The sequence below is a fragment of the Tasmannia lanceolata genome, unplaced genomic scaffold, assembly GCF_043159265.1.
Source record: "Tasmannia lanceolata isolate RefF3 unplaced genomic scaffold, GAP_Taslan_0.1 ptg000018l, whole genome shotgun sequence".
Classification (NCBI taxonomy): domain Eukaryota; kingdom Viridiplantae; phylum Streptophyta; class Magnoliopsida; order Canellales; family Winteraceae; genus Tasmannia; species Tasmannia lanceolata.
In genome coordinates this window covers 65,037,533-65,109,621 of record NW_027518695.1, presented here as the reverse complement: position 1 = coordinate 65,109,621, position 72,089 = coordinate 65,037,533, and the positions used below count along the sequence as shown (strand labels likewise).

Sequence of the window (72,089 nt, the reverse complement as noted above, 5' to 3'; positions counted from 1 at the left end):
ATAGCGGTTGTCATGATATATTCCATCTTTGCCCCATTATCCTCATATTGGAGCTCGAATCTTTGATTCTTATAGATGGTGAGCAGGTAGACTTTGGATGTTTATTAACCTTGATAATAACATACTTGTCCTGGTCTTTGTCTTTAGCCACCTTCATGGGCCTATGTGGGTTTGTTCCTCAGATTTATCAATTGATATTCTCAAGATTACCTTTCTGATTTGTCTTGTACTGTTCTTATTTTTTATTTTTATTTTTATTACATCCTGTTACGTATCCATTTTAAGGTTCAGTATGAAGAAAATGAGTTTTGCCCTTGTTGATGAGGAATGAATTGGATGTTGTTGTGTGCCTCATGCTTTGCATGTATTTCAAAATGATTTTGTTAGTAATTCAAAAGGATTTCAGCCTAGTATTTTATTTTGCGGTCAATATTCCCTAGCTTCATTTCACTTTCATAATCATTTTATTTTGAAGTCTTAATGGGAAGACGAAAAAGGCATTTTGAGCTTGTTACTTGTTTAAATTCCAGGAAATGGAGATGTTGGGCCAGAGTTATCTTAATTTTGTTTGAGACCTCTGATATATGTGTGGGTATCTGATGAAATTAAAGTCATTCAATTTTTCTCGTCAAACTTTGAAATTTTAGGGAGATTTTGACTCCCTGTATTCCTCATTTTATACCATTAAGTTGTATTCTTGTGGTGGGCATACAATCTGGTAGGGTTGAGTTAAGTTTTTGCCATGATAATAGTGGGAATCGATCCTTGTTACCTAGTCCAATCTCGTGAGAACTTTCACTTCAAATTTTGGAACGATTCATCTGTTGAACTACATTATGCCAATTTCAATGATGATAGCTTAGGATGTTTAAGTGTAGTGATATGTTAGTTCATTTATGTGACTTGAGCATTGAAATTTGTCAAGCAGATTAATGTCTTTCCTTTTAGTGTTGAGAATAGAAGCAGAGTGTGTTAATGAAGGGTGTGTCAGTATGTTCGTTGAGAAGGTGATGCTTTTGACACATAAGAATAAGTTGAAAGTGGTCTAAAAGAGAGCTTGGGTCTTCATAGTGAAACTTTGAGGGAAGATCATAGTCATCCAGTGTTGTTTGCTATTGATTCTTGTATTTTTGCATTTGTTTCTTCCCGTACCCGAATCCATCAGAGTTTAGGATTTTGTCCTACCTTCATAGTGTTATAGGAGTCTGTCCTACCATCAGAGAGTCATAGCATTCCGTCCTACAGTCATAAAATCATAGGATTTTGTCCTACTGTCGTAAAGTCATAAGATTCTGTCCTACCCCTGCAAAGTTTCAGAGTCTGTCCTACCTTTGCAGAATTTAAGATTTATCTTACCTTTGTAGAATTCAGGAGTCTGTCCTACCCCTGCAAAGTTTTGGAGTCTGTCCTATCCTTATAGATATAGGAGTCGATCCTACCCTTTGCAAATCTTAGGAGTTTGTCATGCCCTTATAGATGTTTAGGAGTCTGTTCTTTCCTTTTTAGGAGTATGTCCTATAGATAGAAGTATATCCTTTAGCTCTAAGGATTCTGTCCTTAGTGTTGACACTCCGCCAAGCTGTGGATCACGGAGTATAGTCATATAGGTTCCCTTTGGCTGAAAGGGTGAAAACATCTTGAAAATCCAAAAACACTTGAAAACATGAAAATTCAAAAACAACAGAAATAAAAAAATATCAAAACATCTGAAAAGTCGAGTCACTAGGAGAGTAGCTAGGAAAGTCTGTTTCCAAACTACGTTGGCTTGATCCTCTTCCACGAGGTACGTAGGCAGCTTGGGATCTTTATCCCACGTCCAGTCAAACCTTCAAAATAAATCATTTAAATCCTTTCAAAAAAAGTGAAAAACTCTTTAAAAAAATCTAATATTTTTGAAAAGCTCTTCCCCTTAGATTCTAGGATGGTGTGAGAGGGGGTTTAGATTTTCTAGAGTCTTGTTTGGTCTTGTTTGCTGTGTCTTGTTGTGTGAGTGTCCCTAGATTTAGGAGGCCTCAACTCGTGATCGGTTAGACACTTAGTCAAGCGAATGGCTAGATTAGGATGCACTTAGTTAGCCCACTTTCTAGGGTCTCAGCTTAGTTGCACATAGGATGTAGGGCCTACCTGCATTAGACTAGGTTGACTTGCATTAGTTTAGGACCATATAGGCATGTGTAAAATGCTTAAACAATTTAAACATAAGTTGAGTCATATCGTGTCGAGTCTAGGGTGGTCTAGGCACATTTAGGCATCGTAGCTTAGAATAGGCCACCGAACTACGTTGACTCTGATTCTTCCCAAGGCCGACATACGTAGAGCAGCCGGGATGGTCATCCTGGTCCGAGTCAAATTTCACATTAGAGTTTTAGGGTTTGTTGTCTTAGAATCATAGGGGTTTGTGGTCTGGTAATTGTTTATATGTTTGATTATTTTTCTCTCTTTAGATACATCTCTTGTGTGACTTTGGTTGTGTGGCTTTCCACTGACATTGTTGAGTGATTACTTTCTTTAGGTGATTCAGATGATTAGTTGTAGCATTTGCATGCTTATCTTATCTAGTTACTGCTTATTCACATGCTTAGTTGTAGCTCTCACATGTTTAGCTGTAGCATTTACTTGCTTATTTATCTTGATCATATGCTTAGCTGTAGCTCTTTACTATTATTGATTATTACTTTTGCTATCATCTACTGACGTTTACTCACTGTGTAGGTTTGTCTCTTTAGCTATAGTTGTGCATGTGTATGTTTACTACTTTTTAGATGAGATGAGTTAGGACTAGATGGATGTATAGAGACTGGTAACAAGGTTATCTGTTATCAGATCGACACTAGTCTTCTACACCTCTTTATGAGATGGCGGATTCTAGTGTTTATTATAATGATAGATGACACTGGTACTAACTCTCTTTAGGCATGGATGTTAGATATGATGTATAGAGATAGGTAGTAGTGTTATCTAATATTGGATAAGCATTAGTTTTCTACGCCTTTTTAAGGGACAACGGATCCTCGTGTCTATTCCAATGTCAGATGGTTCTGATATCAATTCTCTTTAAGATCTCAATGTTTTTTTTTTTCTTTACCCATCCCCGGGTCATGCATGCTTAAGTAGACGTTTTCTCGGGAATATCTATTCCCATTTCACATGATTTTTGCCTAAAACTCTTCAAAGTTAATAATAAATGGCATAAGAGACCGAGTGCTTGCACTCGGGCGGATGGGGGTGCTCTTCGGACCTTCCTCATTCGTCACCAAGTACGGACCCAAATTATATCTCTGGATTTATCCATTGCACAGAGCATTTATTTTGGTTCCATGGCCTATCCATGAATGGCAACTCTGAGTTATTTTAGGTACGTCTTGCTTTCAAGATTTTCATCTCCGGATCAAGAGGTATCTCACATACATCGCCACTCACGCTGTGAGAGGCACACTTTCGACAGTTCCTTGGTAGAGCTCTCCTTCATATGTGGAAATCTCAGAGGCCGGTTGGGGGCTCATCCCTCACCGATCTTGGGATCGGGGTCCGCAGTTGTCCTTTGGGATTTCACTTGGTATCAGAGCACGAGGCCCATATAGAGATTTTTGATCCAAAAATCTACAAGAGAAAGATCCATGGCAACCAATAGCCCCTCTACATCCAACCCCTTTCCGGTAGCTCCCTACGGGTACGCCGAAGGTCAAGCTTCAAATAAACCCCCATATTTTAATGGACTAAATTATGGATATTGGAAAATTAGAATGTCATTCTATCTTAAATCCATTGATTTTGGAATGTGGTAACTAATTGAAGAAGGGTTTATTGAACCTACCACGGAAAGTAAGACTTGGAGAGCCGCGGATAAAAAGAAGGCTACATTGGATGCTAAGGGAGTGACACAACTATTTTGTGCACTATCTCCCGAGGAATTCAATAGAGTCTCAAATTGTAAGACGGCAAAGGAAATTGGGACTACTCTTGAGACAACCCATGAAGGGATAACTCAAGTTAAAAAATCTAAAGTCAATATGCTAAGTAGTGATTTTTCGACATGTTCACTAGGTTTACTAACATTGTGAATGAGTTGAATGCTTTAGGAAAGACCTATACAAACTATGAGTTGGTTCAAAGACTCCTTAGATGCTTCCTAGACTCATGGAATCCAATGATCATGGCAATTGAACAATCAAATGACTTGGATACCCTACAACTTGATGACCTCATGGGAAACCTCATCACCCATGAGATGAAGTTGAAAAAGAGGGAAAGCAAGAGAAAAATGAAGAAGGAAAAACCAAGGAAGAATGATGTAGCTTTCAAGGCGAAGGTATAGTGAGGAAGAGGATAGTGACAGAGAGTTAAGCATTGAAAATCTAACTTCGGAAATGGCTCTCCTCACCAAAAGAATTAGTAGATTTGGGAGATTTAATCGGAAGAATATGAACTCTAGGAGGGCAAATCCCCAAAGAGAGGCACAGATAGAAGAAGAAAAGACCATAATGATGATCTGGTCCGGTGCTACGAGTGTGGCAAAGAGGGACACATTCGTCCCAATGCCCTCTACTAAAGAAGGACAAGGATAGAAGAAGAGGAAAAGATGACAAGAAGAAGAAAAGCTTCAGTGTAAATTGGGATAGCTTAAGTTACTCATCCGTAAGCGAATCAAGTGAAGACGAAAAGTCCAACTATGTATGTTACTTGGCAATTGATCCCTCACAACTCAATGTAAGTCAAATTCTAGACTCTTTTCTTCATAATAACGATAGCGATAGTGGTAGTCGTAGTCGTAGTGATAGTGATAGTGACAATGAAAAACCTACCATAGAAGAATTAATTGAACATGTCAAGAAGTTAAGGAAGCATTACTTCTTGAAGTTTCCAAAAGTCAAAAATTAAAGAAGTCTCTTAAAAAGATAACCAATGACTTTGGGAACTTGAAGAATTAACTTGATAAAAAATCTTCCTTAAATGATAAACTTGTTATGGAAAATACCCTACAAAGTGGAAAATATGAGAATCTTAGTTGTAGATATAACCACTTAAAAGAGGGAAATGATAAATTGTATAATGATATTGAAAACCTGTGTGTTTAGAACAAAAGATTAAATAGTAATTATGATAAACTTGTTCTCAAGCATACATGTGGAAAGAACAACTTGATGAGATCTTAAAAAGCAAGATTTCTATTCGGAAATGTGGTCTTGGTTACCAAGATTCCCAAAAGAAGGTTCCTCACAAGACCAAGTTTGTTAAGTCCAAAACTTTATACACTAGTTTTAGACCATTTTCTCCTACATGTCATTATTGTGGATTACTTGGACACTATAACTATACATGTAGATTATGAAAATCCTCTCACCTTATTTGGATGAAAAAGAACAATTCTTGTGATACTAACTTTGAAGGACCCAACACCACTTGGGTACCTAAAGTCAAGACTTAAACTTTGTTTTGTAGGAGTGCTTGAGCTCAAGATTCACAATGGACAAGTGGTATTTGGATAGCGGATGCTTAAGGCATATGACGGGAGACCCCACAAAGTTCTCTAACATTGTCAAGGGAGACAAAGGACATGTCACATTTGGAGACAATGACAAACGAAAAATCATCGGGGAAGGTACTATAAAATTTAAAGGTCTTAGTATTAAATATATTTTTCTTGTTGAAGGTTTTTACTTAAATCTGCTTAGCATTAGTCAACTATGCGATGTTGATTGTGAAGTTTTATTTAAAAACAACAAATGCATAGTTAAGAAAAAAAATGAAAGCAAAGTTAAGTTTGTAACAGCTAGAGACGGAAATCTATATTCATTGGTCCTAGAAAAACTTGATGACCAAGAAGTGAAATGTCTTTCTACCTTAGAAGACAATTCATAGATTTGGCACAAAAGGCTAGGCCATGCTAATATGGACCTCATGTCTAGCCTCGCTTCAAAGGAGATTGTTAAAGGTGTACCTAAGTTGAAATATGAAAATAATCTTGTATGTAGAGGTTGTCAACTAGGTAAACAACACAAAGACTCCTTTAAGGCTAAGAATATCAACTTCTAGACCATTATAATTGTTGCATATGGACTTGTTTGGACCCATGAAAACTTGTAGTCTTAATGGTAGAAGATATGTTTTTGTTATTGTGGATGATTATTCTAGATTTACATGGATTTCTTTTCTTACATCTAATGATGAAACCTTCAAAAAAATTTGTACTTTGTGTAACAAATTACAAGTAGAAAAATGATGTAAGATTTCCAAAATTAGAAATGATCATGGAACTGAATTTGAAAACATTCATTTTAATACTTATTGTAAAGGACATGGTATTAATCACAACTTCTCAACACCTAGAACCCCACAACAAAATGGAGTAGTTGAAAAGAAAAACAGGGCTCTTCAAGATATGGCTAGGTCTATGCTTCATGATAAAAATTTGCCTAGAATCTTTTGGGCCGAAGCCGTTAACACGGCTTGTTATGTAATTAACAGAGTCATGATTAGGCCCCATATCCACAAGACACCTTATGAGCTTTGGAATGATAGAAAACCTAACATTAAGTACTTTAAGGTGTTTGGGTGTAAGTGCTATGTCTTGAACATCAAAGATAACCTTCACAAGTTTGATGCTAAATCCGATGAAGGTATTTTTCTTGGATACTCAACAAGAAGTAAATCATATAGAGTATTCAATAGGAGAACACTTTGTGTCGAAGAAGTCATCTATGTGAAGTTTGATGAACTTAGTAAAGAAACTAAAAAGACACATGATGATGATGATTATGAAGTAAACCCCCAAGACACAAATCAAAACGAAATTGAAAATGAAGTGCAATTTAATAACATTAGTGAGACCTTAGAGACACTAGGATTAGAAAGTCCTCCTAAAGAGGTTGATGATCAAGGGAAAGGGAAAATAATTTTATCCGGTCACCCAAGTACCCAAATCATTGGTGATACCTCTCAATGAGTTAAAATTAGGTCACACTATAGAAATGTTTGTGAGTTTGCTGCCTTTTTGTCAAACATAGAGCCCAAAAATATAGATGAGACCGAAAAAGATGAATTTTGGATTATTGCCATGCAAGAGGAACTAAATCAATTTGATAGAAACAAAGTTTGGAAACTAGTTCCTAGACCTAAAGACCATCTAGTCATTGGTACTAGGTGGGTCTATAGAAATAAGTTGGATGAACAAGGGGAGATTCAAAGGAACAAAGCTCGATTGGTAGCCCAAGGTTACAATCAAGAAGAGGGAATCGACTATGATGAGACCTTTGCACATGTTGCCCGGTTAGAGGCCATTAGGATGCTTCTTGTATTTGCTTGTCATAGAGACTTCAAGCTCAAATGGATGTCAAGAGTGCATTCCTAAATGTATTTATCATGGAGGAAGCTTATGTTGAACAACCTCCCGGATTTGAGAATTTTAAATTCTCCAACCATGTCTATAAGTTGGACAAAGCCTTATATGGACTAAAGCAAACTCCTAGAGCGTGGTATGATAGGCTTAGTTCCTTCCTTTTAGACAAGGTCTTTGATATGGGTAAGGTTGATAAAACCCTTTTTATCAAACAACAAGGAGATGAGATACTCATTGTGCAAGTATATGTTGATGATACCGTCTTTGGATCAACAAATTAGAGTATGTGTAAAGAGTCTGCTCATTGCATGCAAGATGAATTTAAAATGAGCACGATGGGAGAACTCAAATATTTCCTAGGTCTACAAATTCATCAATTGAAAAATGGCATATTCATAAATCAAGAAAAGTATACAAGAAAATTGCTTAAAAAGTTTTTGGATTGATAGCTCTCCAACAAAGCCTACACCCATGAGCACATCCACCAAACTAAGCAAAGATGATCTTGGCCCATCTGTTGACCAAAAGAAGTATAGGGGTATGATAGGGAGTCTATTGTATCTGACTGCTAGCTATCCTGACATTATGTTTAGTGTTTGCCTATGTGCTAGGTTTCATCCTAGGGAATCCCATTTGCATGCTGTTAAAAGAATATTCAAGTACCTTAAGGGAACTCCCAGTCTAGGTTTATGGTTCAAATCTTGAAAAGAATTTAACCTAGTAGGGTATTCATATGCTGACTTTGCCGGATGTAGAGTTGACAGGAAAAGAACAAGCGACACTTGTCAGTTTCTAGGTAGATCCCTTGTATCTTGGTTTAATAAGAAGCAAAATTCAGTTGCCCTGTCCACTAGTGAAGCTAAATATATTGTTGCAGGGGCTTGTTGCGCACAAATCCTTTGGATGAGGAACACCTTGCAAGATTATGGTCTCAAATTTGACTGCGTTCCAATTCAATGTGATAACACAAGTGCGATCAACCTAACCAAGAACCCTATTCAACACTCTAGGACTAAACACAATGAAATTAGACATCATTTTCTTAGAGATCACTCACAAAAAGAAGATATATCTATTGAATATATTCACACTGATGCACAACTTGCTGACATATTCACTAAACCCCTAAATGAGGAAAGATTATGTAATCTTAGGAGTGGTTTGAATATGTGGTCACTTCATCAAGTAGAAGAATTTGATTGAGCTATTGAATATATATATATATATATATATATATATATATATATATATATATATACTATGTACGTGATTGTTTGTGTGATATTGAATGCGTGGTCATGATGTCAATCTTAAACTTAAAAGCTGCTCAATTGGTGCTCTTAGTCCTCTTACCTAGTAAGATGGAGAGAGTACCTTCACCTTTCATCAAGACATCTAATTCTTTGGCTATATGCCTCATCAAAACCATGAACATGTCTACTTTCTCTATGGTACTATATTTATATAGGCATGTAGTTAGTTATGTAGGGGGAGAAAAGAAAAAGGGGGATTTCTACCTGTAATATCTTCCCCCACTTTTTTTTTATGTGATTAAAGGGGGGAGAAGAATTGTAAATTGATTATGTATGCATGTCTTGCTCTAGCAATCACACATGTTATACTCCATGCATATGATTTTTCCCTAGTCACCATTCTTAGCTTCACCTATGCTTATCTTGTGCTAAATGATATACTTTTAAATTCATGCATAATTTCTTAAATCATCAAGATTATGATAAGCATAGTTAGCTAATGGCTTTTCTAGTATTGTGATTTAGACAGGTTCCATTCATATCAACACGAAGAACAAGGGCTCATCCTGGAGAAAGTCAAGCCTTGGTGGTCATCCTTCAACACGTATAGTTCAATGAAGAATCAAGGGAACCACATGCGCAAAATCAAGATTGAAGACTATCTCAAGACAAGGAACGGCTCATGCAAGCGATCAAGAAGATTGAAGCTAGAGAAGATTAACGGTTCTTTAGTTTTTAGAATGCATAGGAGTCCTCTTGACATTTAATATTTGCATGAATCATTGTTCTCAAATCTCTTTGAAAAACACTTTTTATAGATCTTAAAAGGATTTGAAAAACACAAGGTTAAAGCCCAAAGTCCCTTGATCTTAAATTTTTAAAAAAAAAGATTTCAAAGCAGGGCCAGTCGACCTGAGTCCCACGGGCAACCGCGGGATGATGGCTGGAACTCCAGCATCAATCCAACTTAGGTGGGCCGGTCGACCGAGGCTACCCCGGTCGACCGTGTATGGGTTTTCTGAAAATCCAAAAACCATCCAGGAAGGTCTTGGCGGGCGACCGAGAATTCCCCGGTCGACCGCGGAACGTTTTGAGCGAATTTTTAAAATCAAACAGAAAACCTTGGCGAGCGACTGCGGACATCCCGGTCGATTGTGCCATGTTTTTTAGCCAAATTTTTTTTATCAAACATATTGTCCTTGGCTGGCGACCGCGGAAACCCCGGTCGACCACGGCAGTTTGAAATTTGAAATTAAAAAGAAGCGCCCGATAAGGGCGGGCGACCGCCATACCTCGATCAGCCGCCCCGGTCTCGAAAACTAGCAATTGGGGCTCTGCGCAGTTTACTTTTTCTTGACCAAAATATTACTTAGAGCTATATATACCTCATTAAAGACCTTCATTATAACCTTTTAAAAGATTATTCTTGAACCCTAAGAGCTTAAACCTTCAAATCAAAAGGATTTCTTCTTCTACCTCTTGAGCATTTATTCTTACATTTATTTATTGTCAAGCGGGTCTCCAAGAGCATTTAGTTTCAATCATTTAGAGAGTTAGTGAGCTTGAGAGTTGTATTTGCTTTTAAGAGGCTTGAGAGCTTTTATTTCTTTCTTCCTTATCTTTTGTATCGCAAAGAGGAGTCTCTTTCTTCAAGGCGGTGTGCAACGAAGAAGAACGTCCTCGGAGGCGGATTGTATCACAAGGGTTTGTTCTCTTTGTGGCGGTGGAGTTGTTTGTTACGCTTAGTGATGTGGCAATGTGGAGTCTCACCATAGTGGAGAAAACGCTAAGGAAAGACCAAGTACTTCGGTAGTGGAGCAGGTCAAGTTGTGACCGAACCAATATACATCGCGGTGTGGTCTCCTCACTCTCTCTCTCTCTCTCTCTCTCTCTCTCTCTCTCTCTCTCTCTCTCTCTCTTGTGGTGTTGTGGTAACTTCTTTCCATTTTCTTAAATATAATTTGGACAAGGGTTAGAACTAATTAGGTTAATCTCATATTCCTTTATTAGTTTAAGAAGAAAATTTCAAAACACCCAATCCCCCCCCCCTCTTGTGTGTTGCCCCTTCGGGATTTCAATCTTCCTGTATTATTAATGAAATATTGCCAATATTCAAAACAAAAATATGCATTTTTATGTTATTTGCTAATGAATTTTGCAGAGTTTTGAGGAAGACTTGACTCTTTCAGAAAAGAAGATGAGTGTGTATTTTTTGTATTCTTTTTAGGATACAAAGCTGTAAAGAATTCTTTAAATCTTGTCCTAATTTCAAGAAAAAATTTTAAATCTATGTTGACAAAGTAATTTATATGTTGGACTGCAGCAAGAAGAAATATTGGAGATCATTGAGAAGATAAAATTACTTTTTTCAGAGATAATTTCTTCAGAATCCTCAAAGCTACACCAATCAAAGAATACTACCGAAGACTACCTAATAATATACATTTTTATATTATTTGCTAGTGAATTTTGCGAAGTCTGAAGGAAGGCTTGACTCTTTTAGAAAAGAAGGTGTATGTATTTTTTGTATTCTTTTTAGAATACAAAACAATAAAGAATTCTTTAAATCTACTCTGAATTTCAAGAGAAAATTTTAAATATATGTAGACTAAGTAATTTATATGTTTGAATGCAACAAGAAGAAACATTGGAGATCATTCAGAAGATAAAATTACTTTTTTAGGGATAAATTCTTCAAAATCCTCAAAGATGGGTGAAGAGAGAGAGGCCTGGAAAAAGCACTATCAACTCGTTGGCAATTAAAATTGGTAATTAAAATTGGTTGGTTCCGTTATCTTTTCCATGTCAAAAAGTAGGAACACAAATTTCGTAGGATTGAGTCCACTCTCTCCTACTTCTCAGGGATACTAATTTCGTAGTTTTAGTCAACTTTCTTCCTGATGATTTTAATATCATGGAAAAAACCTTGGAAAGTTCCTATTTAGGCTTTTTTATTGAGGCATTAAATAGGCTATTTTTGTAGTTGGGACCACTAACATTTTTACAAGTGTACAAACAAGATTACAATAGAGCCCACATTATTGAATGATCCGAACAGTCCATATACATCAAAGTCACATCCCACTTAAACTTACTCATTGTCTCGACCGTAATGGGATATTCTTTAATGAATCTGGACTATCCAAGTAATCGGCTCTTCATCGACGGCCCAAAGATATACCAATCAAAGAATACTACTGAATACTACCTAATAATATGCATTTTTATGGTATTTACTAGCAAATTTTGCAAAAAAAGGCATTTCGCGGCTAACTTTCGCATCAAAGAACAACCACAGGCTCACTTGTCAATAGATTTTGTCTTATTCATTTAATTCATCCGAGGTGGTTGTTCTCTCATGCAAAAGCTGACTCTATATAGGTCATATAAAACTAACGGTCAAGATTAATCAAAGGTGGGACCCAAGATGTTGTAGTGGTTATAGATAGATGTTAAGTACACAATCTAAATTACCGTGGCCCATATTATTGGATGATCCGAACCATTCATTTGTATGGCCCTAACGTAAAGAGGTCATTCCCTGAAAGTCATACCCATAGAGTTGCCTATGGAGTTGATTTTCTAGGAATGACCTAAGGGTGTTCATTATTCGGTTATAACCGAATAACTGAACTGAACTGATGCGGACAAAAATAACAAGAATAGTTCGGTTCGTTGGCGTGGAACAATTTTCTTATCTTTTAATTTGTATTTTCGTCACTTTATTTGAAAGTAATTTTTTAGGGCATTAATTCTTGTTCTTTTGGCATGATTTTGGTGTTTTTAGAAAGGTTTTTCGATTGCCTATCTAAAGAGCCCAAGATTACGCTATTTGGACTTGATTTGGCTAAGTTATAGGCAGTTTTAGGATATGGTCAGTGTCTATTATGGGATTACTATTTTAGGTAGGTTTTGGTCAAGTTTTAGGTTTTATTTTTGTTATTTTAGATGGACGGCTACGATAGTTGCTTAAGCCTTAAGTTAGATTTTAGGGTTTCTTTTATTATAAATAGATGTTATGAAACTAATGAAATGGACTTTGGTGATTGAATAAAATTTGCCTTTAGGCTTTTGAGTTCTTTTGAGAACTTTTGGTTGCTTGGATTAGCACCTGCAGGAGTATTTTCTAGTTTCGCTCTAAGAAACTCGACTTCGACGGGATCGAAGTAAATCACATCCCCTTCGACGGTGATCGAAGTATTATATTCCCGATGACGATGTTCGAAGGGGCCCTTTTTCATTTATTTTATCAATCTTGCATCCGCTGCTGCGCCACAAAGAGCATCCAGATTCTTGGACTGCATCAGTTGGAATCAAAGCTGACTCCTTCCTTGGGTTGAAGAAAAATTTTGGTAGCGAAGTTTGCGTGGATTCGTGATGGGAACAGATTATCTTCGATCACTTCAAAGAAGAGTTGTCGAATGCCAAGATTGGGAGGTAACACCACACTTAAAATCATTTTATTATTACCTCGAGGAAGAAATCATAAATTGGGACTCACCACCAATTTATGAGGAATATTCAAAAGATGGATATTTGATTACGGCTAAAAGTTCAGATCATGAGTCATTATCTTTTGATGGTGACGAAGTCATCGCCGAATCACTTGAAGCGATGATTGTTGTGCTGCTTGAAATCAAGGATGAAGAAACAAAAGAAATTAGATCTAATAGTATATTAGATGAACTATGGGAGATTGGAGAGATGGCGAAATTAGATCTAATAGTATATTAGATGAACTATGGGAGATTGGAGAGATGGCGAACGAAAAAATGTTTTATCAATTTCTTTGTCAAATTATAATAATCCATTTTTATTGGATGTTGTGCCGAAAGCTACGGTGAATATTTACGAATTCAAGCCAGTTCAAGTTCAGGATAGATTATATTTTCCTCTTCGGGGTTATGAAGAAAGATTTGATGTTCGACAATTTCAATTGATGATTGTTTTTCAACACTTTAAAACTCGAGGACGAGTTCTTTTTAACCAGGGGAGTATGATGCGGACAAAAATACCAAGAATAGTTTGGTTCGTTGGCATAGAATAATTTTCTTATCGTTTAATTTGTACTTTCGTCATTTTATTTGCACTAAGTTTTTAGAGCATCAAATCTTGTTCTTTTGGCTGATTTTGGTCTTTTAAGAAAGGTTTTTCGATTACCTATCTAAAGAGCTCAAGATTACGCTATTTGAACTTGATTTGGCTGAGTTATAGGCAGTTTTAGGATATGGAAAGTGTCTATTACGGGATTACTATTTTAGGTAGGTCTTGGTCAAGTTTTAGGTTTTATTTATGTTACTTTAGATGGATGGCTACGATAATTGCTTAAGCCTTAAGTTAGATTTTAAGGTTTCTTTTATTATAAATAGATGTTATGAAAGTAATGTAATGGAGTTTGATGATTGAATGAAATTTGCCTTTAGGCTTTTGAGTTCTTTTGAGAACTTTTGGTCGCTTGGATTAGCACCTGCAGGAGTATTTTCTAGTTTCGCTCTGAGAAACTCGACTTCGACGGTCGAAGTAAATCACATCCCCTTCGACGGTGATCGAAGTATTATATTCCCTACGGCGGTGTTCGAAGGGCCCCTTTTTTCATTTATTTTATCAATCTTGCATCCGCTGCTGCGCCACGAAGAGCATCCAGATTCTTGGACTGCATCAGTTGGTATCAAAGTTGACTCCTTCCTTGGGTTGAAGAAAAAGTTTGGTGGCGAAGTTTGAGTGGATTCGTGATGGCTACAGATTATCTTCGATCACTTCAAAGAAGAGTTGTCGAATGCCAAGATTGGGAGGTAACACCACACTTAAAATCATTTTATTATTACTTGGAGGAAAAAATCATAAATTGGGACTCACCGCCAATTTATGATTAATATTCAGAATATGGATATTTTATTACGGCTAAAAGTTCAGATCATGAGTCATTATCTTTTGACGGGTGACGAAGTGATCGCCGAATCACTTAAAGCGATGATTGTTGTGCTGCTTGAAATCAAGGATGATGAAACAAAAGAAATTAGATCTGATAGTATATTAGATGAACTATGGGAGATTGGAGAGATGGGGAACGGAAATATATTTTTTTCAATTTCTTCATCAAATTATAGTGATCCATTTTTATTGGATGTTGTGCCGAAAGCTACGGTGAATATTTATGAATTCAAGCCGGTTCAAGTTCAAGATATATTATATTTTCCTCTTTAGGATTATGAAAAAAGATTTGATGTTCGACAGTTTCAATTGATGATTGTTTTTCAACACTTTAAAACTCGAGGACGAGTTCTTTTTAACCAGGGGAGTATGATGCGGACAAAAATACCAAGAATAGTTTGGTTCGTTGGCGTGGAATAATTTTCTTATCGTTTAATTTGTACTTTCGTCATTTTATTTGCACTAATTTTTTAGGGCATCAAATCTTGTTCTTTTGGCTGATTTTGGTGTTTGTAGAAAGGTTTTTCGATTACCTATCTAAAGAGCCCAAGATTACGCTATTTGGACTTGATTTGGCTCAGTTATAGGCAGTTTTAAGATATGGAAAGTGTCTATTACGGGATTACTATTTTATGTAGGTTTTGGTCAAGTTTTATGTTTTATTTATGTTACTTTAGATGGATGGCTACGATAGTTGCTTAAGCCTTAAGTTAGATTTTAAGGTTTCTTTTATTATACATAGATGTTATGAAAGTAATGTAATGGACTTTGATGATTGAATGAAATTTGCTTTTAGGCATTTGAGTTCTTTTGAGAACTTTTGGTCGCTTGGATTAGCACCTGCAGGTAGGGGTGGCCAGAACCGAACCAGACCCGAAGAACCGAACCGGAACCGAACTGTTTAAAAATACTTTGGGTCTGGTTCGGTTCCATTGATGAAGAACCGAACTTATTCGGTTCGGTTCCGGGTCTAATGTTCTTGGTTCGGTTCTGGAACCGAAGAACCGAACTTTTGAATATATATATATATATATATATATATATATATATAATATTTTTAATATCTCTATTATACATATACTTATTAATATAAATTACTTATAATATTAATAAGTAATAGTTAATACTATTCTTATAATATGAAAGTAACTTATATTATAACTTTAATTAAAAGTTTCTATAAATTACAATTAGTAATTAGTAATTAGCCATTAGAACCGGAGAACCGGACCGGACCGATTATGTTCGGTCCGGTTCGGTTCGGTCCTACTATGTACTACGGTTCGGTTCGGTTCTTACGGTTCATGGACCCGGGAACCAAGAACCAAAAAAAAAGTAACCAAGGACCGAGAACCGAACCGGTTGGCCACCCCTACCTGCAGGAGTATTTTCTAGTTTCGCTCTGAGAAACTCGACTTCGACGGTCGAAGTAAATCACATCCCCTTCGACGGTGATCGAAGTATTATATTCCCTACGGCGGTGTTCGAAGGGCCCCTTTTTTCATTTATTTTATCAATCTTGCATCCGCTGCTGCGCCACGAAGAGCATCCAGATTCTTGGACTGCATCAGTTGGTATCAAAGTTGACTCCTTCCTTGGGTTGAAGAAAAAGTTTGGTGGCGAAGTTTGAGTGGATTCGTGATGGCTACAGATTATCTTCGATCACTTCAAAGAAGAGTTGTCGAATGCCAAGATTGGGAGGTAACACCACACTTAAAATCATTTTATTATTACTTGGAGGAAAAAATCATAAATTGGGACTCACCGCCAATTTATGATTAATATTCAGAATATGGATATTTTATTACGGCTAAAAGTTCAGATCATGAGTCATTATCTTTTGACGGGTGACGAAGTGATCGCCGAATCACTTAAAGCGATGATTGTTGTGCTGCTTGAAATCAAGGATGATGAAACAAAAGAAATTAGATCTGATAGTATATTAGATGAACTATGGGAGATTGGAGAGATGGGGAACGGAAATATATTTTTTTCAATTTCTTCATCAAATTATAGTGATCCATTTTTATTGGATGTTGTGCCGAAAGCTACGGTGAATATTTATGAATTCAAGCCGGTTCAAGTTCAAGATATATTATATTTTCCTCTTTAGGATTATGAAAAAAGATTTGATGTTCGACAGTTTCAATTGATGATTGTTTTTCAACACTTTAAAACTCGAGGACGAGTTCTTTTTAACCAGGGGAGTATGATGCGGACAAAAATACCAAGAATAGTTTGGTTCGTTGGCGTGGAATAATTTTCTTATCGTTTAATTTGTACTTTCGTCATTTTATTTGCACTAATTTTTTAGGGCATCAAATCTTGTTCTTTTGGCTGATTTTGGTGTTTGTAGAAAGGTTTTTCGATTACCTATCTAAAGAGCCCAAGATTACGCTATTTGGACTTGATTTGGCTCAGTTATAGGCAGTTTTAAGATATGGAAAGTGTCTATTACGGGATTACTATTTTATGTAGGTTTTGGTCAAGTTTTATGTTTTATTTATGTTACTTTAGATGGATGGCTACGATAGTTGCTTAAGCCTTAAGTTAGATTTTAAGGTTTCTTTTATTATACATAGATGTTATGAAAGTAATGTAATGGACTTTGATGATTGAATGAAATTTGCTTTTAGGCATTTGAGTTCTTTTGAGAACTTTTGGTCGCTTGGATTAGCACCTGCAGGTAGGGGTGGCCAGAACCGAACCAGACCCGAAGAACCGAACCGGAACCGAACTGTTTAAAAATACTTTGGGTCTGGTTCGGTTCCATTGATGAAGAACCGAACTTATTCGGTTCGGTTCCGGGTCTAATGTTCTTGGTTCGGTTCTGGAACCGAAGAACCGAACTTTTGAATATATATATATATATATATATATATATATATATATATAATATTTTTAATATCTCTATTATACATATACTTATTAATATAAATTACTTATAATATTAATAAGTAATAGTTAATACTATTCTTATAATATGAAAGTAACTTATATTATAACTTTAATTAAAAGTTTCTATAAATTACAATTAGTAATTAGTAATTAGCCATTAGAACCGGAGAACCGGACCGGACCGATTATGTTCGGTCCGGTTCGGTTCGGTCCTACTATGTACTACGGTTCGGTTCGGTTCTTACGGTTCATGGACCCGGGAACCAAGAACCAAAAAAAAAGTAACCAAGGACCGAGAACCGAACCGGTTGGCCACCCCTACCTGCAGGAGTATTTTCTAGTTTCGCTCTGAGAAACTCGACTTCGACGGTCGAAGTAAATCACATCCCCTTCGACGGTGATCGAAGTATTATATTCCCTACGGCGGTGTTCGAAGGGCCCCTTTTTTCATTTATTTTATCAATCTTGCATCCGCTGCTGCGCCACGAAGAGCATCCAGATTCTTGGACTGCATCAGTTGGTATCAAAGTTGACTCCTTCCTTGGGTTGAAGAAAAAGTTTGGTGGCGAAGTTTGAGTGGATTCGTGATGGCTACAGATTATCTTCGATCACTTCAAAGAAGAGTTGTCGAATGCCAAGATTGGGAGGTAACACCACACTTAAAATCATTTTATTATTACTTGGAGGAAAAAATCATAAATTGGGACTCACCGCCAATTTATGATTAATATTCAGAATATGGATATTTTATTACGGCTAAAAGTTCAGATCATGAGTCATTATCTTTTGACGGGTGACGAAGTGATCGCCGAATCACTTAAAGCGATGATTGTTGTGCTGCTTGAAATCAAGGATGATGAAACAAAAGAAATTAGATCTGATAGTATATTAGATGAACTATGGGAGATTGGAGAGATGGGGAACGGAAATATATTTTTTTCAATTTCTTCATCAAATTATAGTGATCCATTTTTATTGGATGTTGTGCCGAAAGCTACGGTGAATATTTATGAATTCAAGCCGGTTCAAGTTCAAGATATATTATATTTTCCTCTTTAGGATTATGAAAAAAGATTTGATGTTCGACAGTTTCAATTGATGATTGTTTTTCAACACTTTAAAACTCGAGGACGAGTTCTTTTTAACCAGGGGAGTATGATGCGGACAAAAATACCAAGAATAGTTTGGTTCGTTGGCGTGGAATAATTTTCTTATCGTTTAATTTGTACTTTCGTCATTTTATTTGCACTAATTTTTTAGGGCATCAAATCTTGTTCTTTTGGCTGATTTTGGTGTTTGTAGAAAGGTTTTTCGATTACCTATCTAAAGAGCCCAAGATTACGCTATTTGGACTTGATTTGGCTCAGTTATAGGCAGTTTTAAGATATGGAAAGTGTCTATTACGGGATTACTATTTTATGTAGGTTTTGGTCAAGTTTTATGTTTTATTTATGTTACTTTAGATGGATGGCTACGATAGTTGCTTAAGCCTTAAGTTAGATTTTAAGGTTTCTTTTATTATACATAGATGTTATGAAAGTAATGTAATGGACTTTGATGATTGAATGAAATTTGCTTTTAGGCATTTGAGTTCTTTTGAGAACTTTTGGTCGCTTGGATTAGCACCTGCAGGTAGGGGTGGCCAGAACCGAACCAGACCCGAAGAACCGAACCGGAACCGAACTGTTTAAAAATACTTTGGGTCTGGTTCGGTTCCATTGATGAAGAACCGAACTTATTCGGTTCGGTTCCGGGTCTAATGTTCTTGGTTCGGTTCTGGAACCGAAGAACCGAACTTTTGAATATATATATATATATATATATATATATATATATATATAATATTTTTAATATCTCTATTATACATATACTTATTAATATAAATTACTTATAATATTAATAAGTAATAGTTAATACTATTCTTATAATATGAAAGTAACTTATATTATAACTTTAATTAAAAGTTTCTATAAATTACAATTAGTAATTAGTAATTAGCCATTAGAACCGGAGAACCGGACCGGACCGATTATGTTCGGTCCGGTTCGGTTCGGTCCTACTATGTACTACGGTTCGGTTCGGTTCTTACGGTTCATGGACCCGGGAACCAAGAACCAAAAAAAAAGTAACCAAGGACCGAGAACCGAACCGGTTGGCCACCCCTACCTGCAGGAGTATTTTCTAGTTTCGCTCTGAGAAACTCGACTTCGACGGTCGAAGTAAATCACATCCCCTTCGACGGTGATCGAAGTATTATATTCCCTACGGCGGTGTTCGAAGGGCCCCTTTTTTCATTTATTTTATCAATCTTGCATCCGCTGCTGCGCCACGAAGAGCATCCAGATTCTTGGACTGCATCAGTTGGTATCAAAGTTGACTCCTTCCTTGGGTTGAAGAAAAAGTTTGGTGGCGAAGTTTGAGTGGATTCGTGATGGCTACAGATTATCTTCGATCACTTCAAAGAAGAGTTGTCGAATGCCAAGATTGGGAGGTAACACCACACTTAAAATCATTTTATTATTACTTGGAGGAAAAAATCATAAATTGGGACTCACCGTCAATTTATGATTAATATTCAGAAGATGGATATTTGATTGTGGCCAAAAGTTCAGATCATGAGTCATTATCTTTTGACGGTGACGAAGTGATCGCCGAATCACTTAAAGCGATGATTGTTGTGCTGCTTGAAATTAAGGATGAAGAAACAGAAGAAATTAGATCTGATAGTAAATTAGATAAACTATGGGAGATTGGAGAGATGGCGAACGGAAAAATATTTTATCAATTTCTTCATCAAATTATAGTGATCCATTTTTATTGGATGTTGTGTCGAAAGCTACGGTGAATATTTATGAATTCAAGCCAGTTCAAGTTCAAGATAGATTATATTTTCCTCTTCGGGATTATGAAGAAAGATTTGATGTTCAACAGTTTCAATTGATTATTGTATTTCAACACTTTAAAACTCGATGACAGGTTTTTTTTAACCAAGGGAGTATGATACGGACAAAAATACCAAGAATAGTTCGGTTCGTTGGCGTAGAACAATTTTCTTATCTTTTAATTTGTATTTTTGTTATTTTATTTGCTGTAATTTTTTGGGGCATTCTTGTTCTTTTGGCATGATTTAGGTGTTTTTAGAAAGGTTTTCCGATTGCCTATCTAAAGAGCCCAAGATTACGCTATTTGGACAGGATCGAAGTAAATCACATCCCTTCGACGATAATCGAAGTATTATATTCCCTACGACGGTGTTCGAAGGGGCCCTTTTTTCCTTTATTTTATCAATCTTGCATCCGCTGCTGCGCCACGAAGAGCGTCCAAATTCTTGGACTGCATCACGAACCGAATTGGTTTGATCTGTTTGGTTCTGTTTTTTTCCTTTTCGGTTCGGTTTCGGTTTAGTTTTTCTGGAAATTCAATTATTCTGGTTCGTATTTGGTTATCTCAAAAATAAAATCGATTAACCGAATAACCGAAATTTTGGATAAAAACCATTTTTTCCCAAAAAAAGTTCTATATGAGCACTCCGTAGGGTGATCAAAACCGTCCATTTGATTGATCACAACTTAAATAGGTAGTGCTCAAAAAATCATTTCGATGGGATGATCCTAGCACTCCGATCCAAACCGAGATTTTGCTTTCTTCCTCTTTTTCTCCCACTATTCGGTTAACCGAATTTTTAATCGGTTTCGGTTTCGATTTTTGAAATTTGATAACTGAAATTATTTCAGTTATCAAATTCCGGTCTGTTCGGTTCACTTATAACCGAACGAACAGCCCTAGAATGACCCATTTAAGTCGGGGCCATATAAATGAATGGTTCAGATCATACAACAATGTGGGCTCCACTATAATTTTGTATGTGCACTTACGTGGAGAAATCCTACATGCTAGTGGGTCTCACCTAGAAAAACCGCCCATTTAATGCCTCATTAAAAAGTCCTAGTAAGTAGGAACTTTTCAATATTGTTTTCCATGCTAATAAAAGCCTCCTAAATGGTACTAAGAAAGTTACGCAAAATTCGAATCCCTAATAAGTAGGAGACGGTGCACTAAATCGAAATTTATATAGCCGATAGCATCCCGAGTACACTCAAGCGGCCAAATGGTTGCTTGATGCAGAAGGACCTTCAATTTGTGATGATATCCATCTAAATTAACCATAATCATATTGCTTCCCTCTAAATTGTGTAAAGTAAAAAATATTGAGAGAATTATCCATTAGAAATGTTTTTCTTGCAATCTAAACAGAGCCTATGTAAACCTAGGAAACCTGATTTCGTCATAATGAGTTAAAATTTATTTCTAGCATTTTTTAAGAATTTTATATTTTTAGTTGAATGAGCTTCGGCCTTCTTTGGATTGCAAGGAAAACATTTTTATGTTAATTTTTTCTTTGGAAAATTTTATTTTCCACGAGTTAGAGGGAAATGATATAATTTTGGTTAATTTAGAAGGATATCATCATAAATTGGAAACCACTCTAAATAAAATTTGAAGAGGAAAAATTATCTTTTTCATGTGCAAAAAAAAAGTAGGGAAAATTTCCCTTTCCAATTTTTTCCCAAAAAAATCTTAGAACCCAAACAGGGCATTAGGCACCTTTTTGGATTGTAGGAATTTTATCAAAAAGTTTGGAAAGGAAAAGTATTTCTTAAATTTCCTACTTTTTTGCACTAAAAAAGATAGCCTGATGATCCAATCCTATTTGATTTTTACTTCGAGTGACCTTTAATTTATGAAAATGTGTTACGTGGTAAGATGGGCCCACTTAGGTAGAATAAATTATTTTATATTTTGTGGATTTATCTCTCTAGTTGTTGCTATGGATAAGAGTCTTAGAGATTAGGGTTATCTAGATTAGCTTGTGTAAGCCCAAGGGTTCTCCTAAGGGCTCCTCATACTTTTACCCATGTTTTGATAATTAACAAACACAAATTGATTAGATTTAACTGACTAATAAGTTGCCTTGAGTGTTGTGTTGCAACAGAAAAAGATTAGCACAGTACATGACACAACAGAATGCATGACTTGGAGATCCATGTGGATACTACATGAAGCAACTCAATCTTAATGGGAGCAAGCTCAAAATGTCATTTGATGGAAGATCCTACAGATGGAGTGAAGATTTGAAGATCTCAACCAAGTCGAGCATCAAACGGAGCTCATTGGAGATCATGTTCTAGAGAAGACTCAAGAGATGAAAAATTCGATTATAAGTTGTATCTCTAACACTCTTGATGTTTTCTCTATCAATTCACACTCTCTTGGACCCCCAAATTAATGTTTTTAATGTCCAACAGAGAACCTAAAAGGATTGCAAACGAAACCCTGAAAATTAACTAGAAAACACAATTTTTGCAATCGGCGGTCGATCGACCTTACCACCCCGGTCGACCGGCCCCCTATCGAGGTGAAATAGAAAATTGGTTAGAAGCCATTCGGCGGGCGACTGACCCGGTCGACCGCGACACCCCGGTCACCCGAGATAGCTTGAAATTCGTTTCTAAAATCTGACCAGCGCATGGCCCATGGGCGACCGCCCCACCCTCGGTCGACCACGACCACGCGGAAATAGATCCATTGGAGCTTCGTGTACTGTTTTCAAAATGACCCAGTTTTTACAATTTTGCCCTCCAACGGCTATATCCTTGCAAAGGCTATAAAAAGGAGATCCTAGCTCCATTTTAACTTGATGAAAACATTCTAAAATAGCCTAACACCCATTAACCAATTGTTTTATCATTTTGGGTTTTCAAGCCTCTCACCAAACACTTGTGCGTTGATTTGATCACATTCAAAGTGTTGGATTTAGGATTTTATTGTTTATCTTTGAGAGAGAGTTTGTACTGAGTTTGATTGTATTATTTGCCTATCTAGAGGCTTGAGAGAGTTTAAACTTTCTTTATTTTTATTATACTCACGAAGAGGAGCGGTTCCCTTTGACGCGGTTTGCAAAAAGGGTTCATCTTCTTCGAGGCACCTTGCGAAGAGGAGCAATCACCTTGGAGGCGGTTATGCAAAGAGGTATTGTTCCTCGGAGGCGGTTTGTATAAAGGGGGTTTGTCCCTTGAAGAAGTTAAGTTGTAAAACCAGGAGATTCGGAGTGCGGAATCTCAAATAGTGAAAGAAAATCCCAAGGAAATACCAAGTACTTGGGTAGTAGAGTAGCTCTGGTTGTGACCGAACCACTATACATGATCGCGTCCCCTCCTATCTTCTTCGTCCCTCTTTATGTGATGATTGGTAATATCTAAACCCTTCATTTATGTTAATGCTTAGTTAAACAAGAGTAGATCTATATTACTAAATTGATAAAATTAGTTTTAATATTACGTTTAATTAAGATAAATTTTTAATTACCTAATTCACCTCCTCTTGTGTTGCCTATTGGGATTTCAGCTTGGCTAGGAGTTTTAGAGAAAGAGGTGAGTGGGTATTCTATTTATAAATAACACGTAAGCACTCTTTTTGGAGGATGAATGAAAGAATTACCCAGAAATTGGTCGTTGAGCATAAGGAGGACGGATCCTTCCCTCCAAGTGGATCAAGAGGCCGATCTTCCCTCTTGGAAGATCAACTTCATTACGAGCCGAACCACATTTGTAACAAAGTGGTATCAGAGCGAGGCATGGATGATCCAACAATCGGAAGGTTGGAAGCAAAGGTGTGTTCTCTTGTTATGGGACAAGAGAGAATGATCAAGGCGATGCACGAGATGTTTTCTACTATGAATGTGAAGTTCAACAAGATGCTACTTTCGTTTGGAGTTAACGGTGGCTCCTCCACCCCTTCATATATCCTAATGATATCTGTTAAAAGAGGGGGGGATATCCATCAGAGCACTATGCTAAAAACCTTGTCAGAAATGTTTTTCTTGCAATCCAAACCGGTCCTTACATTAAGAGGCCACCGTATTTTTTTATGTCCCTATGGAGAAAGCAAAAAATGATATGCAAAGCACGAGTTCTTTGTTGGGACGTGTGAACCAAAAGATAACTTGAGCCGACCCTATTCAAATTTTACTCCGAGCGATCTTAGTTTATGATAAAAACTGCCCCACTAAATTAACCATGATCATATCATTCTCCTCTCTATCGTGGAAAGAAAAAAAAAATTCCCATGGAAACATTTTCCTTCAGAAATGTTTTTCTTGCCATCCAAACGGGACTTTAAGGCCTTGGATTGCAAGAAAAAAAAATTTGATGGAAAGTTTTTTCTTAGAATTTTTTTCCTTTCCGTGATTTAGAGCAGAATGATATTTGTTCGGTTCCCCTCTCAGTCTCCACATAGTTATTCTATTATAAATTGACGGTCCATCTATGTAAAAGTTGAATAAGTTGTGTAACAAAAGTAGAAAATTTAAGAAATATTTTTCCTTTCCAAACTTTTCCAGAACCGGGCCGGCTCTGTTTGGATTGCTGGAATATTTAGAAAAAGTTTGTGAAGGAAAAATATTTCTGAAATTTCTTACAATTTTTATACACAAAAAGATAGCTATAGCCAACCCTGTTCAATTTTTAATTAGAGACAGCTTTTATTTATGATGATATCACTCAAGTTAACCACAATCATATCATTTCCCTCTAAATCATGAAAAGAACAAATTTTCCAAGAATTTATTTTCCATCAGAAATGTTTCTCTTGCAATCCAAACAGGCAACGAAATGTTCCTCTAGCGATTGAGGGCAGATCCACTAAGTTATTATAAGATTGATTACATCTACATAAACAAGCTTCATTACTAATGAATCGATTACACTGATGAGAAATGGAGGGATTAAGATCCAAGAAGATGTCCACAATAACGTCCAGAGATAACTGATACTCCATGGATGATTATCTTTGTTCTTATCATTTTCCACTAAAACTTGACTATACTCTATTAAGCATTAGGGAATTGACAAACTCGCCCCCTTTTCTTTACTAAGCCACCCCCTGTAGTGTAAAAAGAGTAGTCCTAAATACACTAAAGAGTGGTGGCTCTGGGAAGAAGGGAGGGAATATATCACTTCCCTATGTATATTCATAGCCTTAACAGAAATAAATATTAATTTCTTAATGTAGTCCTAACATACACCACCCCCACATGGAAAAACAAGATCTATTAGTTTTTCTATAGTTAAATCCCCTCTGTTCAGTTAAGTAGAAAACACAGGAAACAAAACACATGAGAAGATGATTAGATTGAGAGCAGCACAAAACTTGTAGCTGTTCACTCTGAGGATGAGGGCCCACTTAACATCATACAAATCAAAGGTTTAAAAAAGGTTAGATTCATCCTATTGCAGTGATTTTGGAGCTGTGACATATAGATTATGGGACCCAGCAACCAGATCGACGGTCAGGATCACCAAATCTGTGGCCAAGTATGGTCGAGATGGCACCAATGCAACTTCCTCTAATATTTGTTTAGCTGTCCAAGACATGGAGAGAGATGTTAAAGAAGAAAGAGAAATTGAATATTGAAACTTTGCAAGTGACTGCATACATCATTCTAACATACGGATTGTAAAATACTGAAAACTCATTTACAACAACTTCAATTGGTTACTTCTCCATGAAAGGAGTGTTCTTTTACAAGACCATAGAAAAGAGAACAGCTCCCCTTCTAAGCCTTCTCTTCTTTATATTTTCAAAGATAGAATACAAACAGGTAAAGAAATAACTGCATTTTACATCTCCCCTGTAAAACATTCTCAAATATATGATACCATTTTCTCTACCACTTCACATCCAATGTTAGGGCCTCCTGCGGAACAAGTGAACTGAACTTTGTAAAGGAAACATTGGACATTAGATTACTCCACGCAACTGAATCTGATGAGACAAAGGGTTTCATCTTTTTCACCACAAGAGGCTTCAGCCTCTCTGATTCCACCCTAGCCACTATCTCAAACAAAACCCGTTCCACCGTGGGCTTTGTTCTCCATGCCGCTAATGTATCTAGAATTTTATCATTGGGACTCACATCTCTTTCAAGTTTCAGATGGAATCGAACTAAGGTCGATGCTGTAATTTTGGATTTCAAGAATCCCAACGTCTGGTTCTGAAAAATTCTGTCCCCTAAAAAGCTCCTAAGAAGTTTTTCCAATAGAGCCAACCTCGAACTTAGGGAGTGAATTGGGCATGACGGGTTTTTGTTGAAATGATTACTGTAACACTTATCAGGCAATAACTCAACTGTATCCTGAGATAGGAAGGTACTTTTAATATAGGAATTGGGATTATGAGTCCTGTATGCAACTAATGATGCCGAACCCGAGATTTGTATGGTAAGTAATGGCATGCACAAGGAGTATCCAAAAGGGTAAAAATGGTTCCTGGCCTCATTGACCACTGAGCTTCTATTGACTGGTAACCCAAAGTTGGATGGGTGAACAAGGGTGACTCCTTGCGCACCTTCTACTTCGACTGTAATGCCTTCACCAACGAGCAACCTTCTTAGTCCTGTATGTGTAGTGTTCAGCTGCATGCAAGGTCAAGGAATTGGACAATAAATAAGAGTGCAAAGCAGGTAACCATTACTCTTAGAAATTTAAGTTTCAGTGTCAAGAAACACAAATAAAGGCAAATAATAGAGCAAAACACCCAACAAGTAAATTTAAACAAAAGAAAAGGATTAAAAGAATCAATTCAACGAGCAACAAAGCCAGTTATTAACTCTTTATATATGCTTATGTAAGGATGGTGCCAATTTCCTTCCGTTCAATAAGGTAAGCAATCATAAAATTCAGACTTTAAAAGAAATCTTCATAAGGAAAAAAATTGTAATAATATACTATTATATGGTTTTAGTTGCTATTTATTTCCGAAAAGCTATCACCAACCAATATTTACAACAGATGGGAGTGCTACAATTAAAAGATGTGAATGTATACGTATTCGATTATCCTGTACTAGAGATGGGTACGTATACTAGGGAGTTGGGAGACAGAATTTCAACAGATTTCATACACATTATCTGTTCATTTGTTTGATTTTTATTCACTGCCACTGTAACTTTTATTAAGGACATTACTGTGGGGGCTGAGAAGATGCAACGCACAAGCGGTGAGTACTCCTTTAATCATTGTGGGCGGCTCTTCAAATGTTATCAGTTGGGCTCCAAATAAAGCTCCTGGCCCGTGGAAGTTAGCCTTTTTTATAGCAGAAATTAGAGAGGGCTGAATATGTGGGTTTTGGTTGGGCTCTACTGTGATTGTGTATGCGTTTCCCGATGCCTATATTTGTGTATTATTCTTTGGCCTTTAATAATATCATTACGTTACCATTCAAAAAATAAAAAACAATAATTGATACAATGCAGAAGCGTATAAATATCATAAACACAACCACAGCAGACTCAAGTATAATATACATGGCGTAAGGTCATAGATGATCAAACAAGAGGTGCCTGTTGGAGGGAACAGTAAGTTTGAGAAAGGAGTTATGTGATGGCTATGTTTTAACCACAGACCACCAAAGCATGAATTGAAGGAGAGAAACTGTGCACAAAATAAAAGCAAGTTACCACAGATTGAAATTTCGGTTTCGGTGTCGGTTTCAGCCACAACCGAAGCTGAAGACCGAAATTTGGTAAAAAAACAAAAAAAAAAAAAAAGAAGCAAAGTTCGGCATTTTCTGAAATTTTTTTCGATGTAAAAAAAATATTGAAAATTTTAATTTGGCCAAAATTTCCAAAATTTTGGCCGAAATCTGGGCCGACACCGAATCTTTGTACTTTCAGCCCCAGCCGAAATCCAAAATTTCGGTATCTCGGCCAAAATTTAAAATCCTGCAAGTTAGTCAGAATCAATAAAAGAAGCCTCTAAGGGAGAAACGCAAAGGAGCAGTGAAAATAAGCATTATCTGCTCTTAAAATTGCCAATCCCAGAGTTGTAACTCCCTCTGTAAGGAAAATCAAGTGCGCACCCACGCACCCCCCCACCCACCCCCCCAACAACCACCACAACCCAACCCAACTCAACAAGCAAACCTCGCGATGAATATTGCCTTGCCTACTGTCACCCCCTTAAAATGTTGGCACACAGATTGACTTGTGGTGGCACCTTGCACCCTTGCCAATGTGCACTTGGAACATCGAGGTGGGAAGAAGGCCATGGGACCAAGACTTTGGTATGGCCTAGAGCATAGGTGTGGGCTATGCATAGCTTGCACGGGCAAGCATTAGTGGGAACCTAACCTAACTCAAGTATGGACTAGTTGGGCACTGGACTAGTTGGGCACTGGATCAGTGGGCTATGGACTGGTTGGGCACTGGACTAGTTGGGCACTGGACTGGTTGGGCATTGGACTAGTTGGGCATTGGATTGGTGGACACTGGATTCGTGGGCACTGGATCATTGGGCACTGGATCATTGGGCACTGGATGGTTAGCACTGGTTTGCGGGCACTGGCCAATGGGCATTGGCCAGTGGGCGTTGCATAGTGTGCACTGGTTGGTGGGCACTGACTGGTGGGCAACAGATAGGCAAAACCAGGGCACCAGTGTGCATGTGACAATTGGCAAGCGCCTAGGTGTGTTGGCACATGGAAGCAACGGTTGTAAACGGTTATGATTCAAACCAAGGCATAGCTTGGTCGTGTTCAAAAGTTTGGGCACAAGGAGGGCAAAGCAAAGGCAACTGGTGGGCGTTCTTGCACACATGGCAGCGAGGCATTGGCATGTACTTGCACATTGTGAAGACTTCCAAAGGCAATCATGGCTGGGTGGTTAGGCAACTGTTATGCCACATGGTGGCTTGTCATTTGTAAGTGCTTAGGCACACAGATTGTGCAATTTGTATGTAATGGGCGTTTATGTGCAAAATGACCAAGTCTGTTAATGGGCAACAGATAGGCAACAGAAAGGAAGATAGGTTGTTGATAGACAACAGGTATTAGGGGTGCAAGTTTGGCCCTGTCAGCCCTGACCCGCCTTGAGCCCGAACAGGGTCTGGGTTGGATTTTCCAACCCTGAGGGCGGGTCAGGGTTCATTTTTTAGGCCCTGACTTAGGGTCGAATCGGGTTAAGGGTTAATACGTCGGGTCGGCCCGACCCGACCCGACCCTAAGTTTTCTATTATAGAATTTAACCATCTGTGCATATTTCTTTTGCTAATGTTTTCTATTATCTTGGATTGATATTTCTTTAGATTATTATTATTATTTGTCTCTGTTGCCCGTCATGTTGTTGAATTCATATTGTCTTATTTTGTTCCCTTTCTCGGTTTATTGATCATTTTGTTCTATATGATATGTGCGTGTTCCCTTTCTCGGTTTATTTAACCATCTGTTCTATATAACAGTAAAAAAAAATGATAAGTGCTTGCTTTATTTTTGGCACTCTTAACAAGTATTTGCACTAGGGTCAATCAGGGCCAGCCCGGCCCAGCCCAACCCAATCAAGGCCAATCAGGGCGGACCAGGGCCGCGCTGAGCCCTGTAGAGGTTTTCCGGCCCTGACCCAGGGTCAGGGCGGGTCAGGGCCTATATAATGGGATCCGGGGTTGGGCTAGGGTTTTGAAAAACCCGACCCTGTTGCAGCCCTAACAGGTATGCTGTTGATAGGCAACAGATAGGCAACAGTTAGGCAACTGTTGTGAGTTCCTTTGTAATGACTTTTGCCCTAAGAGTTTGAGAAAGAGGATGGCAATCGAGTTGCCAGTGGAGTAGGCATTGTTTGGCCGAATCACGTTAAAAAAGTCTCTTGTGTTGTATTGTGTGTGCAAACTTGAGTGGCTGACTAGTGTAATGCTAGGCCATCACGGACAGCCCCCTTATCGAAGAAATTTTGATTTTTGGTGAGTTGCCCTGTGACACCTACCATAATGCTATGTTTCATCTCAGTCAGTAAAATATGCAGGGAAGGCGAATGGGAGCAGCAACAAACACTACAAATAAATAACATTAGGATCAAAATCTAGGAACAGCGAGATTCAAAGCAGGATTGCCCAACTATGTAGAAGAATTGTGCAACTATTTGCTATATTGCGCACTTTTTTCATACATCTTATCAATAAAAGCACCCCCTGCCTACTGCCTAGGATGACAAGACACAGAAGTAAATTTGATGTTCTTAGTACTAAGGAAAACAAACAAGGAGCACCACTAAATCAGGTTCATCATCAAAGCTGTTCCACTAACTTCCCCAATTCTATGAAAAAAATATCATAAAAATAACACCGACATTTATATCGAGTTTTGTAGGTCTAATCATAATCTAACTGAACTTAGGAAGTGCCGTAAAAGTAAAGGTATTGATGAAAACATTGGAATCAATGAGTACAAATAATTAGATGACATTTGTGAAGGTCAGACTCTGACTCCTTTTTCCTTTTTTGTTTTATGACAACAGTAATAGAATTTGATATGCCATACATGCAGTAAGCATCGATTTCAATATGAGATGTTGCTTAAATCCCACGTTCTCTTAAGTGGAGACATGAAAATAGCCAGAGAACAACTGTAGCAACTAAGCACACCGACAGCAATGCATCACACCCCAAAGGGATCAACACTGACCCCAGTACTAATATCGATATTTCTCCTATTCCAAACAGCATTATTAGTAAAGGACTTCCCTCTACTGCAAGATAGCATTAAAGATGATAAAACATGAAACTTTTCTTTCACGGGAGAGACTGAAGCCAAATAACTATTAAACGGTGACTTTGGTTTACTAGAGCCAGCTCAAGATAAGACCCATCCATCACTCAAGGCATTGTCAGAGTTAACCTAACCAATAGCCAATAAAACTACTTGTAGATTCGAAATGAAGGACCACTAGTGAATCTCTACTAAAGGTCGAGAACAACAAGCATGAAGCCGATGATGCTACAAAGACAGATGAGTTAACTACTTGTCTACCACTAGTTCCAAAGCACCAAGATTACATCGGAATGTGTTCGATGACAAAATTAAATCTCCCAAAAAAGATTGGCTGCCAAAAGTTCCTTGTCTAATGAAAATAACTTGATCAATGGGAAGGACAACCATTCTCTACTCGCACGCGGATCACTTCCACCAAGTCACTCACGACTCCTATGACTATTATTATGTGTTGTCGAGTTCTTTCAACCATGGGAGAATGATGGGGACCATCCCTGGCATTAAAGGGGTCCTTTTGAGTTATAGGGGGGTAACAGAGTCATTTCCCACCTTAACCACTAAGTTCCTTAAGTTAGAGGTATTTTAAAATGGGCCTCACACCTTTATTACAAAAATTTTAAGTTGGAAGGGCAATTCAATCATTGTATTGCTATTTCACTTGTGCTATTAGGTGACCACAAGGGCCAACATGACATCACATGAAATCGTGTCACTAAGTGACCAAGATGGCCCACATTGCAACAAAAGGAGTCCTAGTACTGTTTAGCTTTAAGAGTCCTTGTAATATCATGGTAAGAGTCCATATTTTAGTCCAATAAGAGTCCATAATTTAGTCCACGTTTAGCCTAATCCAAGTGGCAACTTATAAGAGGTTTTGCTTTAAAGTTGAGGTAAATGTAGAAGTCTACTAGCTCCCACATACAATTTCGTGGGGTATGCTTTTATCTTTACATATGTAAGGCCTGTGGCCCTTTATTAATATGAATAGTGAATGAAGACTACTTGTTTGCTTGGGCGTGATGCCTTTGCTTGAAGTATGATGCTATGCCCAATGTTTACTCTAGGAACCTGGAGTGGTTAGATTTCCAGGTTCTTCCCTTCTCTTCTTCACTTCATGTTATTTTCCTTTTTTCTTTCTGCTTCTTTCTCTTTATTCTTTACTCTTCACACTTTAATTTCCAGTTCCTGAAACCTTTCCATTACCAACCTTGATCTGAGATTTTTCTGCGTAAAGAAACCATTCCCATATCTCACTCCAGCCGACCAACTTCCCTACCCCTTTGAACATTGCACCCATCCAAGAACCCTACACTGATCATTTTCCTATACCCAGATCTGCCATAATCCATCATGGCATAGAATTTATTGTGTTAACTCTGCACAATTATTGTCTTCCCTTTCCATCCTACATCAGGTTGGTATCAGAGCTACAATACCTAGTGTTTTCTCTGTTCGTCCCACATCAGGATTTATCTTAGTTAGAGAGGTTTTGATGAAGAGAAATCGAGAGTGGCCTTTCTACAGATCGGTATAGTGCCTCATGCCTATTAAGGTTTCCAGTTTCAATTTCAGTATGTGTTTTGGTTGTGATGGAAATAGAAACATGTCCAAATGGAAATTTTGGCAAAAATCTTAAAAAATTAAGGAAATGTATGGAAGCAAATGCAAATAATGGACATCTGAGATAAAACTGCAGAAAGTGCTAGAAACAGCACAAATACACCCAAAAACCATCACATAACCAAAAAAGGCCACTCATAATGGTTTAACATTGAAAAGCTAGTGATATGCTTTGTTGCACATATATGATAACTCATTACATACTACATTTCACATTAATTCATTTAATTAAATATTTATACATTATGTTAGTGTATGTGTATGCCTAAGGGCATATTGGTCATATGTGTATTTCTCTCTTTATATAAATACATAAGTGAGGGGGAGTCTTCCCAACTCACTATTCTCCTTTTCCTCTCTCTCACATAACACGGTATCAGAGCCCTAGGGTTTCCAATCCCTAGGGACAATCGCCAGCCTCCATCTTCTCCATCTCCTCCAACCTCCACCCAAAGCCACATCCATTTACCGTCCTGTAACCCATCTACCGTAACCCCCCCACGGCAAGCCCCCCTATTTTCCCCCCACGAACCCCCAACCCGTACGTACCTCCAACCGCCACCTCCACCCGTGCATACCCCTCCCCGGTATTCTCAGACCTTTGGTGTGGACTATGGTGAGACCTTTTCTCCAGTTGCAAAGATTCCATATTTCCATGTTCTCCCATCTCTTGCTGTAAATCATGGCTGGCCTCTACATCAGCTGGATGTCAAAAATGCATTTCTTCATGGTGAGCTCACGAAGGACGAAGGAGGTGTACATGGAGCCACCTCCTGGGTAGGTTACTCAGGGGGAGATGTCCTCCTCCGTATGTCGATTAAAGAAACCCATTTACAGTCTCAAGCAGTCTCATAGAGCGTGGTTTGGAAGGTTTAGTGATGCTATCATGCGCTTTGGCATGAAGCAATGTGCAGTTGATCATTCTGTCTTCAGCTGTCAATCTGCAGTTGGTTGTGTACTCTTGATAGTCTATGTTGATGACATTATCATCATTGGCAGTGATTCAGTGGGGATCCAGAAATTGAAGACCTTCTTGCAAAATGAGTTCTCCACCAAAGATTTGGGTCGTCTTAGATACTTCTTGGGCATTGAAGTTGCACATTGTACTAAGGGAGTTTCCCTCTCATAGAGGAAATATGTCTTAGACTTACTTGAGGAGACAGGTTATCTTAGAGTGAAACCTGCTTCAGTTCCCATGGACCCAAATGCGAGGTTACTACTTGAAGAGGGAGACTTATTAGATGACCCAGGCAGATAGAGGAGGCTGGTTGGTAAACTTATCTACCTTACAGTCACACACCCAAATATCTCCTTTGCTGTTGGTGTTGTCGGCCAACATAAGAGTTCACCTCGTACTTCATACTGGGCAGCAGCTCTTCAGATTCTTCGGTACATGAAAGGTGCTCCACGTAGAGGGTTGTTCATCAAGAAACATGGACATCAGAAGATAGAAGGGTACATAGATGCAGATTGGGCAGGATCTCCAGGTGACAGGGGATCTACCACAAGATATTGCACATTTGTGGGAAGTAACCTTATGTCATGGCAAAGTAAGAAACAATATGTTAACTCCAATTCTAGTACAGAGGCGGAATATAGAGCTATGGCCCACACAAGTGGAGAGTTTATTTGGTTACGCTCTCTCTTATCAGAGATTGATTTTTCCCCATCATCTCCTTCTCAGTTATAATGTGACAACAAGGTTACGATTCACATTGCAACAAATCCAGTCTTTCATGAGAGAACTAAACATATCGAAGTTGATTGCTATTACATCCAGCATAGGATTCAAAAAAGAGAGATATGCACAGTATTCACTAGATCGGCAGACCAATTAGCGGATATGTTGACCAAGCCATTGAACAAATCCAAACTGGGTGATATTTGTAGCAAGCTAGGAATGTTTGGCATATACATTCCAGCTTGAGGGGGAGTGTTAGTGTATGTATATGCTTAAGGGCATATTGGTCATATCTATATTTTTCTCTTTATATAAATAAATAAGTGAGGTTGAGTCTTCCCAACTCACTATTGTCCTTTTCCTCTCTCTCACGTAACAGATAATACATACACCACATTTCACATGTAATTCACATAAATATAAGTATGTAACAAATATTGGTATAGTCTACTGTTAGCCCAAGGTTCCCCATGGGTACAACTAATCACCTTTTCCTTGTTGTTTTAATGCTAGCAAACCCAAATTGATTAGTCTTTATGGACTAATGTGTTGCTTTGTAGTATTGTGCCTTAGACAGAAACTCAAATGTTAAACCAAAGTTAACACATCTAGCACAATACAACTCAACACATGACTTGCGGATCAACATGCACAATGAATCAAACGAGCTTGTACATACAGTGGAGACATAATCCTTGGAAGATGTTCAAGTCAAGAGCTCAAGTCAAAGATACCACAAGCATGCCTTGCAAAGTGCCAAAAGAAGCTTGGAGATGAACTAGCATTGATGACCACCTCGTGTACCATTGAAGATGTTCAAAGAATGGAGGAAGTCACAAGAACCAAAGAAAGTTGAAGAGTTCACTCATAAGTTGAAGATGTCCAAGAAAGCGCTAAGGAGCAAAGACAACAAGAAGACTCAAGGTTCTACATTTTATAGATTGTATTGGAGTCCTCTCGTCAAAATGTATTTGCACTTTCAAATGGTTTTCAAATGGTTTTCAAAACAAACTTGACATCTTTAAAAACTACCCACACCCAAAAATGTGTTTGAAAACCTTGGACAAAAGCCCAAAGACCAAACCCCAAAACCCTAAGATTCAAACATGTAAAACTAAGTTTTTAAAACAGGGCCAGTCGACCGGGGTCTCTTGGGCGACCGCGGGATGGATGCTGGAACTCCAGCATCTACGGATAAAAGTGGGCCAATCGACCGAGGCTAGCCCGGTCGACCGCGGATAGGCTTCTGGAAATCCAGAAGTCATCCAGAGAGGTCTCGGCGGTCGACCACCATAGGTTCGGCAGACCGCGACAGGTGTTGGACAAAAAAAAAATGTCCAGAAAGCCCTCGTCGGGCAACCACGACACCCCTAGTCAACCGTGTCAAACGCAACGGTTTGAAAATTCAAAATAAAAAAGAAGCGCCCAATAAGGGCAGCCAACCGCGACACCCCGGTCGACCGCCCCCGTCTAGCAAAGAAGCCGTTGGGGCTTGCGCGACTTGCTTTTTCTTGGCCCGTTTATTACGATTTTGGCCCCAAATGGTAATATCTTTGCTAGGGCTATTAATACCCTATCCTTGACCTTCTAAGCAATCTTTTGCAAGATCATTTCACGTCTTTTTGAGCTTACACTTTCAAATCTAAGGTTTTTAGGTTTATCCTCTTAAATGCTTTGATTTGTGTATTTTACATTCAACAAGAGGATCTCCATAGGGCTTTTATTTGTGTAATCTTTTGGAGTAATTGTGAGCTAATTCATTGTTATATCAAGCCTATCAAGAGGCCAAAAGAGTTCTTCATTTCTTGTTCTTCATTGTAATTGAGGGTCTACGATTCGGCCCATTTACAAAGGTGAATCTGATGCAAAGAGGGTTTGTTCCCTCAAAGGCGGTGTGCGAAGAGGGTTTGTTCCCTTGTAAGCGGAGAAGGTGATTGTACGGTTTGGAGATTCGTCTATAGTGGAATCTCACCATTACTGAAGTACCTAAGGAGATAAACTTGGAAGATTGGAGTAGGTCTTGTTGATATACCGAACCAATATAAAAATCTCTTGTCCATTGTGATGTGCATCTTCTTCCCTCCTTGCATTTAGTGATTGGTAATATCCTAACCTTTACTTTTCATTTTTAACTTAACAAGGGTTAGATTTGTTTTAATAAAGATAAACAAAGCATTTATTGTAGAAACAAGTTTTTCAAATATCAAAAAATTTATTAGACCCAATTCACCCCCCACCCCCTCCTCTTGGTTTGCCTATTGGGATTTCATTTGGTATCAGAGCAAAGGCTCTTAAAGAGGTTTTTTATTCAAAAACCTACAAGAGAAAGATCCATTCGCAATCTAATGGCATCTAGGCTTCCTAGCTTTAATGGAACCGACTTTGGATCTTGATCGATCCAAATGAGGTCTTATCTAAAGGGTCTAGACAATGACTTGATAAAAATAATTTAAAATGGTTTCACCTTATGCAAATCCAAAAGAATTAATCAATATGACAAAAAATTGTTTGCTCTAAACTTTAAAGCCATGAATGCATTATGTTGTGCTTTACCTTCCTATTTATTTAATAAAATCTCATCTTGCAAGAGTGCTAAAGAAATTTGGGACTTGCTTGAAAATAATTTTAAAGCTACTTGTCTTATGGTTTTTGAAGATAATGGTAATGGTGAAAATGTGTGTGAATCTCAAAATCTTAATGAACTGATAAATGTGAAAAATTAAAGGATGCTTTAAATTTTGAACTTCTAAAAAATGAAAAATTCAAACACTCTATCTCTAATGAACTTTTAGAATCGGAAAAAGATTATCAAGATCTATTAGATGAAGAAAATGAGTTAATTAAAAATAATAAGAAATTGGAAAAGGAAATAGAGGAATTGAAATTAAAAGAAGAAGAACTTAAAATAAACTCATCTCATGAATTAAATGTTCTAAAAGAAGAAATCTATGAGATGAAGATTAAAAATAAAGAACTTGTCCTAGATAACCACAAGCTACAAGAAGAAAAAGGTAAACATTTTTGTGAGCATTCTTGTGGTTCATCATATTCATCTATCTATTCATATGCATCTTGTGATTATTGTGGTAGATTTGGAGATTACAAATCTAGATGTAGGTTTAGATTTGTAAAAAGTTACAAGTTTGTATAGATTAGAAAGGATGCATTGTATAAAACAAACTTGAATGGACCCAAGCTTGTTTGGGTTCCAAAACCCCTCACTTGAATCTTAATCATGATTGGATTTTAGATTTAGGGGTTTGTGCTTAAATGTTAAATCTTTTGAAAATTGATTGCTAGATATAAATTACAAATCTTGATTGATCATCTTGTATCCAGATTGTGCATGAATAGGTATATCTTTTGTAATTTTGTATATGCTATACTTTTAAAATAGATTGATCTCTTTATATCTAGTTATAAGGGCTTCATGGACTATATCATTTCAAAATGAATTATAGATACAAATATGCCAATCTTGCTTGATCCTTGTGTATCTATAAAGTAGTGTTCATACCATTTGTAACACTCATCTTGCGTGATTAATCTTATAAATTCATGTTATTGTGCCTAGGAGAACACATTCACTTATAATGGTATGACCATGTACTCAGATCTAAGTACTTTGTATCTCACTTGAAACTTCTCATGCACTTAGTACCCTCATTGACCCATAAGAATAACTTAGATTAGTTCAAGCTAGGTTCCTAAGTATTATCTTGCTATTGCTACACTTTTATATTTTAGAGCTGTTGATCATATCATTCTAGCAAACATAAAAGAAATAGAATAAAAATAGAAAATAGAAGAAATGATAGAAAATCAAGAAAAATATATAAATATTATGTCTAAGCAAAATCATTGTAAATCAAAACCTTAGACTTTTCTAAATAAACAAGGTTGGATAAAAACACAAAACTTAGTGAATTTCCAAAACTATTGTTAATATCATGAGAAATTCATAAGTTGATTCATTAGTCCAAGATGTTTATTATTCATTAAACACTCTTGAATATCCTTGGCTTTTGATATTATCCCCTTTAACTCAAAATTTTAGATCATTTAAGGGAAATTTAAGACTTGGTTCAATGTGAGAAATACATGTGAGTTATCTTGACTTTTCATTGAACTACTCATGTCTAAGAGCTTCAATATGATCATTTATTTTAGAGCTGCAACTCGGGTCGGGTCGGGTTTTATCACGTTGACGCAATTTTTTAAGGAAAATTCTTGTTTGGCAAGGCAACTCAACTCATAGAAGCAGAAATTACACTCACATTACACTTGAATCAAACAATGATGTGATTACACTCACATTACACTTGAATCAAACAATGCTGTAATCAAACAATGTTGTAATTACAATCAAACAATGCTGAATCAAACACTTGAATCAACTCAACTCATAGAAGCAGAAATTACACTCACATACAATAACAGTGGGTGCGTGGGTTTTAACTTTTAACTTTTAACTAACAATAGAAAAAAATGTACATACTATAACTTATGTAACTCGGGTCCGGTCCGGTCGGGCCCCTTCAAACCCGGCTCGACCCAAGATTCATACGGGCGCTTTTGAATGCTCGACTCGGCTCGACCCGAAACCCATGAAACTTGAACCCAACCCAGGCTATTTTCGAGTCGAGTCGATGCGGGTCGGGTAAAACCCGGCTCGAGTTGCAGCCCTAATTTATTTATGACATGTAACTCACTTGTTTTGAAATAAGTCTAAGAATAACATAAAATACTCAAACAAGTAAAATTTGATTAAAGTATGTGAAGTGATAAAATCTTTAATCATCCTGACACCCTTCACAACAAGCTTATGTGCACAAGAAAAATAAAAACCTAATTAAAATCTCAAAGTGTGCACATTTGAACACATGGTCACTATGGAGTGTATATGATGCAATATAGCATTCATATGACCTTGATTTGTTCACAAGAATTATTGAACTTGAAAGATAAAAATACTTGTGAACTTCAAACTAAAGAGGGATCATTAAATAAGATAATCACTAAAACCCCCTTAGTTAAAGGCATATGATCTAAAGTGAGATATACACACTGTGCCTATATATATGTGATCTATATATTTTAATATTTAAATATTCTTGGAATAGATCACTATAGAGTTTTGAGTGATTTAATAATATGAGAAATCTAAAGTCACTCAAATTTGTATCTCATGAGTTCATTGCAAATTGTGAACATCATCAAAATCATGAGATTATGCCTAAAAAGCTAAAAATGAGATGTATATAATTGGCTTTAAAAAAGAAAAATTGAAATGAAATGTGTTTTGATAATCACACTTAATTAATTAATTTGATTTAATCCATCAAAACACATCTAACAAGCTAATAGGGAACATAAAAATGAAAATGAACATTCCCTAAAGTTCAAAACTAGTCTGCCTCTAGTAGGAAATCTTAAAAGAACTAGTTGTGCTCACTATAATATAGTTGCTTGTCCGAGGATAACATGGTTAGATGGTCAAATTTACTTTCCTAGGTGTTGTTCATTTGCTGAAACTAAAACACTCTATAAATGTGATATCACCCCTTGATTGATATTAGCTGGATGGCAAATATGTTAAACCCTAAATTTAAAAGACAATCAATCGGTGCTCATGCCTTCTCTTGAAGGAACAATACAATCACCTTAATTAAAACATCTAATCATTTGGCTAAATGCCAGCATCTAAGCCTTAACCAGTCTTATGTGCTTTAACTTGATGTATATGTATATACTTATATGTAAGCATTTATTCAGGGGGAGCATGAGTTGCTAGGATGTCTCAGCACCTCACTTGATATCATTTGAGTATCCTTAGCAAACATGTAATTGTAGCCCAATGGTTGTTTTTCAACTAATCACTTCACAAACCCTTGGTGACTGTGTTGAACAGCCCTCTAGATTCATACTCTGTATGAGTCACTAATAAAGGGGAAGCTATATATGTAATATATGTCCTCTTTCTGTCTTATCATATGTTGTTTGATACGTCTATTACATTAGATGTGATAAGTACACTCATTTGGAGCCTTGTTGCTCCATATGTGTTGTAGGTGGGCTTGTCTTCTGTTCTTATTTTTAGATCTATCATTTCTGTACAAGACAAAAGCCCATAGTCTGAGCTGTAATGTCACATCCTCTTAGGCTTTAGACTTATCTTGGATGGCATAATATGTATATCACCTCTGCCAATGATAAGTACCTTATTTTATGTACCTTATCTTGAAAATTCTCTAGAATTCTCCTTCATAGGATTCTGCTTCAGTTGATCATCTCGTTTCCTATTAATTCACACTCTTGTATGTGCTTTTGAAGCTAAGTACATCACTTACCATGATAAGATCCATTGGCTATGAACTCATTGTCATATCTGTAGCCATTTTGTATTGTCATGCCCTGCCTTATAGGTTTTATTCAAGGCAAATGACAAATACTTAGGAGCAGAGCCAAATTGTCGTATTCTCATGTTTATATGGACTATAGTGATATACTCACATTGTCCATTTCCCCATTAGTTGAGCTTAAAATGCATATCTTATAGATAAAAAAAATTGCTTTTCATGCACTGTACTTGCTAGAACTCTATGATAAGCATTAAGTGAGTTTAATATGTCATATCATCATTAGTTTCATGGGCTATAAAAGTAGTTTATAGTATATATCATTTCCCTATGCCCATCCACAGCTCTAAATGAGACCAAACATAGGAATGTTTCAGATTTCTCTTATCATGCATATTTCACTTTTATCATCTCATATCCATGATAAGTAGATAGGGGAAGTAATGATTGCACTGCTTTGCCCTATATATTGAACTTTAACTGTTAAAACCTTCATTTTTGTTGCTGCCAAAAGGGGGAGAATTTTGGCATTGATTAGGTAGTCCATGTTCTATATGCATTTCTAGCTTTACATTGCCATATTACATTTGTGCATATAGTGAGGGAGAGCAAATGCTTCATTGTTTATATCATTTTATGCTTATTTATCTATTCTTTTAATATCTCCTACCTCCTAATCAATTTGGTTCGCCATCACCAAAAAGGGGGAGATTGTTAGCCCAAGGTTCCCCATAGGTTCAACTAATCACCTTTACCTTGTTGTTTTGATGCTAGCAAACCCAAATTGATTAGTCTTTATGGACTAATCTGTTGCTTTGTAGTATTGTACCTTAGAGAGGAAACTCAAATGTCAAACCAAAGTTAGCACATCTAGCACAATACAACTCAACACATGGCTTGTGGATCAACATGCACAATGAACCAAACGAGCTTGTACATACATTGGAGACATCATCCTTGGAACATGTTCAAGTCAAGAGCTCAAGTCAAAGATCCCACAAGCATGCCCTGCAAAGTGCCAAAAGAAGCTTGGAGATCAACTAGCATTGGTGACCACCTCATGTACCATTGAAGATGTTCAAAGAATGGAGGAGGTCACAAGACCCAAAGAAAGTTCAAGATGTCCAAGAAATTGCTAAGGAGCCAAGACAACAAGAAGACTCAAGGTTCTACATTTTATAAATTGTATTTGAGTCCTCTTGTCAAAATGTATTTGCACTTTCAAATGGTTTTCAAAACGAACTTGACATCTTTGAAAACCACTCACCCAAAAATGTGTTAGAAAACCTTGGACAAAAGCCCAAAAACCAAAGCCCTAAGATTCAAACATGTAAAACCAAGTTTTTAAAACAAGGCCAGTCGACCGGGGTCTCCCGGGCGACTGCGGGATGGATGCTGGAACATCTACCAGATAAAAGTGGGCCAGTCAACTGAGGCTACCCCGATCAACCGCGGATAGGCTTCTGGAAATCCAGAAGTCATCCAGATGGGTCTCGGCGGTAGACCGTCATAGGTTCAGCAAACCGCGGATAGGTGTTGGACAAAAAATAAAAATGTTCAGAAAGCCCTCGGTGTGCAACCACGACACCCCTGGTCGACCGCGACGGTTTGAAAATTCAAAATAAAAAAGGAGCGCCCGATAAGGGCGGGCGACCGCGACACCCTGGTCGACTGCCCCAGTCTGGCAAAGTAGCCGTTGGGGCTTGCGCAACTTGCTTTTTCTTGGCCCGTTTATTACGGTTTTACCTCAAACGGTAATATTTTTGCTAGGGCTATTTATACACTATCCTTGACCTTCTAAGCAATCTTTTGCAAGATCACTTCACATCTTTTTGAGCTTACACTTTCAAATCTTTTTTAGGTTTATCCTCTTAAATGCTTTGATTTGTGTATTTTACATTCAACAAGAGCATCTCCATAGGGCTTTTATTTGTGTAATCTATTGGAGTGATTGTGAGCATTATCATTGTTATATCAAGCCTATCAAGAGGCCAAAAGAGTTCTTCATTTCTTGTTCTCGTTAACAAAGGTGAATCCGACGCAAAGAGGGTTTGTTCCCTCGGAGGCGATGTGCAAAGAGGGTTTGTTCCCTTGGAGGCGGAGAAGGAGATTGTACGGCTTGGAGATTCGGCTAGAGTGGAGTCTCACCATTAGTGAAGTACCTAAGGAGACAAACTTGGAAGAGTGGAGTAGGACTTGTTGATATACCGAACCACTATAAAAATCTCTTGTTCATTGTAGTGTGCATCTTCTTCTCTCCTTGCATTTGGTGATTGGTAATATCCTAACCTTTACTTTTCATTTTTAACTTAACAAGGGTTAGATTTGTTTTAAATTTTAATAAACATAAACAAAGCATTTATTGTAGAAACAAGTTTTTCAAATATCAAAAATTTATTATACCCAATTCCCCCCCCCCCCCCCCCCCCCGCTCTTGGTTTGCCTATTGGGATTTCATCTACAACTAATAGACTTACGGTTTCCCTTTCCCTCCTTGTATTAGTGGCATAGTATACAACTAATACACAATATCGGTTGTTTTTCTCTTTTTGAAAATTGACATATATTCATTGATACCATGAAAGTTACATTAGGGACCAGGAGTCCCAAGTATCATTACATAGCATCAGTTAAGGCTATTCAGGGCATACCCTGAATCACTAATAACCAGTGATATAGGCTATTGAATCCTACACATTCATAGAGCATATCTTACTCTACAAATTCCCCAACATATATTCTTCCCCAAAAGCACCCAGATATCTGTCCAGTAGCACTATTGCCTCTCCTATTCTCTATCATCAATTTTTCTCGAAAATCCAATCCCCAAGAATTCATATCATCAGCTCCTCATTCCTTTAAAAGAGAGTTTTCAGGCAACAGTGCCTCCAAAAGCGAAAAACCAGGGTCTCTCAAGATTTGGAGGATCTACTTCTTTCTTATACCTTACCTAAAATTAACATTGTATAGCCCAGTTGCACGTACTATTTCACCCACATATTTACATTGCCATTTTGGCAGTATAAAACACCTAGATTTATATATACTATACTTCAACCACCATCCAGATCTTCCCAAAATCCACATCCTTTTTCCAAAAAACCAAAACTAACATTCCCCAAAAAGCCCCATCCACATAAGCTATTACCCAAAAGTCTCATTCTTCTTCCTTGCCATCTTAAAATTTTCTCCATCCAATCAAAAGCTAAATTCCAACTCTCCAAAAAGCCGTCTATCAAGGACCTTTTAAACAACACACCAAAATTAGCTCTAGCTCGGAACCTTCACGCACAGTTGTTCAACTCCATCAGTAGGATCCCAATATCTAATTCCAATTCCATATATTTGGAGAAAAAGTCTGAGGCGAATTGCGGGTAAGGAACCTCTTCCACCGGATGCATCCGGATTGCTATCAGTTCTGATATCTTGCGAATGCAAAGAATTTACTTCGCCTCCCAGTTTAGCCGTCTCAAGTTGTTCGCATACTCCATACAACCTCGGAAAAAAGGAAGCTTGTAAACCGGTATACAAATATCCTTTACGTTATAAGTACCTGTTAAAGGGTAAAATTCTTCCGCGATAAGCATGTAATCCTCCTGAAATTGCTTCCATTGCCGTTTGATGATTCCTTTTACTACTTCAGGGACGGTGGGAGCTTCCACCGAGGCTGTTGCACCATTGTATTTCAAGTTTCGAGCCCACCGGCGATGCTGAAACCATTCCGAACAATCGGGAAACCGTCTTCGTAATCTCTTATAAGTTCGAGTGTCCGAAGAAGGAGAAGAAGAAACCATTCTCCTAAGCACTATCTAACGTTTTTACTTACTTTTTCTGAGGAATACCAACAGACCAGTTAATCTTGTCTTCATTACCCATTATATAAATATAATAGAATGAAACCGCCCATAACATCGAATCCTTGGGTCCACGACCAAATCTCGAAAAAAGCAGATATTACGAACTGGATTTCTTTTACAACAAGTCTAATCATAATAACAACAGAAATATCGGTTATTTCATGTCTGTTTTGGTGAAAGTTTAAAACTACGATGGCTAGATGGATTCACAATGGCATTTTTCTAGAAGATGTGGGATTAAAGGTGATCTGATGAGGGTCATGAATGAGTTTCACAGTATGAGAAGGATCAATAAGAGTCCTAAGTTGACTTTTATAACTGAGTTTCACAATACGAGAAGGATCAATAAGAGTGCTAAGGCGACTTTTATAACTCTTATCCCTAAGAAAGAGGGAGCCAAGGAAATAAAACTCTTTAAACCTATTATTAGTCTCACCAATAGTGTTTACAAGATCATTTTGCTTAGATTTTGGCGAAAAGGATTCAGAAGGTGATGTGCATGATCATCTCTCCCTTCCAAGAGGCTTTGTTGAAGGAAGAAAATTTTTGGATGGCATTCTCACTGCCAATGAATGTTTAGAATCTTAGAAACATAAAGGAAAATCATGTGTGATGTTAAAGTAGATATGGAAATGGCCTACAAGCATCTGGAAAGGACCTTTGTGGATTTTCTTTTGGAGAAGACGGGCTTTTGCGATGTGTGGCGGAAATGGAAAAGAGACTGAACTTTCGATCCCTCTTTCTCTAAGATGGTTAATGGACGTCAAAGGGGATTCTTCCTATGTTCCAGAGGGCTTAGCTAGGGTTAAAAATTCTCTCTTTCTTTTTATGATTGTTGTTTTGGGGAGGGGGGGTTTCAGACATATTTTGGGGAGAGCCAAACTAGGCGGGTCCGATTAAGGCGGTCTCTATACAGGAGGCGGGTTTGGTTACTCATTTGCAATGTTCTGATGATACTCTTATCATTTGTTCATCTGATCATGGGATGATTCAAAATTTTCACTATATTAGATGGTTTGAGGTGATGTGATGCAAATCCAGGCACAGATAGTCAGATACTACTTTGGTGCAAAAATAGGGTCCACGGGTTGACTACCAAGAATTTAGGAGCATATTATGAGTTCTAATTCAATAAAAAATGTATTAGATGGTTTGTGGTGATGTGATGTAAATCCAAGCACATATACTACTTTGGTGCAAATACCGAGAGTTTAGGAGCATATTATGAGTTATAATTCAATAGAAACAACAATATGCATTCCCCATAACATCTCATAAGATTCAATTACTGTCCAGATTTTGTAGAAAATCAAAACCATGTGCATCCATTCACCAAATAGTAGGGCTGCAACAGGGTCGGGTTGGGTCGGGTTTTTCAAAACCCTATCCCAACCCTGGATCCCATTATCTCGGCCCTGACCCTGAGTCAGGGCCGAAAAACCTCAACCCATTGCCCGCTCTACAGGGCTCAGTGCTGGCCCTGGCCCGCCCTGATTGGCCCTGATTGGGCAGGGCCGGGCCTGGCCGGCCCTAATTGACCCTAGTGCAAATACCTGTTAAGAGTGCCAAAAATAAAGCAACCACTTATCATATAGAATAAAATGATCAATAAACAGAGAAAGGGAACAAAATAAGACAATATGAATTCAACAACATGACGGGCAACAGAGACAATTAATAATAATAATCTAAAGAAACATCAATCCAAGATAATAGAAAACATTAGCAAAAGAAACATGCACAGATGGTTCAATTCTATAATAGAAAACTTAGGGTCGGGCCGGGTCAGGGTACCGAAGGCATTAACCCAGAACCCGACCCGAGTCAGGGTCTAAAAAACTGAACCCTGACCCGCCCTCAGGGTTGGAAAATCCAGCCCTGACCCTGTTCGGGCTCAGGGCGGGTCAGGGCTGACAGGGCCAAACTTGCACCCCTACCAAATAGTAATTAACAAAACAGCTAGTTACTGGAAATATAATAAATACTAAATAGTGGATGATAAAAATTAGATCGGTGAAATAATCTAATCTATGTCTCACATAATATCCAGGTGTGGCTAGGGTGCGGCAATCGGAAATGCGGTCAAGGCAAGGAGATGGAGAAACTAATAGGATTTATAAAAGATTAGGTAAGGGAATCTAAAACGGGATGGAAAAAGGTTCAAGAAAGCTAGATTGAAGGAAAGATGGGCTGATATCAGCCAAGACAAAGAAGGACGAAGGAAAAAAGGATCAAGGTAAGGGGAATGAAGATCAAAGGGACGAAAAACTAAAGGGAAAGGGAAATGATTTATAAACCCAATTGGGAAGGGTGAAAATGGGGGAAAGGAGAAACGGTTTACAAACTCAATCGAGAAGGGTGAAAAGGAAGAAAAAGGGGGAAAGGAGTAGTAGAAGAGAGGAGGTGAGAAAGGAAAAGGGGGGAAAGATGGCGGCGGTCAATTGGGAAGAAATTGGGGGGAGGGGGGGGGGGGGATCGACCGAGAAGAATAGTGGTAGAGAGAGAGAGAGAGAAGGGAATGCCTACCCTGCGGCCAAGAGGAGGTTGTTCCATGATTTCTAAGAGATGTGTTTTTTTGGGGCATGGAAGGTTTTTATAAGAAGGCTTGTACTTACTAAAATAGTATGTACTTACTAAAAATATAAGTTTGTAGTTAATAAAAATAGTAAGATTTTATGTATTTACTAAAAAGTGCGGGTCTATCTTTTTGAAATAGGAAGTCTGTATTTATTAAAAAGTGCGGGTCTATCTTTACACAAAGATAGTTTGTACTTATTAAAAATAGTAAGCATGTAGTACGTGAGATTGACTTGGGTTTAAGGTAGAGGGCAATGAGTAGTGGTGGGCCGTGGGCCATAGGCTGATGTAGACATTCCCGACATATAGGATAAAGGTCACTAAATCCAATGAAAATCCTATATGAAAGAAAAAATTAACACGTCCCATATAAAACAACTGAATCTAATAACTAAGATCGATGAATAACATCGGTTCCCCCCATGTGGAAAGAACTCGACACTGTCAAGTAAATGCCCGCAATTTGCTAAAACAGTTCCTTGCGAAGCCGTCGTAATTGTAATACATCCAACTAGGAACACACGATCATAGAACGTCCTCGCCAATGAACTAGGTACCGCCGATGAAATCCTAGGCGGATCCTTGTCAGTTGAACATTCACATAATAAATTCCAGAAGATAATAAAGCGATGATGATATGCTCTAACAACTCACCAAGGCGTGGATGATGATAGACTCCAATCACGATATGATCATGTCAAAGGAATGTCGTCACTAGAACCCCCATGATGAAGGAATGATCTCTCGTGTGTTGATCAACAACCACTTTGTTACTCTCAATACCCAATTACAATATCCCAGCACTTCTCAAAGTACCTCCTCGATGTAATGGACGAAAGCACCAGCACTAGTGCTAGGTATACCACGACATGAAACAAGAGTATGATATAGAAGGTGTGGAAGGGGTTGGGCACAAATGGACTCAAAGAAATAGGGAATGAAACAAATTTGATGCAAATGTAGCTTCGATACGAAATTTGATGTGACTCCAGGCTCTGATATACTTTGGTACAAACTTAGGGTTCACAGGCTGATTACCGAGAATTTAGGAGCATAATATGGGTTCTAATTCAATAAAAATAGCTATATGCATTCCCAACATCAGATTAAACATCTCATAGCTTCAATTACTACCATGACATGTGCATTCATTCATCAAATAGTAATTAACTCATCCCATGCAAGTTCCATACATCAAATCTATAATAAAACATCTAGCTACTAGAAATATAACAGATCGTAAAATAATGATAAAAATTTAATCTGTGAAATAATCTTATCTATGGCTCACGTCATTGCTTTGAAAATCTTATGATTTATGATTCAAAACAAATCTTATGAATTCTGATTTGAATCCCATGATTGAATCTTAATTTGTATGAATCTTGTGATTTTTTATTGAATCGTACGATAAGATTCACGTAATTTACCCTAATTAAGTTTCGCATAAAAGAAAATAGGACTTTTCTCCAAAAGAACTAATTTCACTTCTACATTTGAAGAATGCTTCGAAAACTCATTCGTAAGAAGTAAAAAAGACGGAGGAAGGTGAGTTCGAACGAACCAGTTTGAACAAATCAAGGGCATTACTTGCATCGAGGAGGGAGACTATTTTAATGAGGACATCATTGAAGACTTACCCGTTTCTTATCATTGATATTTGTCATTTGATATTTGAGACTTTGAGAATTGATATATTTTTGTCTTTTATTATTATTATTCTTTTGAATGTGTGTTTTATTATTATTAAGATTATTATCCAATAGGCATGGGTTTGGATGGGAAATAGATGATTAATATGTGACAAGTTTGTTAGCAAAACAATTTGTACTATGATATTGAATAACTAATCATGGTAGTTTCTATTTTAATTAATGAATTTGGAAGAAAAATGAATAATTGACTATTTTATTATTCTTTGATTTGTTTAAGTTTTTTTATATTTTTTGAATGAATTTTACAATTTAAGATATGATTGACGATCAAAAACGATTCGACCCCAATTACGATTTACAATTCAATTCCAATTTTCAAAACATTGGCTCACATAATACCTCCGGGTGGCTACGGTGTGGTAATTGGAAATGGGGTTAAGGTAAGGTGATAGGAAAATTAAGATAAGAGAATGTAAAACAGGAAGGGAAAGGTTCAAGAAAGCTAAATTGAGGGAAAGAGGGGATGATCTCAGGCAAGAAAAGGAGAGATGAATGGAAAAAATGATCAACATAAAGAAAGATCAAGATTAAGAGCAAGTAAAGAAAAGAAGACCAAGAAGGGTGAAAAGGAGGAAATGGTGGAAACGGTTTTTATAAACCCAACTGTGAAGGGTGAAGAATGAGAAATAGGTGAAATAGTTTATATTTTATAAACCCAACCAGAAAGGGTGAGTGAAAAGGAAAAATTATGAATGTAGGATGTACGGGAGAAAGGGAACGATATAGTAGATGGGAGGAGAAGGGAAAAGGGGTAAAAGATGGTGGAGGTCGAGTGTGAAGAAAGAGAGTAGAGCAAGAACGACCAAGAAGAATAGTGGTTGAGAGAGAGAGAGAGAGAGAGAGAGAAGAGACGGGGAGGCCTACTTTGCAGCCAAGAGAAGGGAGGCTATTCCACAATTTCTAAAGAGATGTGTTTTGGGGGTAGTATGGAAGGTAATTTATATGGAGGCTCGTACTTAGTAAAAACAGTAAGTCCATACTTGATAAAAATTGTAAGTCCATACCTAGTAAAAATAGTAAGTCCGCACTTACTATAAATAGTGAGTCCATATTTACTAAAAAAATAGTAAGTGTATCTTTACTAAAATAATAAGTTTGTACTTTCTAAAATAGTAAGTCCATGGTATATGGGCTTGACTTGGGGTTTAAGGTAGCGGGTAATGGGTAGTCGTGGGCTATAGGTAAAAGACAAAAAAATAATGCATATCTAATATAAAACAACCGAATCTAATGTCTAAGATTGTTGAATCACACCATGAGTTTAGGTTTGAGTGTGAACCTTGGCAAAAGCTCCATGGCTGGGTGTAATGTGAAGAGTCGTAAGATCATGGGCCATCCTACCCTTGATACTGGCATGTCCTATCTTGAGCTTCCCTTCGGTTTTTCCATTCCTCCAGGCTCTATATGGAATCTTATAATCTAAAGAATGAAAAGAAAGTTGGTGGCTAGGAAAGGATCTTTCTTATCCTTGGGAACTAAATACTCATAGTAAAGTAGTGTTGTCAAATGTACTGATTTATTATGTCTCTTTTCAAGATGTGTGTTGGGGTTGCGAACAAAATTGGGTACTACAATGCAACTTCCTTTGGAGAGGCAAGGAAATTGGTTCAATAAAATCAGCAATACACATTCCCAAATCAGCATAAACATAACAAGAATCAAAATCAGCAAAGTATTTTTAAAGAAATTAAAGGCTGAAAATTTCAATCATCCATCAAAATTAAATTGTCCATACCATGTTCCATACTATTAGTCCCAACAATAAGTAATTAATCAATATGAAATAAAAATCAGACCTCAAAGCTTAATTTGTCCCAATAATCAGATCTATATAATCCAACTAATATGGCCTACAAGAAGTCCCAATGGGTGAGGATATTATGGGTGAATGGTAAAATGTGGGGTTGTGGGCAACAAAGGTAAGGTTGATCCACGTAAAATAAGGATGTAAGGACAGTGGAACGGTCGAAAAGGGTGGGAAATATGGGTCGGTTGCTAGAAATGGAAGTGATGGTGCTCCGTACCTGGGAATGACGTACCGGATATCTAGCCTTGATCGTCTACAACAGGAAGTGTCCGAGAAAGGAAAGAGAGAAAGCTAAAGTGAGGAAAAGAAGGGCTAATCTCAACCAAGATTAAAGAGAGGAACAGTGAATCAAGAACATGAAAGAGATCAAGAGGAAAGAAAGAGATCAAGAAGGGGGATCAAGATCAAAAAGAGAGATCGAGATCAAGAACAGAAGGAAAGAAGATCAAGGAGAAGAAAAAGAGAATGGTTTATAAACCAACCGTGAAGAGTGAAGAAGAAAGGGGAGAAAAAATCGATGTAGGATGTATGAAGGGAGGAGATGGAAGATGAGGATAATAGAAGATGGGAGATGAGAGATGAGAAGTAAAAAGAGGAAGGAAGAGAGAAGAGATACCTTGTGGTTGGGAGCTCCTTGAGCTTTCTTCAAAATATCAAAACATTTTTTTTTCTAGGACTTCTTTTGGTATTTTATATGGGAACTGAAGGGTTTATTTTAGCCAGGGTTCGTACTTACTAAAAATAGCAAGTCTGTAATCACTAAATATAATAAATTAAATATAGTTTATCCCCACCTTGTAATGTCAATCTGCTATTTGCTCACTGTCTAAAAGCTCCACTCATCACCCCTATTACTCGACAACCCAACCTTTTAATTCATTACAGTAGTGTGATTCCATGCTAGGATAAAAATTATAGCTAAAAATAAAAATAAATCCCAAATAAAATAGCTAAACAAATCTCTCATAAAAAAACTAACTAAAATCAAGTCGATGGCTAATGGATCACATCAGAAAAAAATTAGGAAAATGCAACGCAACTTCCTTTGGAGAGGTAAGGACAATAGGAAGAAATTAAAGTAACTTGTGAGCTGGGAAGTGATGTGTCGTCCCGAAAAGGAAGCTGGATAGGATATTAGTAATCACTCTAACAGAACAAAGCTCTCTTGGGCAAATAATTATGAAGATTTGGTTAAGAGAGGGAGTTTTCTTTGGGGGAGGGTTATCGAAGGTAAATATGTGGAACAGGGGGCCGCGTGGGGCATTGATAGACTAGGTAGAGGTAAAAGCTCAAGAACTTAGAAGTATATTGTTCCTTAGTCTGTGTCCTTTTCCCTTGGAGAAAAGTTTGGATGACCTCGATTCTTATGAGGATTCAAGCATTATGATGGACGCTTATGCTCAAAAAGATTAATATGATGGATAGACCAAGGAAGCAGGAATCTCTACTCATAATGGGGAATCGTGATTCCCTAAAACTCGATTCGGAAACGGGAATCTTCTCGATTCCTCAAATTTTGGGAATCCTATTTCGGAATCTCGGGAAGCGTGATTCCCACTCAATGGGAAGCGTGTTTCCTATCTACCCTCCTTGTCTCTTGCTGATCCTCTTCTTTTCATGGTGGTCCTCTTCTCTTCCTCTTCTTATTTACATGTTGTTAGATGTTGTTAGATATGTATTATGTGTGTATATGTTTCCCAAGGGCATAGTGGTCATTGTAACTTCCCTCTTTATATAAATACATAAGTGAGGGGGAGAAGACTCCAACTCACTATTTTTCTTCCTTCTCTATTGTCTTCAACATGGTATCAGAGCCTAGGGTTCTCTACCTAGGGACCACCGTTTTTTCTTTTTCTTTTTGAAATGAACCATTTTTTCTCCTCTTCTTCTTCTTTCTTTCTTTCTTTTTTTTCCTAATCCTAACCCTATAGCCCAAAACCCTAATCCTAACCCTCATCCTCAACCCCAACCTATCTCCACCTCGCGTCCCCATCTTCCCCGAGACCCCCAACCCCTTCACCTTGCCTCTCTCCACCTTGCCTCCCCATCTTCCCCGAGACCCCCAACCCCTCTACCTCACCTCAACCTTACCACCCCTCGCCAGTCCCCCAATACCTCTCCCGACCACTCTAAATAATACCCCCCGTTTGAATCTATTAAAAATAGTTTCAAGACCTAAATCTAAAAGGATAAAAAGTCAACTTTCCAGTTCTAGTACCAAATTCGAAAAAAATGGGTCGGTTCAAAATCTTAACTTCCAAACGATGGGGTATTTTTCCAATTTTAAAAATATATAAATTATATCATGTCAAACATTATTAAATCTCAAAAGTCCAGTAAAAGAATCTCATAATTTGGCTTCTAAAAAATTTTCATCTTGTCAGGCACTAGTTAACACATGCATTTCAGCTAATAGTGATTTTCCTTTAAATAAATGTTAGATCTTTTAATTAAAAAAATTAAATATTTGGTTCATATAATAATTTCTTTTTTTAATAATTTTTTATTTTTTCAATTTTTTTTAAATATTTAACTATTAAAAAAAATTCTCCGACCCTTCATGCTTCACACCTTCCTAAGAGCCTTCGCTTCCCGCTCTAGCAACCTTGGGATAGACTCAAGAGGTAGAAATTTTAGATAGTGAGTAGGAGCATTATGTGCGGCAGCAAGCCTATTGATCATCTATTAATTCACTGTAAAGAGGCTTCGGTGATTTGGCATATGGTTTTTAATTGGTTCGGAATTCAATGGGTAATATTTAATTCTATACAGCATTCATGGCAATCTAGTGGGTGGGAAGTTTAGGCGCCTTCGCTTCCCGCTCTAGCAACCTTGGGATAGACTCAAGAGGCAGAAATTTTAGATAGTGAGTTTAGATAGTGAGTAGGAGCATTATGTGCGGCAGCAAGCCTATTGATCATCTATTAATTCACTGTAAAGAGGCTTCGGTGATTTGGCATATGGTTTTTAATTGGTTCGGAATTCAATGGGTAATATTTAATTCTATACAGCATTCATGGCAATCTAGTGGGTGGGAAGTTTAGGCTCTTTGGGACAAATTCTTTGGAAGTTTATTCCTTTTTCTTTTGTCTTTGGGGTGAAAGGAACTCTCGCACCTTTGAAGACAATAGCCACACAATTGGTTGGATAGCTTGGAGGATTAAGTCAATGTCAACTAGGACAGAAATTTGGGGTCACTCTTCGAATAAGACTTTTAGGAATTGGAAGACCATCGTGATGTGTAGTCTTCGTAAGACTAAGACGATAGCTAAATGGCGACCTCCTCGGCCTACCGCGATCAAGCTACACGTCGATAAATGCCCTACTGACAGCCCTGTAGTCGACAAATGCCCTATTGAAAGCCCTGTCTGACAAGAGAGATTTCTTGAATGTCATATCCTGGGTGAAGCAGGACAGCAATGAGCCATGGGGTCTTGCGAGATATATTGATGATATTCAAAAGAGGACTAGGGGTAGGGAGATTATATGTACGCACTTCTACCGAGAAGTGTGAACTCCCTTTGATGTGCATAAGTAATCCATTATATTAATAATAAAAAACAAACCTTAGCGGCTTTTGTTAAGGTCTTGAAATTCGTAGATGGTGATAAGAAACCAACCACGGCTTACATGTGAGGCGACAGATCGAGCTAAAGTGCTAAACTTGCAATCCACCAAATATCACAAGAATTCTGGAATATTATCGACAAAAGATCATAGAAGCAGTTCCACTAGGATTTATGAATAGCATGTATTAGTGAATAAATCTATATCTGTTATTTTTTCCATTTTATAAAATACAATCTCGGCATGAATAATTCACCATTCATTTCATTTCTTCAACTCAACTCAACTAAGCCTTTGTCCCAAACCAGTTGGGGTCGGCTAATGAATCCTTTAGAAATATTTTATGATGGAGGTGAAAGAATCTACCAGGCTCAAATTAATTAAGTCTAATCCTGACACTAGTTGGGTTCATCTACATGGATCATTTTCTTCCATTCTCTCCTATCCAAGATCATGTTCTCTATTATGTTCCTAGCCATCAAGTCTTTTCTCACTGTTTCTATCCAAGTTGTGTTCGGTCTGCCCCTACCTCTTTTTACTCCATCAACTTGGCAAGAGTCTCCTCTTCTCACTAGAGCATCCAAAAGGCCTACGTTGGATATGTCCAAACTATCTTAAGCGGTGCTCTCTCATCTTCTCCTCAATTGGTTCCACCCCCACGTCTTTACAAATGTCTTCATTTTTTATTCTATCTAACCTTGTGTGGCCGCACATCCATCTAAGCATTCGCATCTCCGATACACTCATCTTATGCACATGCTGCATCTTGGTGGCCCAACATTCTGAGCCATACAACATGGCTGGCCTCACAGCTGTCTTATAAAACTTTCCCTTCAACTTGGTAGGGATTTTACGGTGTTACAGAACTCCTGAGGCAAGCTTCCACTTCAACCAACATGCTCTTATTCTATGGTTCTATGGTTAACATCCTCTTCAATCCCTCCTTCCTTATGTAGAATTGAACCAAGATAGCGAAAGAAAAGATATCCCTCTTAGGTACCTCTTGTCCAGTCATATTTACTACATCCTCGTCCCGCCTCCTTACATTACTAAAGTTGCACTCCATATACTCTGTCCTAGTCCTACTCAGTCTAAAACATTTGGATTCCAAAGTAGTTCTCCATGACTCTAACTTAGCATTAACTCCTGCTTTGGTTTTGTCAATTAATACTATGTCATCTGCAAATAACATACACCACAGCACCTAATCCTGGATACCCTCCGTAAGTTCATCCATAACGAGCGTAAAATGATAAGGGCATAGAGCTGATCCTTGGTGCAGTCCTATTGTAATTGGAAACTCACTAGACGTGCCATCCGTTGTTCTGACACTAGTTACTGCTCCATCATACATATCCACCATTTATTTCATTTCTTTTTATTTGAAATTTTTAGCCTACTTAAATCCATTATTCCAATATGGCCTGAATTTCTCAAGAGTCCAGACATCCAAACATCATGTTCAAGATCAAAAGGCTATATGCATATTTGAGTCAGATATGAACCTCCAAATGCAATTTCATGTTCAGGATCAAAAGGCTATATGCATATTTGAGTCAGATATGAACCTCCAAATGCAATTTCATGTTCAAGATCAAAAGGCTATATGCATATTTGAGTCAGATATGAACCTCCAAATGCAATTTCTCAAGAGTTCAGACATCCAAAAGTCATGTTCAGGCTCAAAAGGTTATATGCATATTTGAGCCAGATATGAACCTTCAAATGCAAGGTATAAATCAAGTATCAAATTAAACACCCAGCAAGTGTGTGGCGATATATCGTGTAAAATCTAAATAATAAGAATAGAGGAAATGGTTTGTGAGCAGCTGCTCAGATAAGCTTATCTGAGCAGGAGCTCACAGACGCATGTGGCCCCACATTTTTGGGGGGATCCAAAGCATTCATTTGGAAGGCCCTTCCATGGATAGGGTGTGTACCAAAAAACAGATCAATAGGATCATCCTAAACTAATCAAAGGTGGAGGGGAAAATGGACAGACACTGTGTGTCCATGTTTCTGCCCATTTTTTCCCTCTACAAATGGCAGGGTTAGGATGATCCTATAGGGCTGATTTTCTATACACACCCTATCCATGAAAGGGGCTTCCAAATGAATGCTTTGGACACCCCGCCCCCCCCACCCCCCCCAAAAAAAAAAAAAAAAAGTGGGGCCACATGTGTTTGTGAGCTCCTGCTCAGATAAGCTTATCTAAGCAGCTGCTCACAAACCATTTCCTCAAATAATAATTCAATATGTCTTAATATTTTGGAATCTTTGGTTGTGACTTGTCATAGATGAGCATCTTAAAGAAGCTCTGGGATGCTCCTACGAAAACTGACCCGAGTATCGACATTTGTAACTCGTTGGTTACTAAAAGAAACAAAAATGAGATAGCAATCAAGGTCTTTAATCCTTACACCATACCATATAGTCACGGTAAAACGTATATGTTTCGCTTTTCAGGAAGTTGATTGATAGATGAATTATGGTGAATACCCCTAACCTAAGGAAAAATTAAGATCATTAGTGAAACATGATCATCATCAGGTTGAGAAAAAAAATAGTAGCACATGGGTACCGATACACACAAAACCAAGGGATGAGTTGAAATCAAAGAAGTTGGAGATGTTTGTATATGCACACTATAATAAATGTTTGCTTCATAGAAATGAGTGGGGAATCCTTAGCTCCGTTTGGTTGCCGGAATTTTTTTGATTCTTGGAACTTTTGTGGGATTTCCTCAGGAAACCCACGTTTCGTTGGTGGGCCCAAAATAATCCCAGGAACCAAAATAACCCCGCACGAAACTCCAGGAAGGAAAAAAAATACTCCCAGGAACCAAAATAATCCCAAGAACCAAAAATAAGCTTGAGAAGAATTTTTTTTCTTCCCAACAGTTCAAGCAACCAAACAAAGCATTTTTTTTTGCCCACCATAGTCCGGTCAACCAAACATGGGATTTTTATTTTACCGGGATACTTCTAGGACTTTTTTTTTCCCTCCAATCTCCTTGGATTTTTTTTCTCCCACATAAATCCAAGGAAAAAAAAAACCCGGCAACCAAATAGAGCATAAGGGTTTTTTTTTTTTTTTAAATGATGCTCTTTTCATGTTATTGCTAACAAGAAAAACATAATTCCTCTATTTGATAAGTTAAATGAAAATGAGGATTGCTTTAGTCCAATTAATTTGGAATTTATCCTTGACGGAGATGATGCTAGATCCATGGTTAGCAGAAATGAACTCACTGCTTTCAACCAAGGGTATAATAATAATTTAGGCAGAATGTAGGCAGAAGACAATAAAGGTGCAGTACAAGGACAAGGAAGACAGAGAAGGGCCAAGTTCTAGTAGAGTAGGTGATGACAGTGATTGAAAAGGTGACAGTGATAGTGATGTCGTTGGCAGTGGAGGTGGTGACAGTGGTGATGGTGGTGCAAAGGAGGTCCAGGTAAAGGCTAGCTATGACGGTAATTATATTCAGATATTCGTCCATGTGATTTGTTGAATGATTTTTCTTTTTTCCTTTTTCTTGTTTTTTTTTTTTTTGAATGGCTCTATGATTTGTCGAATGATGTGTACTCCTACAAGGCATTGGGACTGGGCTGCAAATGATTATGAGGACCTAATTAAGGAATACAAGCCAATCCTACTGACAATGATGATATGAAACCTTCTAATGATTTTGATGTGCATCACTGCCGTGTAATTAGTTGTTGGGAGTTTGGTTGGGAGCTCATGGCCATAGAAATGGAGCATATCATTTCCTTATCACCACATGGATATATTACCCACTTATGGATGCAAGATGATGAAAATTTTGATTTAGCTCATAATTATCATGTGGTATTGAGAGATATGTGCCATGTACATGTAGTATGCTCATGTTTCATATTTCACAATTCATAGATTACGATACTTTATCTTATATTAATTACTAATGAAAACTTCAACTCGGCTACTAATTATCCTTAGCATTGAGATATACGCACTATGCAATATGCACATCATGTTTGTTTCATATTTCATATTTCGCGAATTATTCTTGATACAACGCAAGACAGGCGCAAATCTGGACAGATCTCATCTATAGAGCTTAACCGAGAAAATACAAGAGAAAACAAGAAGAAATGGGACGAAAATCACCAAGCTATTCAATTCTAAAATATGTAAAAATACCAATATAGCTTCTTGGGGAAGAAATCCCTTCTTCAATTCTAAATGTGTACTTATGTATGGGTTCACAGCATAAACCCCCTTATTAAAATTCTCATAACCCTAGAAAAAATATAAGACCTTGAACCCCTTCAGTAATACCCGGTAAAAATAACAATTATTACGCATAAAAACTATTCACATGTGACTATTCCCCTCAGTTTTTCCTATAAATAGAACAGCCAGGAAGAGAAAAGGAAGAAAGAGAAAGAAAAGGGAGGAAGAGAGAGAGAAGAAGGAAAAGGCTAGGAGAATCAATTCTCCCTGATCGTTGTCATCTTCAAGGTCAAGCATCTTCAAATTCCCATTTCTCATGTTTGATAAGACAGGTGATAGCTAGACTCGATTGGTATCTTTTCTCAATGAAAATGATAGGGATATGATTATATGTTGTTTTATTCATATATTTCTTATCCGTTTTAGTTCAAAGATTCATTGTTTACATTTGGGAAATATCAAATCATATTTGTTTCAAAATGATGAAATGTGTTTCATTTAGGAAAATGAAATAAAATGTTGGATTTCATATGAACGAAAATGAGAAATGAAAGAAATGGAAGAGGTAAATGTACGACAGTCTCTCTTGTGTGACGTATTTGTACCTCTGAGCCGTCGACTTACCCAAAAGCGGAAGCGGGACAAGTCCAAAGCGGACAATACGAGGGTGAGGCAGATCGTTATAGGAAACTTTAGAAATAGAAACAGTTGGAAACTATTAGGCTTTAAATGGTTTGTTTTACTATTTGGTTAAATTGTTTCTATAAAAAATCCTATTAGTATTAGTTTTAAATTCACATTATGTTCTATACAAAATACTGCATATTTTTATAGAACTGTCTCTTATTATTGATTTTTGTTACATGTCGAAGCTTCTATATACCTTATCTCCTAACCCACTTTTTCCCACCAGGATTTAAAAATTTAGATGTGAGAGTATTTGTCAATGAGGAACCTTAGTTATGAGAAGTGTGAAAGCAACTTGAGGAAATATGGAAATGATGAACCTAGTCAATCTCCTCAGATGTAAAAAGGTTTTAAATATGTCATACTTGGGATTTTCGTAAATTCAGGATGTACTTTAACCTTCCGCTATGTAATTACAAGAATAAATATGTTTTGTTGCCCGTAGCGATCCGTGCAGTAAAAATCCGGATTGTTACACCTTCTAATGTCAAAACCCCATCTTACTTTTTTTTTTTTTTGAAAGGTAGCAGATTTCATTAATGAAGAAAGGGAAGACTGAGATAGTCAATCCGATACAAAGAAAGTGGAACAAAAAGAAAACGAGAAAAGAATACAAGAAAGCACACGTCAAAAAGGGAGGAAGTCAAACATCTCCAGACCCAGCCTCCCAAATCCAACCCTAGCTAATCTATCCACCTCCTTATTGGCAGATCTTCTAATGTGATTGAAGATGATCGACTCCAACTCTAGAAAGTTCTTATTTATGGGTGAATAGTCAACTCAACTCAACAAAGCCTTTGTCCCAAACTAGTTGGGGTCAGCTAAATGAATCCTTTAGAAAAAATTCATGAAGAAGGTAAAAGGAATCTACCCGGCTCTAATCCTAGTTCTAGTTGGGTTCTTCTACGTGGATCATTTTCTTCCATTCTATCCTATCCAAGGTCATGTTCTCTGTTATGTTCCTAGCTATCAAGTCTTTCCTCAATGTTTCTACCCAAGTTGTTTTAGGTCTGCCCCTACCTTTTTTTACTCCATCAATTTGGCATGAGTCGTCTCTTCTCACCAGAGCATCCAAAGGCCTGCGTTGGATATGTCCAAACCATCTTAAGCGGTGATCTGTCATCTTCTCCTCAATTGGAGCTACCCCCCACCCTTTTACGAATGTCTTCATTTTTAATTCTATATAGCCTTGTGTGGTCGCACATCCATCTAAGCATTCGCATCTCCGCTACACTCATCTTATGCACATGCTGCTTGTTGGTGGCGCAACATTCTGAGCCGTACAACATGGCTGGCCTCACAGCTGTCTTATAAAACTTTCCCTTGAACTTGGTAGGGATTTTACGATAGCACAGAACTCCTGAGGCAAGCTTCCACTTCAACCAACCTGCTCTTATTCTATGGTTAACATCCTCTTCAACCTCTCCTTCCTTATGTAGAATTGAACCAAGAAAGCGAAAGATATCCCTCTTAGGTACCTCATGTCCAGTCATATTTACTACATCCTCGTCCTGCCTCCTTACATTACTAAAGTTGCATTCCATATCTTCTGACTTAGTCCTACTCAGTCAAAAACCTTTAGATTCCAAAGTAGTTCTCCATAGCTCTAATTTAGCATTTACTCCTGCTTTGGTTTCGTCGATTAATACTATGTTATCTGCGAATAGTGATGTGAATAGTGATGTGAATAAAGACATGTGAATAGTGACCCTAAGTGAAACAAACAACTAATCTATTCCAGTTACATTAAAATTAAAAATCCCAATATGAACAATACACCCCTAAGAAAATAAAACACAACTATATCCTTACAACCAAAGGAAACCCTATAGCATGAATAATGGTCCCCCATCGACTTCTCAGACGTTCTTTCTTGGCTCAATCGACACCTTCTACGGACTCTTGAGCTATAAAGTAACGCTAATTCTAACTAATATTGTATACAATGAATCCATAACATCCTAATAATGATTAGAAAATCAACCTATGACCAATAAATATTGTTTTTCAAATTTATCTAACATATCCTACATTTTTCTACCATATCTGCACCATCATTTAGGATTTTTCGTTTTCAAACTAGTGAGTGGACCACGAATGTTTTGTCCAAAACTTGAGTTGAATTCTGAAATAAGTAGAAGAGAGGGAGCAGTGACCAAATGTGGAAAATAATCTAATCCAATGTCCAGTTCATCTAAGAATTTATCAAGTGATAGCATGACCTGGAGTGGAATATTTACTTAACTCATTCAAAGACACGTAATATAAATTTCTATTCTACAGTCCAGACTAGGTTAAAAGTGGCCCCTAAATTGTGAACTTATGGGATTGCCCCATAAAAGTGAAAAATGGCATGGACAAGCCTTGAGGCAAGCCTAATGAAGCAGAAACTGCCTGCGTAGCTATCAGAAAATCAAAATCACAACTTTCTGTGATACCCAAGTGACGGCACCATGTAATACCCAAGTGATGGCAACAGTGCATCTCCCAATTAAAAGGACTCAACAACAAGACTATCATTTGTCATGGCAATATTATCAGGAGTGCATGGATGAGTAAATTAGCTGATTAATCATGTCCCATAATTCCTTTTTCATCATCATTCAAGACCAAGAAATGCTAGGGTTAACAAAACTTAAACTAAAACATCACCAATTTGATATGAATAATAGAGGAATGCTAGGGTCAACCAGGTAGTTTGCCGCTTGAAACTATGCGTTTTACTATCGGCTCATTGTAATATAATATTGGTAATGGGCTAGCCTGGCAAACTAACCGCATTAACATTTTGCTTTTTACACGAATGAAGCGGAGGGAAAGTCAGACCAAAACAGCAACTTTGAGGCAAACTAGTCAGCTTTACATTCTGGTTTGTACGTTTGGTTTTTTACATAATGGTTTCTGGTTGTTACCAAAACTGTGCAAACCCATGGACAAGGAGAAAAACAGGTTAGACAAGGAAGAAAGCAGGACATATTATCGACAACAGCCGCAGGATCTGCTGGAAGAGGAGTTTCACATGCAGGAAATTCATCTGTAATCTCGGAAGGTTCTTCCTCAAACCCAGGACATTTTGCCAGCACTATTGAAGCACAGTGAGAACAACCATATTGGAATGACCAAGATGATGCCAAAGGGAGATAACTCGCATGGTGATAGTTTGGACTTTAAGAAGAGATTAAATGCCCAGCAGTGAAAGGTGAGGTTCTTCCTTTCAAGAGAGTAAATGAGCCATGAATCTTGCAAGGGGTGTTGATTTCTCTGTCGAGAAAAAAGATTCATGGAATAAAGCTGCATGAAAATGATTGGGAAGAGGATCAACTTCTCTCTCTGTGCGTTGATTTCTATGCGCTAGACAGCCCAATCTATAGAAAATTCATTATAGCTAAGTGCTCGTAAAATAGAATTACAAGGATTTACAAGGACTGAAATTTATAGAGCCAAAAAAAAACTACAGTGCTAGTTCTCTATCTTTCATGACCAATCAAAATAGATGGCGAAGACAATAGCATAGTGCGAATTGAGCAGAAAACAAATGAAGACCTCTGGAGATTCGTCCTTCCATAGCATTGACAATGCTGTAAGTTTGGGGCATCTCCTCCTCCTCCTCCTCCTCCTCCTCCTCCGCCATCTAAATGAGATTCGTCCTTCCATAGCATTAATGATGGTTTGCATCTCCTCCTCCTTTCACATCCTGCATCTGCGCAGTTGAATTTTTCGTCCTCCACCCTCAAACCCGGTTTCCTCCTTGTCCCTGGTTTCCAACTATAAAAACCTGCTAATATGGTAAAAACCAGCAACCCACTTCATGCAACCACATTTAAAAAGCAGTAAGTAAATGTGGGCAATTTGCCAGCTTGGCCCATTACGAATATTATATTACAATGAGCCAATGGTAAAACGCGTAGTTTCAAGCGGCAAACTACCCACTTGACCCTAGTATTCCTCTGAATAATAATAATAATAACAATAACATTATAAGCCACACTCTCAAGCTCAAATTATTGTAATGGAAAACAAAACTACCCACGAAAGCAATATCAATGAGATTACATCCTTTAAATAAAGAAAGAAAAATATATAAAAAATCATTTTTCTTCTATTCTTTTCTTCCTGGACATACCGGCAATGCTAGTGAGAGTTCGTTGTCTCCGTTAACCAGTAATTCGACCAGCCCCTCCGATTCAAAAGCTGTGATCACCGGCTTTGAACTGATACTTCTAATCCAATCCGGTCCGAACTGGCCGCTTGTTCTCAACTTCTTCCACAAAGAGATCTCATCCGAAAAGCTAAACACCAAAATACTCTTCCCAAGCCGAAGGCGAAATTCGTAACTCTGACAATTCCCAACCCTAACCCTTCCAACATCTACATCAGAAACCCTAATTTTATCAAGATTCCACCGCTGTCTGACTGAAATCGCCTTTAAAACATCCTAATTCCATCCACAAATCAAAACATGGTTGACTGTTAGGGCTGTTTATTGTTCAATAGACATGGGTTCATCTCCATAGTCAAGGTTTTTTCGTAGAGATAGATGTTTCAGAAATTCGATTTGATAAAAAAAAAATCCTAAACCATCCACAAATCAAATTATGGTGGATTGTTAGGGTTGTTTATTGTTCAATAGACATTGGTTCATCTCCATATTCAGGGTTTTTCAGTAGAGATAAATGCTTCAGAAATTCGATTTGATAAAAAAAATCCTAATGCCATCCACAAATCAAAAGAAGGTGGATTGTTACGGCTGTTTACTGTTCAATAGACATGGGTTCATCTCCATATTCAGGGTTTTTTAGTAGCGATAAATGCTTCAGAAATTCGATTTGATAAAAAAAAATCCTAATTCCATCCACAAATCAAAAGGTGGATTGTTAGGGCTGTTTACTGTTCAATAGACATGTTTACTAAAAAAAACCTTGAATATGGATTGTTAGGGCTGTTTACTGTTCAATAGACATGGGTTCATCTCCATATTCAGGGTTTCTTAGTAGAGATAAATGTGTTGGAAGTTCTATTTGATAAATACCATCATAATTCTATGCACAAATCTAGGGTTGTTTACTGTTCTATAGACATGGGTTCATCTCCATATTCAGGGTTTTTTAGTAGAGATAAATGCTTCAGAAATTCAATTCAGAAAAAAAAAAATCCTAATTCTATCCACAAATCAAAAGAAGGTGGATTGTTAGGGTTGTTTACTGCTCCATAGTCATCCCCATATTCAGGGTTTTGTAGTAGAGATAAATGCTTTAGAAATTATACTCAACTCAACTAAGCCTTTGTCCCAAACTAGTTGTGGTCGGCTAATGAATCCTTTAGAAAATTTTCATGAAGAAAGTGAAGGGATATACCCGGGCTCAAATTGACTAAGTCTAATCCTGACACTAGTTGGGTTCGTCAACATGGGTCATTTTCTTTCATTCTCTCCTATCCAAGGTCATGTTCGATGTTATGTTCCTAGCCCTCAAGTCTAAATGCTTTAGAAATTATATCTGATAAAAAAAACATCCTAATTCTATCCACAAATCAAAAGAAGGTGGATTGTTAGGGTTGTTTACTGTTCATTAGACATGGGTTCATCTCCATATTCAGGTTTTTTTTTTACTAGAGATAAATGTTTTAGAAATTCAATTCGATAAAAAAAATCCTAATTCCATCCACATATCAAAAGGTGGATTGTTAGGGTTGTTTACTGCTCCATAGACATGTGTTCATCCCCATATTCAGGGTTTTTTAATAGAGATAAATGTTTTAGAAATTCAAGGTTTTTTAGTAGAGATAATGTTTTAGAAATTCTATTTGAGAAGAAAAAAGCATCCTAATTCTATCCACAAATCAAAAGATAGTGGATTCTTGGGGTTGTTTACTGTTCTATAGACATGGGTTCATCCCCATATTCAGGGTTTTTTAGTAGAGATAAATGTTTTAGTTCAATTCGATAAAAAAAAATCCTAATTACATCCACAAATCAAAAGAAGGTAGATTGTTAGGGTTGGTTACTGTTCATTAGAAATGTGTTCATCCCCATATTCAGGGTTTTGTAATAGAGATAAATGTTTTAGAAATTCAGGGTTTTTTAGTCGAGATAATGTTTTAGAAATTCTATTTGAGAAAAAAAACATCCAAATTCCATCCATAAATCAAAAGATGGTAAATTGTTAGGGTTGTTTATTGTTCTATAAACATGGGTTCATCCCCATATTCAGGGTTTTTTGTTAGTAGAGATAAATGTAATAGAAATTCAATTTGAAGGAATTAAAGGAGAGATTGTTAGGGTTTTTTGAAAGGGGTAAGCTTACCTTGAGAAAAAGAGAGGGAGGAGGAGGAGATTCGACCGTTGAATGGAGGAAATTCCAATTGGAAATATTGAATGGTGCGAGTGATTGAACAGAGAGAAAGAGGAGAGAAAATAAAAGTGGAAATATCATTTTTTTTTTTCTTCCCTTTCAAATCTCGGCTTCTCAAGACTGCTTGGGCTTTGGGCACACAGAAAAACTTCCACCCCTAGATTAGGTGGCATTTGGAACAAATGAGGGTATTTTAGTCAATGAACGGCGCTTTTTTTAAAGTCAATTAACGGCGAATTTATCCCCGTAGTTAGCGAAACTCCGCTTCAAACGGCGTTTCCCCCCCCCCCCCCTTGACACATTGAACTTAACCCCTAATGTTTAAAAAGTTACAAGTAGAACCCCCTGTGGTTTCAACTTTTGAAACACTATCAATGCTAATGAAGACCCCATACACCCCTGCAAACCCCATACCCGAATCCAAACAAACACTACCAAAAACACAATGGGCCCACATTGTTTGGATGATCCAGTGCGTTCATTAGATGGGCCCTTACATAGATAAGGTGTGCCTAAAAAATCAGCTTCATAGGATCATCCTAACTCTTCAATCTGTGGACGAACCGTCAACTGAGGGGTCTACCTTACACAAATTGAAACCACTGAGGGTCTACTTGTAACTTTTTAAACATTAGGAGTTAAGTTGAATGTGTCAAAAACCACAAGGGGGTCTAAGTGTATTTTTCCCTTCTTCTTTTTTTCAAAAAATCACTTTTTATTGATCGTCCGTTTAAAACTTGGAAGAGGATAAATCGCACTCCCTGTAGGTCGCTTTAAACTTGGAAGAGGATAAATTCGCACTCCCTGTAGGATTATTCGCACTCCGTGTAGGATTATTCACTTCTCTCTAACGCCTTTTTGAAGTAAAAGAGAGGGTGAACGTGAATGGAATTTAACGCCTTTTGATGTCAAATCATGTTGAAGGGTTGACAATAATCTTACAGGGGGTGCGAATTTATCATCTCCCAAAACTCTTACATTTTAAAAAATTCAGTTTTTATGGGGAAAACGTTTTTAACACGATTTTTTGTCCGACTTTCCAACTTTACACATGTTGTCGGGTGATATAAATTTGCACCTCCTCTAGGATAATCCGCTCCTCTTTTATGTGGCAGGCTTTAATGCTTTTTAACATCAATTCACATTAACGGGGTGTGAATTATCCAACAGGGGGTGCGATTATAATCGCCCAATTTTTAGGGCATTTTTTCATGTTCCGGTTTTTTATACTACGTTTTTTTAATAATGCTGCATTAAACTCTAAATTTTCCAGTCCCTTTTTTGCCAAATCACGTTTTGCTCACTATGGGTGTGTGTAACCAGGAGTGTGTCATCGGATCCAATTCAGATCGGATCCGCCTATGTCTTAGTCACAAGCGGGTCAATTCAAATCCATTATCAGTAGGATCACATCCGTAGTGCTCCATTCCAATTCAGACCATCCATAGGAATGTCCATAGCAACTCCTACTTATATTGTACACAAATAAAATTGGGAAATGATAAATTCACCCCTTTTCTTTACATGACACAGCCAACTCCAGTGTACCTGGCAATCAGGGGCGTTGAGTCCTTCCCACGGGAAGTAAATCGGTCCCTCAGCAGTCATAGATACACCAAAGGTGGCTGTCCCAACTAAAAAAAAAGGGTGGGCGGCGGATATATCACTTCCCTTAAAATTCTTAGATAAGAGTGAGGGCGAGAACGATGGCAGCAGTGAGGGCAAGCATGGCAATAGCAAGGCAGTGGATTAGGGACTTAGGGTCAAGGGTCAGATAAAGAAGAGAAGAAGATGGTAACTCTAGATTTAAGAGAGGCGAACGACGGAATACTAAAAATAGGAATCGCCGTTAAAAAAAAATGCAAATGGCTTACTTTTACTAAAATACCTATGAAATAATGCTTAAGGTATAAAAAATAGAGGGTATTTTCATAAAGAGTTTTTATACGGTGTCAGACCGTCAAGTCCCATGCTGACGGCACTGCCCTTGATATTTGATCCAACAGCAGCTCATTTTTTAAGAGGTCATTGTTGGATCAAATAAGGGCAACACTTTTGTTGTACCGCCCACACAAGAAAGATATCACGGTCGGGCACCATATAATCTCTCTTTCATAAAATAGTATAATAAATCGGATTTAGGATGGTCCCATGTTAATTGTTTGGATCCAATCAAAAATAATTTCTGACGTTATGAAAGGGATCTGAAATGTGTCCATGTATCCTGGTAATGTCTCTAGATCCTATCCATTTAAGTTTGGATATGAACGGTCTATCAGACCATCTGGATCCATTGACACCCTGCCCAAGCCAATGTCCAAGCCCGAGTCCAAATTCGAGCTAGAGTCAAAGCCCCAGTCTCAGTAACCAACCTATGTTCGGCTAGGCTTAGACTTTAGTTTAGACGAGTATTTGAAAAACTGCTTACTTCAATCATCGACTCACCCGAATTATTTGAAAAACTGATTATTTAACTTGATTAATCAAAATTCCTTTAACTTGCTCGAGTTCGTAAAAACCGCCAGATCAATGGACAACTCGCTCGAGTCGAATCTCTTTTGTACCTTGGCTGAGTTCCATCTGAGTTTGAGTTTACTTAGTCAATCAAAACTCCTTTAACCCACTCGAATTATTAAAATTTTGATCTCATCATTCACTCACCCAAATTGACTCCATTTTCTCATTTATCGTTGGAGCCTGAGTTTTAAAATAGTATTTTAGACTGACTTTATACTACTAAAGTAATATATCTACACTTGTTTGATAGTGTTAGAATATGAGATATCTCATTGGTGGATTATGTCAAGATCTCACCGTTGGATCATCTTATTATATCTGGCAAGTTGGCTAGTAGAGGTACCCTAGATAGATTAGAAAACTAGGTTCGATTAGCATTTTCTCTTTGCATAATTAACTTGATTTCATTCCATGTTTATAGTGTAAGTGCTCGATATAAGCACACCTTTAGTATCACTGAAATCATCCAAGAACAATAGAAATTCTCGAAATTTATCATGGTATCAGGGCGTTCCGATCCTTCTTTGGCCTGACCACAACCTAACTGTGCCATTTTCTGGCCGTCAGCACGACCACCATACATCCCACCGTTAAAAATCCAATTCTCTTCTTCCTATGGAAACCCTTCTCAGGATCTACTCTTCTAATTTATCATCGATCTTGATTTTTCGTTGTTTCCAAAAGATCTTTGGCTTGAAATTCAACAGTCCATCCATTGTTGCAAAACTTTGCCTCAATCTCCTATTCATCGTCAAGCCCCTACAATCTCCTCTAAACCGGCGATTATGTATACATAAGCTGTTGTCGCCTCTTGTTGTTTTCATTGCACGTTCAAAATCTGAGATCACTAAAGATCCCTTGGCATCAAATCAGCTCCTACAAAACCTGCTTAGGAGTAAAGTTAAAGAGGATGAGAAATTTGTTTTAGAAATCAAGTCCTAGGCATGGAAAGATGGATGCACATAAAATCTTTCTCTATTATTTATTCTCCACCAACATTTCATCATGACTTGCGTATCCCTAAAAATAGTCTTGCTATCTTTCTCAAACAGTTACCAATGCAGAGATCTTGTCCAGGGGCGATGCCACTTCAAAGGGAAGGGGGACAATTGCCCCCCTGAATTTTTTGGGAAAAAAAAAAAAAAACCTTTATTTTTTAATATTTTTTTATACTTACCCCCTTTTTAAAAAAATATGCCCCCCTTTCGAATCATCCCTAAGATAGAAAAAAAATTACTATAATTTTTGCCCACCTTGTGCAAAATTTCTAGCATCGCCCATGATCTTGTCCAAAAAAAAAGGTCTTTTGCACGTAGTGGGCCAAAATCAACACCCCCGCCCCAAATTTCATCTATACAGCCCTGTATTTTAGTTCTCATACTTCCCAAGTCTCATTTTCATATCTATCCACCTGTAGTCCTTAACAAAATATCACGTCTAGTTATTGATATCGACACCCCTTGGATTTCATTCACCATATTTTTGCCTTGCATTTTTTATGCACTCATTTTCTTGCATGATTCTCCATATTTGATATATGCACCCTTTTAATGCACGTCCAAGATTTTCAATTGTTGATTGTCGCCGTTATATTCTTAGCTGCTAATTGCCACCTATCTCTTCATTTTTCTTTTCTCTTCTTTCTTGCCCATTCCGGCATTTGTCCATGGTCCAACATTGGTCCATAGTGACTCATTTCTTGCCCATTCCGGCATTGGTCTATGGTCCGACATTGGTCAATCGTGACCCATTTCTTGCCCATTCTGGCATTGGTCCATAATGACTCTTTTCTTGCCCATTCTAGCATTGATCCATTGTGACCCATTTTTTGCTCATTCCAGAATTGGTCCATGGTGACCCATAACTACTCGCCCATTGAGGCTTGAGTCTTGTCTAGCCCATTGAGGCTATGATTTGTTCTGATCTATCTCTTCACGGCACATCAATAAGCGATGTCTTCTTCGGCAATCGGTATCAACCAACATCAGACATTCGGCAATAACATCAGAGGATATTCATCATCAAACTTAGGCATTGCGCTTCAAATCAAAGAATTATATTTCCTTATGGGGAATTCTGGTGGAAAATTTTCTATTCATATTGTGGAATTTTATTGTAATCAAACATATGTCGATTTTTGAATCCACGTACGTTTGAGGGGGCATGTTAGAATATGTGAGATTTCAAAAGATCTCATCGGTGGATTGTGTCGAGATCTCACCGTTGGATCATCTTATTATATCAGGCAAGTTAGCTAGTAGAGGTAACCTAGATAGATTAGAAAACTAGGTTCGATTAGCATTTTCTCTTTGCATAATTAACTTGATTTCATTCCATGTTTATTGTGTAAGTGCTCTATATAAGCACACCTTTAGTCTCATTGTAATTCATCCAAGAATAATAGAAATTCTCTTAATTTATCAGATAGTGCCAATCCTCTTAATTAAACACTTTCTCCATATTATTTAATCACAGAGTTTGATTCATGTTCACTTTTTTCTTACGTGTTTTGATTCGTGTTGTTGGATGCATTTATGAAAAATATCGTGTTTAATCACTGATTTCTCTTTTTTCTGACACCGAAAAATACCCAAATTTAATAATATATTTTGATATGTAGTTTCTGTTTATTCATGTATTTTGTTAAAAATCCATATTTTTCTTTTGTTGTATATGAAACATGATTTAATGCAGGTTTCATCAATGAAAAAACATGATATAATTGTGTTGAAGTATAAATGACTAAATAATACCAACTCTAACTGCTTGAGGTTTTGGAGTATTTGCTTGTTTCACATGGTATCAGAGCACCTCTTAAGTTCAAAACCCAACAACTCCGTGATATTAAAAATCCACGTGTATGGGTCAAAAAAGAGAGGATCTACACGTGAGGGTGAGTGTTGAAGTATAAATGTGTAGACACCCCATTTTGACCGGACCATTTTCCTCAAAGCTGAATAAATTTTTGAAATCGAATAAAGTCCCGAAGTTGGACAGGTCCCGAAACCAAATTTCAAGCCCAAAGTCAAGTTTCAAGCGCTTGAAACCTATCTCCGAAATTTCCAAAGAACTGAGCCCGAATACGAAAGAACCCGAAATATCCTCATTTTCAAATAATTTTTGAAGTCCCATTGAAACTCAGATAATCACCAGGTCCCATTTGTACCCTCTGTTTGCAATTCCCAACCTTCCCTTGCATTTTCAATAAAAATGTACTAGGATGCGTCTCGCATTTCGGTGTGGGCGCCCCTCTATTTGGATTCCTCGAGTTTTGATGATACCCCCACACCATATTTTTGATGTGCGCTAACTCACTTCGTCTTAGTGTTTAAAGAGCTGTTAAGAAGTTATTACATCTCCCAAGACAACTCTTACAAGCTAATTAAAGGGGAAAAGATGAACTGAGTCTGTACCCATATCAAAATATGGTTGTGTCAATATCATTTTCCTAAAATATATATATATATATATATAATAATAATAATTAACTCTTCCCCTGTTCTTGCGTAGCCCCCCCCCTCAAGCGTAGAAAGTACGCTAAAAAAGGTTGTCCATGGAAGAAAGAGAGGGCAAATATATGTTTCTCTTTGTAAAAAGGGGTGGGATAGCCGAGCATGGGTGCCCATTAAAGAAAAAAAAAACGGGGGGTAATAGGGATGTTGATAAAAGTGTAAAATCCTCCTCTCAGAAGGGTATTTTTGGAAGCTTGCATTTCTTTCTCTACAAGCCACAAGCATAGACCATTAGATCAAAGAGGTGGAGTATAGGGCTTAGATCAACTAGAATATTCTAGGTTTTAGGGTTTCTAGGAGGGCATTAAGGCTAAAAGAGAGAGATGGATGGAAGAAGGCAACAAATGGATGGCTAGGATTAGAGTGAGAAAAAACCCTAGGTATAAAATTCCATGGGAGCTCGTGAGAAACAAAAAGAAAAAGAGGATTTTCCCATTTTTTTAGCAGAGGGAGGGAGAGAAAAGGGGAGAAAAGGGGCAAAACAGAGAGAAAAAGGAGAAGGAGACCGGCCAAACCAACTCCACCACCACCGTCATCCACCACCACCATCCTCAACTCCACCATCACCATCATCTTACATCTCAGCCACCATTAAACTCTTTTTCCTTTTC

At 37.6% G+C, this 72,089-nt stretch overlaps 1 protein-coding gene across 1 annotated transcript; it reads right to left on the bottom strand.

Moving 5' to 3' along the window:
• Nucleotides 1-25,861: 25,861 nt before the first annotated feature.
• LOC143851808 (signal peptidase I) lies at nt 25,862-65,601 on the bottom strand. The gene is made up of 3 exons (XM_077361296.1): nt 65,402-65,601; nt 63,223-63,534; nt 25,862-26,890 (listed from the first exon to the last, which is right to left on the bottom strand). Exons 1-3 carry the CDS (start codon nt 65,528-65,530, stop codon nt 26,144-26,146), a joined length of 1,188 nt encoding a protein of 395 aa, XP_077217411.1. The 5' UTR covers nt 65,531-65,601; the 3' UTR covers nt 25,862-26,143.
• Between the last annotated feature and the right edge of the window lie 6,488 nt (nt 65,602-72,089).

Bases quoted from the DNA above. Each gene is read 5' to 3' on its own strand.
- LOC143851808 (XM_077361296.1), bottom strand. From the start codon at position 65,530: ATGATATTTCCACTTTTATTTTCTCTCCTCTTTCTCTCTGTTCAATCA. The intron at 63,535-65,401 runs GTAAGCTTACCC...GGATGGAATTAG, and splicing joins CTCCCTCTCTTTTTCTCAAG to GATGTTTTAAAGGCGATTTC. The intron at 26,891-63,222 runs GTATGTCCAGGA...CCTTGCATGCAG, and splicing joins AACTCTCACTAGCATTGCCG to CTGAACACTACACATACAGG.